Source organism: Jaculus jaculus, chromosome 11 (genome assembly GCF_020740685.1).
Source record: "Jaculus jaculus isolate mJacJac1 chromosome 11, mJacJac1.mat.Y.cur, whole genome shotgun sequence".
Lineage (NCBI taxonomy): Eukaryota > Metazoa > Chordata > Mammalia > Rodentia > Dipodidae > Jaculus > Jaculus jaculus.
This window is the reverse complement of record NC_059112.1, coordinates 39529216-39600779: the sequence shown is the minus strand read 5'-3', so window position 1 is coordinate 39600779 and position 71564 is coordinate 39529216. Positions and strand designations below refer to the sequence as shown.

Here is a 71564-nt window from a genome sequence, read left to right as displayed (position 1 = left end):
TGTGCTCATTCTTCTGATTCAGAGATGAGCATGGGATTTCCTCCCAATTCCATGGTGTGCGTGTGGGGGGGATGGGTGTATTTTATGCTGCATCTTCTGCCCCAGGGTTTGTCATGGTTGCCTGAGACCTCTGCTAAAGACCCCATCTCTTGAAAGGCTGTTCCTTCCATATAATTATTCTCTTTTGTCTTCCAGAAACTGCTGTCTCCTCTTGGCCTTGTAGATCTGAGGTAAAAGGGCTGTTCGTAGAGTAAAGGTCAGGCACAGTCCTTAGCTTTACCCACAACTTGGTAAATAACCCCGAGTGAGTGTGTCCTCTGATTCCTGCCAGGATCCTGAACGTCACACAGGTAGTGTCATTTGAGTCTTCCCCGGACACATAAAAGAGCTATGCGCTGCTACTCCGGGGTGTACCCAAGAATGATCTGATGGATCACTTGCCCTTGCAATGGAAGAGCCGGATACACATACAAGGAGGTCCCTTGCTCAGCTCCTCGGCCCCGCTTGCGCTGAACAACACTGCATTGCCTCCAAGATTCACAGCCCTGGGAGGGGGCTCAGAGTCCCTTCTTCTTAAGCCTTTGCAAACCTTGACCTTCTCAAAATAAAATTCATAGTTAATAAACCTAAACACCTAATCTCAAATGAAGGCTATATATTTTAAAACTGGAAGGACAGTTACCTTTAACACAATGGCACATTTCACACATGAATACTCAGGAATGGCTATGTGGTTAAGTTTTGATGATGTCATCAGGCATAGGCTTATAATAAATGTTTGGACTTAAATGAGCCAAGACTAAATATTTTCTTTGTGTGTAACATTTTGAAACCAAGGTTATATTAGGGCATTCAGGCAGAAACTCCACCATGGACCAGAGTTTTGCTTAAAAGTATTGACACTCAAGCTAGGTGTGGTGGCGCACGCCTTTAATCCCAGCATTTGGGAGACAGAGGTAGGAGGATTGCCATGAGTTCAAGGACACCCTGAGACCACATAGTGAATTCCAGGTCAGCTGGGGATACAGTGAGACCCTACCTCATAAAAGAAAAAACAAGCAAGCAAAAAAATATTATGATGGAGAATGGAATTTCAAAGGGGAAGGTGGGGGGGGGAGGGAGGGTATTACCATTACCATAGGATTTTTTTATAGTCATGGAAAATGTTAATAAAAATTGAGAAAAAAAAATATTGGCACTCTTCCCTCCACTCCCCTATACCTTCTGCTCTGGCTGTGGGGGTTAGAGCAGGCACCACAGAAAGGAAATTTGAGATGCTCTTGCCAGGGGGAATGCTTTCTAGAGCCTCCAATTATCAGAAGAGGGTCTCCTGGGTCCCTGTTGCCCCTTAGCTTGGCTGCAGGTCTTAGGTTGTACGGCCAGGTGAGGAGGATGCTCACTGGTTGTGAACAGCTCAGTCCATGGCCATTACCAACCCTCTCACTGTATGAATGGTTTATGATGTTCTTGGCAGCGTGGGAAGTGCTTTTCTTGCATTCTTTCTTGTAATTGTCCCACCCGCACTTTAAAAAGCATAGGTACTAAGATCCTGATCCCTGCGTTACCAATAGGAAACAGGCACATGAAAGTTAAGTAGCTTGACTAAACTAAAGTGGTGGAGCTGGTCTTTGAACCAAGATTTGGCTACAGAGCCAACATTCTTCATTAGCCCCGGATCCTCTGACCCTTCACCATTTTGATCCTGACTCCTCCGCAAAATCAGTGCCAGCCACGTATTTATCTAATGCACCTGACACACTGGTAGAACTTTTTTTTTTTTAATTTTTTGTTTATTTATTTGAGAGCGACAGACACAGAGAGAAAGACAGATAGATGGAGAGAGAGAGAATGGGCATGCCAGGGCTTCCAGCCTCTGCAAACGAACTCCAGACGCATGCGCCCCCTTGTGCATCTGGCTAACGTGGGATCTGGGGAACTGAGCCTCGAACCGGGGTCCTTAGGCTTCACAGGCAAGCACTTAACTGTTAAGCCATCTCTCCAGCCCCACACTGGTAAAACTTTTGTGTGTGTGTATGGTAGGGTCTCACTCTAGCTCAGGCTGACTGGAATTCACTATGCATTCTCATGGCGATCCTCCTACCTCTGCCTCCCAAGTGCTGGGATTAAAGGCATGTGCCACCTCACCCGACTCAGTGGCAGAACTTTTAACAAAACTATAGTTTTTCTTTATTTTATTTTTTTCATTTATTTGAGAGTGGCAGATAGAGAGAGAAGGACAGAGAGAGAGAAAGAGAATGGGTGCACCAGGGCCTCCAGCCGCTGCAAACGAACTCCAGACACATGCGCCACCTTGTGCATCTGACTTATGTGGGTCCTGGGGAATCGAGCCTCGAGCCAGGGTCCTTAGGCTTTACAGGCAAGCACTTAACCACTAAGCCATCTCTCCAGCCCCAAAACTATTTTTTTTTCTTCAAAACTATAGTTTTTATTTTATTTTATTTTATTTTATTTTATTTTATTTTATTTTTCGAGGTAGGGTCTCACTCTGGCTCAGGCTGACCTGGAATTCTCCATGGAGTCTCAGGGTGGCCTTGAACTCTCGGTGATCCTCCTACCTCTGCCTCCCGAGTGCTGGGATTAAAGGCATGCGCCACCACGCCCGGCTTAGTTTTTATTTTATTTTATTTTTTTAAGGCAGGATCTTGCTGTAGCGCAGGCTGTCCTGGAATTCACTATGTTGTCTCAGGGTGGCCTCAAACACGTGGCAGTCCTCCTGCCTGTGCATCTTTGAGTGCTGGGATTAAAGCCCTTCTTGTTGAAGTTTGAGTTCACTTGAGAGCAACTTCGTGCTTTGGTGGAGATGTGACCCCTGGCTGTCTGCCCTGACATGCTCCCCACTCCCTTTCATGAGGAAACTTCTCCTTGAGACTGTAAGCCAGAAATAAACCCTCCATAAGTTGCTTTTGGTCAAGTGTTTTGTTCCAGAAATGAGGACGTCACTGCTGTACAGAGCCCTGGACTCAGAATAGACAGTGCTGAGAGGTGCTGGAAGTGGTGTATTGTTGGGGGTGGTCTTATGGGTATTATAGCCAGCGTCCCCTTGCCAGTGTTTGGCACACTCTCCTGTTGCTATGTCCACCCAATGTTGGCCAGGAGGTGATGTCCACCTTCTGCTCATGCCATTGTTTTCCCTGCCATCATGGAGATTCCCCTTGAGTCTGTAAGCCAAAATAAACTCTTTTCCCCACAAGCTGCTCTTGGTTGGGTGATTTCTGCCAACAATGAGAACCTGACTGCAACACCATGCTCCCTTTACACAGGGACAGGCACTTTCAAACATGTCCCTTCTCTCCAGTCTTTTTGCCGGAGAGGCTGTGTGGGCAGGAAGAAGGGATTGGGCAGCTGTTCAAGTTGCTGACGGCAGGCCTGAAACTTCCACGTCTGCAGGGCTGGTTTTGTCTTGTGGTGTTTGGAATGGAAGCCATGGCCTCCCACACACCAAGCAATTCCTCTACCACATCCTAGCCTCCAGGGCTACTGGCGTCCCACAGGCCCACTCCATCAGACTTGCTGAGTGAAGGCCTGGCATGGTGGAACATGCCTGTAATCCCAGCCCTCTAGTGGAAGAGGTAGAGGCAGGAGGATGGCTGCAGTTATGATGTTCTTGGCAGCGTGGGAAGTGCTTTTCTTGCATTCTTTCTTATAACTGTTCCACCTGCACTTTAAAAAGCATAGGTACTAAGATTCTGATCCCTGTGTTACCAATAGGAAACAGGCACATAAAGGTTAAGTAGCTTGACTAAACTAAAGTGGTGGAGCTGGTCTTTGAACCAAGATTTGGCTACAGAGCCAACATTCTTCACTAGCCCCGGATCCTCTGACCCTTCACCATTCTGATCCTGACTCCTTCTCCACAAAATCAGTGCCAGCTACGTATTTATCTGATGCACCTGACACACTGGTAGAACTTTTGTGTGTGTGTGTGTATGGTAGGGTCTCACTCTAGCTCAGGCTGACTGGAATTCACTATGCATTCTCATGGCGATCCTCCTACCTCTGCCTCCCAAGTGCTGGGATTAAAGGCATGTGCCACTTCACCCGGCTCAGTGGCAGAACTTTTAACAAAACTACAGTTTTTCTTTATTTTATTTTTTTCCTGTATTTTTATTTTATTTATTTATTTCATTTATTTTCAAGGGTAGATTGTTCTACATAGCAAGTTCCGGGCCAGCCAGGGCCACAGAGTGAACACCTTTCTCACCAAACAAATACCCACCTCAGTGGCTCTCTATCTATTGCAACAGAAGGTGTCTTTTTGTTTGTTTGTTTGTTTTCTGAAGTAGGGTTTCACTCTAGTCCAGGCTGACCTAGAATTCACTATGTAGTCTCAGGGTGGCCTTGAACTCATGATGATCCTCCTACCTCTGCCTCCTGAGAACTGGGATTAAAGGCGTGTGCCACCACACTGGCTTAGAAGATGTTTTTAGTTGCAAGGAATGTGGCTTCCTAGTATTGTCCCCCCTTTAAAACAATTTTTATTTATTTATTTTAAAGAGGGAGAAATAGAATAGGCGCACCAGGGCCTTCAGCCACTGCAAACAAACTCCAGATACATGTGCCATGTTGCGCATCTGGCTTACAGGGGTATTGGGGAATTGAACATGGGTCCTTAGGCTTTGCAGGCAAGTGCCTTAAATGCTAAGCCATCCCTCCAGCCCAGCATTGCCCCTTCTTTAAGAAATATTTTAGGTATTTTTTTAAAATTCATTTGCAAGTAGAGAGAGAAGACAGAAGATGAGAGTGAGAGAATGGGTGCCACCAAGGCTTCTTGCTACTGCAAATTAATCCAGCTTTGTGTGGGTACTGGAGAATTGAACCCAGGCTGTCAGGCTTTGCAAGCAAATGCCTTCAACAATTGAGCAGTCTCCCTACCCGCCTCCCCCCCCCCCATTGTCCCTGTCTTAAAGATCCCAGGAAGTTTCCAGATCCCTTTTACATCCCTTGCCTTCCCAGCCACATTTTCATGGTTGGTGCTTCTTGGAGCTGGGGAGCGTGGTGAGCACTTGTTCACTCGAGAATGAAAGCTGAGGGAAGCAAGGGGCTTCCTGACTAGCTCAGCAGGGGAGCAGGGTCTAAGAAGTAGAGGCTTTCAGGGAAGGTCTCTGTGGGATTTCACTCTTATTGCTGTTCTCCTCTGGTGGGATCTCTTAAAAAGAAATGGTTTGTGCTCACTTTGCATTGGTGTTGTAGTTACTTTCTCATTACTAGGGGAAAAAACCAAACACCTCACTAAGGTGGGCATGATGGGGAATGCCTTTAATCTCAGCACTCATGAACAGTTTGAGTTTGAGGTCAGCCTGGGGCTATAGAGTGACTTCCAGGTCAGCCTGAACTATAGTGAGACCCTGCCTCAAAAAAAAAAAAAAAAAAAAAACAACGAATATAAAATAAAAATAAATAAATAAAACTGGGCTGGAGAGATGGCTTAGTGGTTAAGGTACTAACCTGCAAAGTTATCATGTGTCTGGAATTCATTTATAGTGGCTGAAGGCCCTGGCACACCCTTTCTCTTTGTCTATATGTCTCCCCCTCTTCTCTCTCAAATAAATAAAATTAAGTAATTAATTTTAAAAAAGCCAGGCATGGTGGCGCATACCTTTAATCCCAGCACTCAGGAGGCAGAGGTAGGAGGATTGCTGTGAGTTCAAGGCCACCCTGAGACTACATATTGAATTCCAGGTCAGCCTGAGCTAGAGTGAGACCGTATCTTGAAAAACAGACAAACAAAATAAGAATGAGCTTAGGACTGGAGAGATGATTTAGCAGGTAAGGCACTTGCCTGCAAAGCCTAAGGACCCAGGTTCGATTTCCCAGTACCCATGTAAGCTAGATCCATGGTGATGCATGTGTCTGGAGTTTGTTTGCAGAGGCTAGAGGCCCTAGCATGCCCACTCTCTCTCCCTCCCTCTCTCCCCCCTTATTTCTCTATGCTTGCAAATAAATTTTAAAAAACTAAAAAAAAAAAAAAAAAAGAACAAGGCTTAGGAACACATGAGGTTAGGCTGGGGGTGAGCACATTACTTACATTCAAACTACCACAGTTAGCAAGGCAAAGTCCACCGAGAAGCCAACTTCCTCCACAAGGCCAGGGAGCGGGGAGAGGAGACCAGTAGGCATGGCCACCTGAGGCAGACAATTGCCAGGCAGGGTTCTCTGTCTTTTCTGGAACAGGTAGTCAAGCTACAGTGATCTTACATGCCTCCAAATTATGAGTGCAGCATTAGTCAACATTCATGGCTGTGAGTGACAGAACCAAGCCCATCTCCAACTGCTTTAAGGAGATAGAGACAATGGCTGTCAGAGCATCCTCTGTGGAGTGGTCCCCTGGCCTCATCCATTTTCTTTGAGGGCAGGTGGGAATTGGAGCAATAGACAGTGGGATGAGACTTCCTGGCCCTCGCGGGAGTTCATGGGTTTGCCCAGAGCTTCACTGGAAGCAGTTAAGTCTTAGCAGCATTAGGGTCAAGCTTTGGGTGATGGGACATGTGGACAAGTGTCCATCCCAGTGCTGAGATGCCTTCAGCATTGGCTACCGAGGCTCTCAGTTGGTCTCTGTGACCAGCAATTTCCAGCACAAACTAAAACCACTATTAGGAATACAAGGAAACATTCATATTTTTTTTTTAATTTTTATTTATTTATTTGAGAGCGACAGACACAGAGAGAAAGACAGATAGGGGGAGAGAGAGAGAATGGGTGCGCCAGGGCCTCCAGCCTCTGCAAACGAACTCCAGACGCGTGCGCCCCCTTGTGCATCTGGCTAACGTGGGACCTGGGGAACCGAGCCTCGAACCGGGGTCCTTAGGCTTCACAGGCAAGCGCTTAACGGCTAAGCCATCTCTCCAGCCCAAACATTCATAATTTACAGTCTGTAGTCGTGGCCCTCTTAGCAAACATCCAACACAGTGTATTAACCACAGGCAGTCATTGCCTTACTTTAATGGCCTTCCAGCCACTGTTGCACTACACACACAATACAGTGGTCCCATAAAGTTACCTCCTCTGGTGATATCTTAGTCTTCTAAGTTTGTGTAAGTCCACTCTAATGTCTGCATAACTACAATGATCACTCAGTGACACAGTTCTTAGGACACATCCCCACTGTGAAGTAGTGTGTTACTGTGCATTTAAATATAAGGTGAGCCGGGCGTGGTGGTGCACGCTTTTAATCCCAGCACTTGGGAAGCAGAGGTAGGAGGATCACCGTGAGTTCAAGGCCACCCTGAGACACCATAGTGAATTCCAGGTCAGCCTGGGCTAGAGTGAGACCCTACCTCGAAAAACCAAAGAATAAATAAATAAAAATAAATATAAGGTGAGATATTTTTCTCCTGAAAGTTTTCCCTCAGAAAAGAGAATTGCATTTTATTTATTTACTTATTTTAGAGCAAGAGAAAGACAGAGAGGGAATTGGTGACCCAGGGCCTCAGCCACTGAAATCAAACTCCACACACTTGTGCCACCTAGTGGGCATGTGCTACCTTGCGCCTGCCTTACCTTTGTGCATCTGGATTAATGTGGGATTTGGAGAATGAAAGGTGGGTCTTTAGGCTTCCCAAGCAAGCGCCTTAACCGCTAAGCCATCTCTCCAGCCAACAATTGCTTTAATATTGTTGTTAATGTTAATATTATTTATTGTTTTTTTGAGGTAGGGTCTCACTCTAGACCAAGCTGACCTGGAAGTCACTATGTAGTTTCAGGGTGGCCTTGAACTCACAGTGATCCTCCTACCTCTGCCTCCCAAGTCCTGGAATTAAAGGTGTGTGCCATCACTCCCAGATCAACTGCATTATTTTTTTGTTTATTTTTATTTATTTATTTGAGAGCGACAGACAGACAAAGAGGCAGATAGAAAGAATGGGTGCGCCAGGACCTCCAGCCACTTCAAACAAACTCCAGACGCATGCGCCCCCTTGTGCTTCTGGCTAACGTGGGTCCTGGGGAACCGAGCCTCGAACTGGGGTCCTTAGGCTTCACAGGCAAGCGCTTAACCGCTAATCCATCTCTCCAGCCCCGGAAAATTGCATTATTTTTGAAACCTGCATTATCTTTCTCTTTCTGATGTATTTTTTTAAAATTTTTTTGTTGTTGCTCATTTTTTATTTATTTATTTGAGAGCGACAGACATAGGGAGAAAGGCAGATAGAGGGAGAGAGAGAGAATGGGCGCGCCAGGGCTTCCAGCCTCTGCAAACGAACTCCAGATGCGTGTGCCCCCTTGTGCATCTGGCTAACGTGGGACCTGGGGAACCGAGCCTCGAACCGGGGTCCTTAGGCTTCACAGGCAAGTGCTTAACCACTAAGCCATCTCTCCAGCCCTCTGATGTATTTTTTGTGTGACTTATCTGAATCCATCTTTGCTAGTTTTCTTTGTGTGCTGTGTGTGTGTACACGTGTGTGTGCATGCAGTAGAATTGGAACCCAGAGCCTCATACATTCCTGGCAAGGCCTCTATCATAGAGCTGTATTCCTAGCTTGGTGTGCTTTTTGTTTGGAAAACCCTACCTAGCAGGTGCATATTGACTCTGGCTGTTTGTAGAAGTCACTTTATAGAGTTTGCATTATGAAAAAAGCAAAACAAAACAAAAAGAAAATATAGGGGTTGGGGAGATGACTCATCAGTTAAATGGGCATACTTGCAAAGCCTGCCAGCCTGGACTTCAATTCTCCAGTACCTACCTAAAGCTAGATGCACAAAGTGGTGCATGTCTATGGTATTTGTTTTCAGTGACAAGAGGTCCTGGTGCTCCCATCCACATTCTCCTCCCTTTCTCCTCCTCTCTTTTTGCTTGAAAACAAATACATAAAAGGCTGGAGAGATGGCTTAGTGGTTAAGGCACTTGCTTGCAAAGTTCGAGGCTCGGTTCCATAGGACCCATGTAAGCTGGATGCACAATATGGTGCACATGTCTGGAGTTCGTTTGCAATGGCTAGAGGCACTGGCATGCCCATTCTCTTTCTCTCTCAAATTAATAAAAATAAAAGATAAAGGAAAAAAGCATTTAAAATATAGACTCAGTAACTTTCTGGTGGTAATACTTCATGAATTCAATGGCAATTTTTGCAAGCCAATTTTTTTTTTTTTTACCATCAATCTGTACAGGTAAGCCTTTTAAAAAGTTATTAAAACCAATGTTTTTGCTTGTGCATGTGTGTAGTATTGTGATGTGTTGTGTGTGTGGTGTATGGACATGTGTGTACATTCACATACTCCATGCATATGCATTCAGAGACCAGAGAAGAGTGTCAGGTGTCCCCTGTTCCTCCATCACTCATGTGCATGTTACCTTCAGACAGAGTCTCACTGATCCCAGAGTCTGTGGTTTTTAGGAGCCTCATTGATTCTCTAGTCTCTGTTCCTCACAGGACTGGCATTATAGGTGTGCGTGACTGGGCCCAGCTGTTTATGTGGGTTCTGGGGAATCAAACTCAGAAGTTCTCCAGAACCCTCAGGCCCTCATGCTTGAGTAGGTAGAGCTCTTACCTGCCGAGCCATCTCTCCATCCCCTAAAAAGTAATTTTTTAAAATAAATGTTCATGTGAGTAGGTAGTTTTAATATGAAATTTCAAAAAGTGCTTGGCGTGGTGGCGCATGCCTTTAATGCCAGCACACAGGAGACAGAGGTAGGAGGATCACCATGAGTTCAAGGCCACCCTGAGACTACATAGTGAATTCCATGTCAGCCTGGACCAGAGTGAGACCCTACCTCAAAAAAAAAAAAAATCCCAAACATCTTGATATATAGATCTAAAAAGTTCTCTGTCTCTTAAAAGATGCAGAAGTGGGCTGGAGAGATGGCTTAGTGATTAAGGTGTTTGCCTAAAGACCCAGGTTCCATTCTCCAGGTCCCATGTAAGCCAGATGCATATGGTGGCACATGCGTCTAGAGTTCGTTTGCAGTGGCTAGAGGCCCTGGTGTGCCCATTCTCTCCCAGTCTCTCTCTCTGTCTCTAATAAATAAAGAAAAATGATTTAAAAAAAAAAGATGTAAAAGTGCTGGGCGTGGTGGCTCACACCTTTAATCCCAGCACTTGGGAGGCAGAGACAGGAGGATGATTGTGAGTTCAAGGCCACTCTGAGACTACATTGTGAATTCCTGGTCAGCCTGGGCTAGAGTGAGACCCTACCTTGAAAAAAAAAATGTAAAAGTGCACAAAATGCTCTCTAGTGACGTGATGGGCAGTGTGAAGGGTACAGCTATCCCACGGGTGAAGGTACTCGTGGGGGTGAAGTGCAGCACCATAGAACAGCAGCTCTTTCTCTTTGTTCTTTTAGCAGCCTTTTCAAAATTTCTCTTGGTGAATGTGTATATATGTATGTATGTGTGTATGTGTGTATGTATGGGTGTGTGTCTGCATGTGGAGACCAACCTCAGGTGTCCTTCCTCAGGAAACCACTTTTCTCTTGAGACAGGGTCTTTCATTGGTCTGGAGCTCACTAATTAGGGTTAACTGACTGGCCAGTGAGCTCCAGGGATCTGTCTGTCTCCACCTTCCCAGCCATGCATTTTTACCTGGCTTCTGGGTGCTTGCCTTGCATCTTGCCTTGCAAGATGGAGCTATCTCCTCAACTAAGGACCAGTATTTCTAAATTAACACACTATATGCCACAATAAACTGGTACATGCACCACTAATTTTTCAAAGGCTATAAGGACACATTGACTATTTCATCTATAACATGTGTGTATCTTGATTTCTGCAGCTCTATCTTGAAATTGGGTAGAACAATTCCTCCCACTTGATTATTCTTTTCCAAAATCTTTTAAGGTATTTCTTTGCTTTTCCTTATTAGTTTCAGAATAACATCATATATATCTGACTGGAATTTTGGCAGAAAGGATACTAAATCTGTCTGCACCAAGCATGGGAAGAATCAACATTTTTAATGAACAAAGAATGGTTCTACATTTATTCAGATCTTTCTTGGATTTTTTTCAGCAACATTTTATAGTTTTCTGCTCAGGAGATCTGTATATGTCATGTTAGATTTATTCATACTTTGTTTACTTGAGAATTCTAAATGGCATTCTATTTTAATATTATGTTAGCACTGCTTGAATAAGAAATACAACTAAGTTTTTGTATGTTTATCTCATATCCTGCAACCTTGCCAAACTCGATTTAAACTGGTATTCTCTGCACAGTCATCAGTGGAAGTAGGGACAGCTCCTGTGTGATGTACAAATGTAAAAGGTATGCAGTTACCACGTAGGACAGTAAATGTTCAGGAGTTAGAGGAACATGGGCAGGGTCATGAATGACTACCTCCCCAGCACTTGGGAGGTGAAGGCAGAAGGATCAGGAGTTCCAGGTCATCTCCAGCTCTAAAGAGAATCGGAGAGCAGCCTGGGCTGCATGAGACCCTGCCTCAAAACAAAAGAAACCCAACCAAAAAGTTACACGACCCTGTGAAACACACTGCATTCCATCCAGTGCCATTAGTATCTATAATGAAACCAAATCTTTGTTCCAAAGATTCATCTCATCTCCTGGAGAAGTGTGTGTGTGTGTGTGTGTGTGTGTGTGTGTGTGTGTGTGTGGTGTGTTTACAAGTGCTGAAGGTAAGGCAGACATAGGCAAGCTCTTGGCACAGGTCCCAAAGCAGCCTCATCCATAGGGACCGCTTAAGATCAGTCCCAGTGAGGCCTGGACTGGGTTTGGGGGCGTGGCCATGGCCGAGGCCCCGGCGGTCCTCAGCTCCTCCCAGGCGCGCGGGGGCGCTGTGGCTCCTGCGCGCTGCTGCGGCGGCGCTCTTTCTCGGCTTCTTGAGGCGCTGAGGCTTTCGGGACGGCGGTGGGAAGATGGCGGCCTCCAGGGACAGTTTTGAGAACGAGGAGGCAGAAGGGAGCGAGGGCTCCCAGGCGAGCTCCGGAGTGCAAGTGGTGCTTCCCTCAGATCCCGGCGCCCCCGCCCCGCTTTGTCCTCACGGTGGGTCGGCGTCGGTGCTCAGCCTGTCTGGCCGGCGTCAGGGGCTCGAGATAACCTGGCTGCTCTGTGAGCTTTTAGGACTTTCCCCCTCTGCCACGCCACCTTGTGTGACGCCCTACAACATCGGGACGTGTTTTGCAGCTTATTTTGTAAAGCCTCCGAAGTCCCTACTGTGGGAGCTTTGGCTCAGGACTGTTACATCTCTTTTGGGGAAAGGCACAGACAGTGGGCCAAAGGAATGCACGGTGTGGGATTTCCCTAGAGAAGCATTTGCAAATTTCACGTATTGCAAAAGCGAGAGGGTCTGGATGGAGAGGAGAGAATGATACAGAATTCTTACCTGTAAACCAGACCCAATGTTTGTCTAATTTGTACAGAGAAGGTGTGTCCAATTCTAAAGCCCAGGTTTTCCCCGTTGGCGGTGGCAAAGCTCTCAGTTCTCGGGTACCCCCTTTATTCCATTTGTCAAGACCCAACTTTGTGACTTTTCACAATGTAGACAAAAAACTATAATGACAGTAGCATTTTCTTTCCAGAGAGATCAGTTTTCAGTAATTATAAGTAATCAGTGTCTGAATGTGGTGGTTGAGAAGAAAATAAAATTTTAGCAAATAGAATGGTGGCTAGAAATTATGCATTGAAAACTAAGCAAGTTATATTAAGGCAATGAAAGATAAGAATTTGCTGGTGACTCCTGTTTGACGTGTGTTTTCCTGTTTGTTCTGGATGTAGGCCCCACTCTTCTGTTTGTCAAGATGAGCCAGGGGAAGCAAGAAACACGGAAGTTTTATGCCTGCTCAGCCTGTAGAGATAGAAAAGATTGTAATTTCTTTCAGTGGGAAGATGAAAAGGTATGAATACTTTGTGGTCAGTTTTTTTTCTTTTTTTTCTTTTTCGAAGTAGGGTCTCACTCTAGCTCAGGCTGATCTGGAAATCACTGTATTCTCAGGGTGGCCTCGAACTCATGGCGATTCTCCTACTTCTGCCTCCTGAGTGCTGGGATTAAAGGCGTGCGCCACCACGCCCAGCAGTTTTTTTTTTTTTTAATAGAATATCTAAACCAGTAAACACATGTAGTTTGAACTACTTAAGAGAAATGAGGATACCATGTTGTTTTGATCCTGGAGATTGGGATTTACTTGTGAACTTTGATAACTGTTGTCTTTCTGTCTCAGAGACTAAAGTTCTTGCTAGACTCTGAGATATTAGTATTGGGTGGTTAACTTTCTGTATAGAGGGGATGGTATATGTTACAAACATTTATTTCTGGAGACTTGAGAAGTCAAAGAGGAAGTGGGGAGAGGGAGTGAGGGAAGATGGGAGGGAGAGAAAAAGAGAATTGCTCTTAATAATTGTTGTAAACCCGTCCATAATGGTTTCACCCTCTTGACCTAGTTACACTTCAAAATGGGTTTTTTGGGATGACACTTTCTGTGTTAAGATTTCATTGCTGTGACAAAATACCTGATATGAATGACCCAAGGGAGCAGGATTTATTTTGGCGCATATTTTTTAGAGTCTTCAGTCTAGTTGTTTCCTCCGGTGGTAGTGTGGGAGGGAAGGTATTCTCACCTCATGGTGGACAGGAAGCTAGGAAAGTGACCCGGGACTAGATAAAACCTTTGAGTGTGTGCCCCCAGGAACCTACTTCTTGGAGCTTGGTTTTACCTCCTAATGTTTCTGCCACTTCCCAAAACAGTGTTACCAGATGAGGACCAAGCACACATGAACCTGTGGGAGGCATTTCAGACTCAAACCATGACATCCATTCACTTCATAGCATTCTATATACTTCTCCCAGAAGATCTTAGGTCATTATTATTTTAAGAAATGTTAGAAAAGCACATTGCTTTGACATTTGAATTGAACATCCTTTGCATAGCTACTGGATGACTGATGAAGGTGGTGGCGCCCACTTTTAGTCCCAGCACTTTGGATTAGGAAGATCACTGTGAGTTAAGGACCATCCTGAGACTACACAGTGAATTCCAGGTTAGCCTGGGCTAGAGTGAGACCCTACACTGAAAAACCAAAACAACAACAGTAACAAAAATATACCGTTATGATCTTGGTTTCCTCTTAGACTCAGTTCCAATAGAAGTTTCTGAAAGCTTTGTTGACTACAGAATTTTCAGCTTTGTTAGATGGTAAAAAGTCTCCTTTTTCTACAGACCAGTTAAGATTACCATGTGTGAATTAACCTCCCAGCTCCTAATATGTTAGTAGTTGCTAGGGAATTTTGGCTGTCTCCTGTGCTTTTCCCTCAAGTAAATGCTTGTTTATAACAGGAAGCTGCTTGAATTTCTTGCTCCTTGATGTCAGAAAGTGGTAACAGTTTTAGATTGGTCGCAAGTGTGATAGTTTGTTAAGTTTTGTTTGTATGGAACGCCCAGGGCTTTGAGTCTCATCCCCAGCCCTGGAAACAAATAAACAACAATAACAAAAATGTCCCACAAAAATTGCCTGATGGTGTGGCACATGCCTATAAAGTCAGCACTTGGGAGGCTGAGGCAGGAGGATTGGCGGTTTGAAACCCAATATGGCCTACATAGATAAAGGCCATCTAGGACTTTAAATGAATAACTAAGTAAATAAATAAAATGGCTTTTGTACTGCCTTTCAGTTGTCAGAAGCTAGACTTGCTGCCCGAGAAGCTCAGAACCAAAGATGTCGGCCTCCTCTGTCCCGAGCACATTGTGTAGAAAGGTACTGATGTGATACCAGTTTTCAAAAATTCTTATAGTTGAAATATATCTTTGTTCATTGTTGTTTTTCTCTTCCTTTAAGTTTACATTCATAACTTACATACATTACATTTAACTTACTTGCCACTATAATCATTTGTAAGAGTAAATTCAGTGGCTTTAATTACATTCACAATGTTGTTTATTTCTGTTACCTAGTTCTCAAACATTTTTATCCCCTCAAGCAGAAGTTCTGCCACCATTAAGTACTGAAGAGACTGCTTAGTGGTTAAGCACACTTCTTTGCAAGCATGGGGACCTGAGGAGGCCTGAGAAACCACTTGAGTTCTATCCCCAGGCCCCACATAAACAGTAGTGGGTAACCCTTATCATCGCCTGTTGGGGAGCATCGTCAGGAATGAAGGATCATCAGGGCTTGTGATGGGGAGGGGGAGTTGGGAGCAAACTGTGTGGCTAGTAAGAGACTGTGACTCAAGAATGGGAGGAAGAGTAATGGAGCAAGACAGCTAATGTTCACCTTTGGCCACTGCCCATGAGCGCACCCACCACAGGTGAGCGTATGGGGCACTGCAGAGGCACATGTTGTGCAGACACCACACACACACACACACACACACACACACACGTGTCTCAGAGGCATGGGGCTTTGTGTGCTAGATGAGGCTGCCTGGGAAGCCCCTGACTGGATCACTGACAGTAGAGAGGGTTCCCTTTCCTCCTGCCACCTGGGCTCTGGGTTCCCAGCACTGTGAGCCTTGCTCAGGCCACATGCAGATGAGCACTGGAATCTGTTTAAAGCACCTTGACTGAGTTTCCTAGACTTCAGGCTCTTCTGAGGAGAAAGCTTTTCTTAAGATAACTTGATTGTCCCTTTACTTTTAATACCTCATTAGAGATGCCTACTCACTGTATGGAAATTTAGCCAATAACAAGAAAGAGAATTTGTATAAATGGGCACTACTGTGAAATTGGCCGTGTTCTAAATGTTTCATTTGGGAGGATGAGGTGAGAAAATTAGGTCTGGTAGAAGTGACTTCAAGTTCATCCTGTGAGAATGACTTAGCTGTGCTTCATACATAGGCCTTTCTGCCTCCAAGCTGTCAATTTTAAACATAAAGGCAAATAAAATGAGTAGCATAATCATCTGCTGTAAGTAGACAAGAGACAAAAGGTAAGGTAAGGGATGCATCATGACAGAATTCTGCTCACCTGAGAAAACAGAAGGTTGACAATACAGGAAAACGCTGCCTGTGGTTTCTGCCCTTGCACCATCCCGTTGCTTTTGTCGTCTTTCCAGTGTCTGTTCTATGCTGCAGCTTGTTTGCTTTACAGGTTGCTGTCACAATATGCACCTCGTTTTGTGCTTTCCCCATATCACTTTTATCTGATAAGCATGTTTTTATGTTCTTACATTAAATGTTGGGTGTTGGTGATTCAATTAAACTGTAAGAAAAACCAGAATAGCTGGATGTGGTGGCACACACCCTTAATCCCAGCCCTCCAGAGGCAGAGGGAGGAGGATTGCTGTGAATTCGAGGCTACCCTGAGAATACAGAGTGAATTCCAGGCCAGCCTGGGCTAGAGTGAGACCCTACCTCGAAAAACCAGAAAGAAGAAGAAGAAAAAAGAATTTTGAGGGGCTGAAGAGTTAGGCACTTGCTTGCAAATCCTGTCAGCACATATTTGGAGTTTGTTTGCACTGACAGGAGGCCCTGGTGTGCCCATGTTCTCCCTCCCTCCCCGTCTCTCCCCCCTCTCTCTCAAATAAATTAATAAAGATATATTTTTAAAAAGAATTTTTAAAATAGCCGGGTGTGGTGACACATGCCTTTAATCCCAGCACTTGGGAAGCAGAGTTAGGAGGATCGCTGTTAGTTCAAGGCCACCCTGAGACTACAGAGTGAATTCCAGGTCAGCCTGGGCTAGAGTGAGACCCTACCTTGGGGGGGGGGGGAACATTAAAATGTGTATCTCATTTAGTTAGAAGATAAAACACAGGCTACTATGTAAAAAATTAAAGTATTTCTAAAAGATTATTGGGGGAACTATAATTTCAGCAATGTTATACTGATTCTTCATAGCATGTTTTAATAAAATTGTTTTTAGCATTGTTCCTTCTTTCTTTCTTTTTTTTTTTTTGAGGTAGGGTTTCACACCAGCCCATGCTGAACTGGAATTCACTGTGTAATCTCAGGATGGCAGCGGTGATCCTCCTATCTCTGCCTCCCAAATGCTGGGATTAAAGATGTGTGCCCCCACCCAGCAGCATCTTTCTTTTTTTTTAATTTTTAATTAATTAATTTTTTTATTAACAACTTCCTTAATTATAAAAAATACCCCATGGTAATACTCTCCCTCCCCCACTTACCCCTTTGAAACTCCACTCTCCATCATACCACCTCCCCATCTCAATCAGTCTCTCTTTTACTTTTGATGTCTTGATCTTTTCCTCCTCTTATGATGGTCTTATGCAGGTAGTATCAGGCACTGTGAGACCATGGATATCCAGGCCATTTTGTGTCTGGTGGGAGTATGTTGTGTGGAGTCCTGCCCTTCCTTTGGCCATTACATTCTTTCTGCCATGTCTTCTGCATTAGACCCTGAGCCTTGGAAGGTGTGATACAGATATTGCAGTATTGAGCACTGCGGTCATTTCTTTCCCTCACCATGATAGCTTCTGAGTCGTCCCAAGGTCACTGCCATCTGAAAAGAGAAGATTCTCTACCAAAAGTGAGAGTAGCATTAATATAAGGGTGAGAACATTAACAGAGGTGCTTACTGGGCAGTTTGATAAGCATAGTATGTACATTTGGCCAGGCAACAGCAGATGTTACAACCCTAGGGCTCATGACTACCCCTTTTGTAAGTTTTCAGTATCAGGGATGTATTCCCTTCCCATGGAGCGGGCCTCCTGTCCAATTAGAGGGCAGTTGGTTTCCCCCATAACAGATGTGCCACTATTGCACCCGTTGGCTCATTTGGCCTGGCTGGCCAATTATAAGGCTTGTAGTGATGAGTATCTTCACTGGTAATTTCTCTTTCTCCCATTGAACAGCATGCAGAATGGCTTCTTCTGGCTTTCTGTCAGCTGGTCTACATGGAGGAGGTTATCAGCTCAGATCTAGCAAGATTTTGCAGTGGCCTTGCAGCCCAAGTATATGGAGTCTTTAGCAATAAGCATCTTTTTTTAAAAATTTTTTTGGTTATTTTTATTTATTTGAGAGCAACAGAGAGAAAGAGGCAGATAGAGAGAGGGAGAGACAATGGGTGCGCCAGGGCCTCCAGCCACTGCAAATGAATTCCAGACATGTTGCCCCCTTGTGCATCTGGCTAACGTGGGTCCTGGGGAGTTGAGCCTTGAACTGGGGTCCTTAGGCTTCGCAGGCAAGCACTTAACCACTAGGCCATCTCTCCAGCCCAAGCATCTTTCTTAAATGACCCACAACCTTGCTTTTGTTGCCAGAGGTTTTTATTCAGGGGATATTTGTTGAGAGCACAAAAAATTTAAAATAATGCTTGTAGTGATGTTGGTCCACATATGCATATATACATATATATGTGTATATGAAGATTATACAGTATGAAGGAAAATGTTAAACACAACACTATTCTAGAAAAAACACTTCGTAGATAGTGAGACACATCTTGCTGACCTGTGCATTTAGCTGATCAGTTACACTGTAAGTCCTTGTGCTTGAATAAGAACAGGAAGGAGTTGAAGCTTTTGGATATGCAGAATTGTTCAATGCACCCCTGTGGTGGTGTGAATCAAGTGTCCCCCATAAACTTAGGTGTTCTGAATGCTAGGTTCCCAGCTGATGGAGATTTGGGAATTGACACCTCCAGCAGGCAGTGTATTGTTGGTTAGGGGCAGCTTTTGAGTGTGATAGCCAGTTTCCCCTTGCCAGTGTTGGGCACAGTCTCCTATTGCTATTGTCTGCCTATGTTGGCCAGTGGGGATCTCCTCATGCCATCATTTTCCCTGCCATCATGGAGCTTTCCCTCGAGCTTGTAAACCAAGATAAATCTCTTTTTTCCTACAAGCTGCTCTTGATTGGGTGATTTCTACCAGCAGTGCATGCGAACCTAATTGCAACAGCCCCTGCCTGTCTAACTGAATGCCCCGTGCTTAGTACATACTTTTACAAGGTAGAAATCAGTTATTCCTTCAAAGGTTCAGAGCCTTAGGGTAAGCTCTGCTGAAGCTTTGCCTTTCTTTATGTGCATGTGTGTGTGGGCATTTGTGTGTTTATTTGTGAGCATGTATGTGGATCCTTGAGGATAGCCTCAGCTATCATTCCTCAGGAATGCACCACCACTGCTTTTTTTTTTTTTTTTTTCTCCTGAAGTAGGGTCTCACTCTAGCTTAGGCTGACTTGGGATTCACTATGTTGTCTCAGGGTGGCCTCGCACTCATGGGTGATCCTCCTACCTCTGCCTCTCAAGTGCTGGGATTAAAGGTGTGGACCACCACACCTGGCCACTGCCTTTTTTGAGACATGCTCTTTCATTGATCTGGAGCTGTCACTAATTAGGTTAGGTTGGTTGGCCATTGAGCCCCAGGCATCCTCCTACCTTCTTCTCTTCCCCAGCATTGGGATTACATGTATTTGTCACCATGCCAACTTTATTTTTAAATGATTTGTTTGTTTACTTATTTATTTATTTATGATAGAGGCGGGTTGCAGATAGAGAGAATGGGCATTCCAGGCACTCTAGCCACTGCAAATGAACTCCAGATGCATATGCCACTTTATACATCTGGCTTTATGTGGGTACTGGGGAATCAAACCTGGGTCCTTTGGTTTTGCCAGCAAATGCCTTAACTGCTAAGCCATATCCCCAGCCTCCAACTTTTTTTCTGTTTGTTTGTTTTTTTTGTTTTTCAAGGTAGGGTCTCACTCTGGCCCAGGCTAACCTAGAATTCACCATGTAGTCCCAGGGTGGCCTTGAACTCACAGTGATCCTCCTACCTTTCTCTCCTGAGTGCTGGGATTAAAGGCATGTGCTGCCACCCTTGGTTCTCCAGCCCCCAACTTTTGTTAAAAATACTTTTATATATTTATTTGAGAGAGGGAGACACAGAGAATGAGTATGGGCATGCCAGGGCCTCCTGCCACTGCAAATGAACTCCAAATGTATGTGCCACGTTGTGCGTCTGGCTTTACATGTGTACTGGGGAATTGAATCCAGGCCATGAAACTTTGCAAGCAAACACTCTTAACCAGTGAGCTATCTCTCCAGTCCCATGCCAACATTTTCATGTGGATACTGGGTATTGAACTCAAGTCCTCATGCTCATAAGGCAAGCATTTGGCTGAGGTATCTCTGGAGCCCCAGAAAGTTTGCTTTTAAAAGCAAACCTTAATAAATTACCTATTCCTATTGTAATTGTTTTCTAATTTAGAAAATTTAATTGTATCCAAATCATTTGTAAATTATCTTATTAAAGATGTGTTTTTGAAAGTATTGAACTGCATTTAGATATAGATTTTATACCTAGTCTATAAAGCATATTTCACGTCTTACTGTAGACTAGAAAGAGTTTTTCATGAACTAAATAATTTTTTTTTTTTCTGAGACAGGCTCTTACTCTATAAGCTGGTTTGGGATGCACTATGTAGCCCAGGCTGGCCATGAACTTGCTATCTTCCTGCCTCAACCTCCCAACTGCCAGGATTATGGGCATGAGCCACCACACCTGGTTGTATCTTTGACTGTTAGGAAAAATGATGGTAGTACACTAACTGATTGGTGTTACCCAGTTTTTATTATGAGTTTGGGAATGCTGCATGGATCTCATATATAGAATAGGATTTATTTTCTTTTTTCTTTTTTTGAGGCAAGCCTAACAGCCTGGTCTTTTCTTTTAATGAGAGAGAAAATTGGCATGCCAGGGCCTCTAGTCACTAAAATCAAACTCTAGGCGTGTGCGCCACATTGTATGCATGCACCACCTTGTACATGTGACTTATGTGGGATCTAGGAGGTTGAACATGGGTCCTTTGGCTTTGCAGTCAAGTTCTTTAACTGCTAAGCCATCTCTCCAGCCATAGAATAAGATTTGATACTCATTTTTTCTGTTCTTAAAAAAAATACTTGTATTAATGTATTTGCAAGCAGACAGAGGGAGGGAGCAAAAGAGAAAGAGAAGGAGTGAATGAGAATGGGCATGCCAGGGTCCCTTGACCCTGCACACAAACTCCGGATGTATGTGCCACTTTGTGCATTTGGCTTTATGTAGGTACAGGGGAATCAAATCTGTCAGGCTTTGCAAGCAACATCTTTTTAAAAAATTATTCTTTTATTCATTTGAGGTGGGTGGGAGAGGCAGGCAGACAGAGAGAGAGAGAGAGAGAGAGAGAGAGAGAGAGAGAGAGAGAGAGAGAGAATGGGTGCACCAGGGCCTCCAGCCACTGCAAACAAACCCCAGATGCATGCGCCACTTTGTGCATCTGGTGGTCATGGGGAATTGAACCGAGGTCGTTTGGCTTTGCAGGCAAATGCCTTAATTGCTAAACCATCTCTCCAGCCCTCACTGTATTTGTTTGTTTGTTTGTTTTTTGAGGTAGGGTCTCACTCTAGCACAGGCTGACCTGTAATTCACTCTGTATTCTCAGGCTGACCTCGAACTTAGGGCCATCTTCCTACCTCTGCCTCCCAAGTGCTGGGATTAAAGATGTGTGCCACCATACCCGGCCACACTGTTTTTTTTTTTTTTTTAATTTTATTCTTTTATTTATTTGAGAGAGAGAGGGCAAGAGCAAGCAAGCATCTTTAACCACTGAGCCATCTCTCTAGCCCCTGATAACTCTTTTCTTCACCTCACTCTTTAAGTTGGGCTTTATGTTTCATTGATGATTAGTTGATAGATTTATATTTTGGGCCTGAGGTTTGCTTTTCATATAGGTGTTAGCTACCTGTTATGCTCTAAACTGTGTTAGTTTTCTATTATGCAGTGTGTTTACACCCTTATTGTGACCTATGGAGTCTGAAGGAAAGATAAATTTGAATGCAGAAATCAGTACTAATTTATGTGCATCCACATAATTTTGTGTACTTGATATTTCACTTGGTTATGTTTTTTTCCAAACTCATTTAAACTTGGGGTTTCAAGGTCTGCTGTGAGAGAAATACCATAAACATAATTTGTGTACTCCAGGAAAGGCAAATGGAACATCAAACGGAGATCAATAAAAATGACATTTCCAAATGCTAGCCTGCAATTTGTGGAGTGTGTTGAGCCATGCGGCAGAATGAAGCTTCCTCTCCCCCAGGGCGCGTGCAGTAAACCATGGGTGTGAGCCTGAGGAACCCGGAGCACCTGAACGCTTGTTATTTCTTGCAAGCTTGAAAAGCCTGGATCTGCATGCCGAAGTTGGGGAGTTGAATGATGATGTCATGGCCTTGAAGTACGAAATAGATGTAAGAACTCAGTTTATTGTCTGTCAAGGAAATCTTAACGAACTAGCCACGAAGCCCCTGACGAGCAGTGTGGAAGGTCTTACAGCCGGCACGGCTAATGTGGCCTCCCTGAGCTACGCGGGGTGAGCTGTCTTGGTTGACACATTGAATAGGAAGGGATCATCACCAAGCCTGAAGACAGACCATGGGGACGATGGTCGTTTAGCAGTGTTCTTCTTTTTTTTTTTTTAATTTTTAAATTTTTATTTATTTATTTGAGAGTGACAGACAGAGAGGCAGAGAGAGAAAATGGGAGCGCCAGGGCCTCCAGCCACTGCAAACGAACTCCAGACGCGTGCGCCCCCTTGTGCATCTGGCTAACGTGGGTCCTGGGGAATCAAACCTCGAACTGGGGTCCTTAGGCTTCACAGGCAAGCGCTTAACTGCTAAGCCATCTCTCCAGCCCCTTCTCCTCTTCTTGAAAGTAATTACTCTCAGCTGGATGGGCTGTCCTCAGGCTCATTCTTACTCTGAAGGTTCTTCTGCTTAGCTCCTGGTGATCTTGTAGCTTCTGTCTCCAGCCAGCTGGAGTGTGCAGATGCTCATGCCCTATGCACTCATATACAGAGCCAGAAGAAATCATCAAGGGTCCTCTTTTCACTCACCTGCCTGTTTCTTTGAGATGTCTCTTACTCATCCCAGATCTGCCCTTTTTGCTACCTTTTTGGTCAGCCAGTCCCATCAATTCTCTGGCCTTGTCCCCGGCCCCAGGACTGGGATTATAGATAGTTGTGGCCACTGTCAGCTGTTAAGTGATCACTGGGCAGTTAATCTCAGGCCTTCATACTTGCTGAGACATCTCAGCCCTGCAGTTTTTATTTATTTATTTATTTTTGTTTTTCGAGATGAAGTCTCACTCTGGTCCAGGCTGACCTGGAATTCACTATGTAATCTCAGGATGCCCTTGATCTTACAGCGATCCTCCTACGTCTGCCTGCTGAGTGCTGGAATTAAAGGTGTGTGCCAACATGCCTGGCTTGCAGTTTTAATTTTTAAACAAAGTCTTTTAAAGGTTTTTAATCAGGCTGGAGAGATAGCTTAGTGGTTAAGGCACTTGCCTGCAAAGGCTAAGGACCCAGGTTCAATTCCCCATGACCCATGTGTGACAGATGCACAAGGTGGCACATGCATCTGGAGTTTGCAGCGGTTGGAGGCCCTGCTGCATACATTTTCTCGCTCTCTTTCTCTCACTCTCTCTCACCTGTAAATAAGTAAGAATAAAAGTTTTAAGTGAAAATCTGTTTATGACTACTCTATGATTCCTTTTATGCAAAGTGTTCATTCAGAGTAGGCACGTCCACAGAACCCATATTGGTGGGCTGGAGGATGGGAGTTGGGTGCTGGGAGCAACTGTCGACAGAATGGAGCAGCTGTGAACATGTCTGGAACTAGGCTGTGCACAGCTTTGTGAATATTCTATGAGCCACTGAATTGTGCGCCATAGGTGGGTGAACCGATAAGCACATGCCGCTCCCCGTTTTAAAGGTCTGCCCCCGGCAGTTAAAGCAGACAGCGCTGCTACTTCCCGGAGAACAAGGCCCTGTTCCCAGCTCTGCCCTGCCCCTCCCAGAAGCCACTGCAGTCAGCATTTTGCTGATGCTTCCAGAACTCACCGTCCTACTCTGAATTCTTTTGGGGGAACATCAGAAGACAGATAGTGGTTACCTGTTCATGATCTTAAGACTTATATTAGTCAGCCTACATAAAGTTCCTCATCAGACTTCCATTTGGTGATTTTAGCAGGAATTGATGGTCATTACTTACAGATTATAAAGTGTTATAAAATTGATCGTTGTTTATGTATTTGTGAGCTGTAATTTCATAAAAAATCATGTCTAATCGACTGTTAGCGTGCCTCATTGCAGTTCATGTGGGAAAAATCAAGATAAATGTCTACTCCTTCCACTCCTGTTTTACTGTTTGGCACTGCTGGGACTAACGCCCGAGTTAGAGACTTCGTGAGTCAGTCAGTGCTCAGTGAATTTTTTTTATTTTTTGTTTGTTTTTTGTTTTGGTTTTTCAAGGTAGGGTCTCACTCTAGTCTATGGTGACCTGGAATTCACTATGGAGTCTCAGGGTGGCCTCGCACTCACGGGCGATCCTCCTACCTCTGCCTCCCCAGTGCTGGGATTAAAGGCGTGCGCCACCACACCTGGCAGTGCTCAGTGATTTGGATCCACCCCCTGGGGCCCAGGCTCTGAACAAATGAACCTTTTAGGGGACATTTTTTTTTTTAATTTTTATTAACATTTTCCATGATTATAAAATATATCCCATGGTAATTCCCTCCCTCCCCACCCCCACACTTTCCCATTTGAAATTCCATTCTCCATCATATTACCTCCCCATTACAATCATTGTAATTACATATATACAATATCAACCTATTAAGTATCCTCCTCCCTTCCTTTCTCCACCAGGGGACATTTTTTATACAAACTAGACTCCATGGTATGGTTGTTTTTGTGTGTGTGTGTGTGTGTGTGTGTGTGTGTGTGCATGTACGTGCACATATGTGTGTTATATGCATGTATCTTGTTTTGACTTGCTAAAATTTTGTAATAATTTAAAAGTCTCCGTTGATGTATATTGGCCTGTGTTTTCTTGTAATCTTCATTTCTGACTTTGGTATTGGGTTAAGGCTGGTCTTGTGGAATGAGTTGGAAAGTGCTTTGGTATTATGTCATGGAATGAGTTGGGAAATGCCTCCTCTTTGGGTTTCTGGAACAATTTATGTAGACTTGGAATTGTTCCACTGTCATCTTGCTTAGTTGTTTTGCAGAGAGAAACCTGATAATCTTGTCTTTGCTTTGTTGGATGTCGAGTGTCTTTTTCCTCCCTGGTTTTGTTAAGATTATCTGTTTATCATTGAGTTTCAAGAATTTTATTATAGATCTTATAATTTTCCTTCATGATTTTTGTGCATGATTTTTAAAAATTTTTATTTGTTCATTTTTATTTATTTACTTGAGAGCGACAGAGAGAGAAAGAGGCAGATAGAGAGAGAGCGAGAATGGGTGCACCAGGGCCTCCAGCCACCGCAAATGAACTCCAGAAACATGCGCCCCCTTGTGCATCTGGCTAACGTGGGTCCTGGGGAATCGAGCCTTGAACCATGCTCCTTAGGCTCCACAGGCAAGCGCTTAACCACTAAGCCATCTCTCCAGCCCTTGTGCATGATTTTTCTGAGCTGCTTGGAATTTTTAAAAATGATTTTGAAAAATTTCAAAAACCTTTATATCTCCCCATTTGGAAGACTCCATTTGTATACATATTCAGTTTGTTTGGTGTTGCATTTTGGATAGTTTCTGAGACTAAACCTTCAGGTTCACAGATCTTTTCTTTTGTAGTCCCTAAACAGCTGTGGATCCCATCTAGCAAGGTTTGGGAAATCTTGATGTGCTTAATGGGCCCTTCTTGTGAAATATAAAAATATGCCCCTTTTCTGCTGATGTGAGTTGAACCTATAGCCTCGTGCAAACTAAGCACAAGCTCTTCCCCGACCTGTGTCCCTGGCCTCTGTGTCTTTACTTGAGCTTATGCTTTCCTCACCTTGAACATGTGATTTCGTTACAGTCAGTGCTCTCATCGTCTGTCCATACCATTGGTCATTTCTAGGTTTCTTTGAATTGACTTTTGTTGTTGGATATATATACACACACACACATATATAATACTCATGTCCTCCCCCCCCCCTTTTTTTTGTTTTTTTGAGGTAGGGTCTCACTCTGGTCCAGGCTGACTTGGAATTAACTATGTAGTCTCAGGGTGGCCTCCAACTTTCAGTGATCCTCCTACCTCTGCCTCCCAAGTGCTGGGATTAAAGGCATGTGCTACCACACCCGGCTTCATGGCCCTTTTTTTTAAACCTGCTAATATTTGATGGATGCTGGTAAAGTGATCTGAGTTTACCTCATTGTATACTGGATATATTTTATTGTTTTACATATTTTCAGCTGTGTTCAGAGACCTGCTGAAGATACTTGGCTAAAGTATAGTATTCTGGAGGAAGGTCTGTCTGGAAACTGATTCTAAAGAAGTGTACTGGCCCTGGTTTTCTTTTCTTTTTTTTTTTCCTCTTCTTTTTTTGAGGTAGGGTCCCTCTAGCTCAGGCTGACTTGGAATTCACTCTGTAGTTCCAGGCTGGCCTCTCCCTCACAGTGATCCTCCTCCTACCTCTGATTCCCAAGCGCAGGGCCACCATGCCCGGCCTGATCCTACTTTTGAGGTTGTGTCTTGAAGCTTTTTAGTCAGGAAAGAACCGCCTTTTTTCCAGGCTGAGGTAGGGCCTCTGAGTGTATTTATTACTCAGTGTTTGTGCAACTGAGATTATTTGTGCTCTGCTGTGTTGGTGACAAATCAGATTCTCTGTAGATAGTCCAGCCATTATTCCATTTGGTTCTCTCCATTTCTTCTCTGCCTCAGGTCATTTTTTTTAAAAATGTTGACTTCCTCGGTACATATAGACAATATAACAAGATCATAATCCCTTCCCACCACCTTTCTTTTTAACCTCTCAGATGCCCCTCCACTAAATCCTTTCTTTCCAACTAGTCTGTGTTCTATTTTGACATCATTTTTCCTTCCTCTTATACAGGTCTTTTGTAGGTAGTGCTAGCCACTGAAGTCATGAGTGCCCTGGTCACTTTGTGTCTGGAAGATAGTACTGTAAGCATTCCTTCCTTTCCTTTCACTTTCATATTCTGTTTTTTTTTTTTTTTTTGCAGGGGGGGTCGTTGTGGGGGATTCATGGTAGGATCTCACTCTAACCAAGGCTGACCTGGAATTCTCTATTAGTCTCAAACTGGCCTTGAACTCAAAGCCATCCCCCTATCTCTGCCTCCTGAGTGCTGGGATTAAAGGTGTGCACTACCACGGCTGGCTTTATTTGGGGGTGGGGCAGATAGGATGGGTGCACCAGGGCCTCCAGCTGCTGCAAACGAACTCCAGACACATGTGTCATTTTGTGCATCTGGCTTATGTGGGTCCTGGGGAATCAAACCTGGATCCTTCAGCTTTGCAGACAAACAAGCACCTTAACAGCTAAGCCATCTCTCCAGCCCCTGGCTATCATATTCTTTCCTCAACCTCATCTGCAATAGATTCTCAGCCTTGCAGGGTATGATGGTGCTCTCTCACTTAGTGGAACACATCGCTATCTTTTCTTCTCAGCACTTTGATGAGTGTTGTTGTTTTTTTTCTTAAATTTACTTGAGAGAGAGGGAGAGAGAAAGTGGTAGGTAGGGATCTTGTTAATTTCTTACAAGCTATTGGGGGCTGAAGAGATGGCTTAGTGATTAAGGCACTTGCCTACAAAGCCAAAGAACCCAAGTTCGATTCCTCAGTACCCATGTAAAACCAGATGCACAAGGTGCATTATCTGAAAGTTGTTATTTTTTTAAAATGTTTCTATTTATTTGAGAGAAAGAGAGAAGCACATAGAGAAAACGGGCATGCCAGGGCCTCAGCCACTGCAAACTCCAGGCACATGTGCCACCTTGTGCATCTGGCTTACGTGGGTCCAGGGGAATCAAACCTTGGTCCTTAGGCTTTGCAGACAAGTGCCTTAACCACTAAGCCATCTCTCCAGCTCATGTTAGTTCACTTATTTTGTTTGCTTGAAATTGTTTGAGGGTCAAGATGCTAATACTTCCACCACGATTCTCTAGGCTCCAGCAGTAAATTCAGCACTGTGTTTCTGAAGAGGGGCAGTTTGCTGCTTCTGTTGATGTCTTGCCTCCTGGGACCCATTCCCCTGTTGATATTATTTTTGGTTACTAAGAAGTTTCCTAGAATCTCTCTGTATCTCTCCTTTTCTTTCTAGCCATGGATAATGCTGTCAAAAAGAGCACTTACCCTAGGAATAGAAACATTTAAATTACTGGCACACAGCTGACTTCCTACTTAGCTTAGAATGCTTTTTGGTGCTTGGAGCTGGACTTAGACAGTTTTGATATCTAGTGCTTTGTTGCAGTGACAGCTCTGACCTTGCAGCTCCCACGTTTAGTTCAAGTGAGACTACTGCCTGTACACTCTGGGCACCTTCGCCACTACTGTGCAGCCTGCCTGACTGCACATTTCTGATCCTCTGTAGTTCTGAGTGGCCTCATTCATTTTTCTTTCCTATTATTACTCTATTACTCTATTATTACGCATAAGCCTGGTTTCCCATATACAAAACCCATGAGTGTTTAAGACATACTGACCAGGGACATTTCTTTTTCCAAAAAATCTCAAATAAAATGAAAAAAAGAAAGAAAGAAAAGTGTTAACTTTGAAATCAGGGTGAGTTAAAAGAAAACAATTGATGTACCCAGTATAATCTTGTGTGTGTGTGTCTGTGTGTGTGTACGCACGCATGCATGTGCGTGCATATGTATATATTTGCTTATGGGCACAGGTGTGAGCACACGTGAATGTGTATGTGCATATATGTGTCAAGTCCAGAGGTTGATGTCGGGTGTTTTTCTCGATCATTCTCCTCTTTGCTTTGTTGAGGCAGATCTCTCACTTGACCCCAGAGCTTGCCAGGCATTCCATCTGCAGCTCCCATGCACTGGGATCCTACACCCACTTGGCATTTATGTGGGTGCTGGAGATCTCAACTCCAGTCTTCATGCTTCTGCAGCCAGCACTTGACCATATGGGCCATCTCCCCAGCCCTGAGACAAGGTCTTACCATGTAACTCAGGCTGGCCTCAAACACATGATCACCCTGCTTCAGACTCCTGAGTGCTGGAATTACAGGCCTGTGTCACTTGGCTTAAAATAGGCTAGGGAGATGGCTTAGTGGGTAAGACACTTGCCTGCAAAGCCTAACAACCCAGGTTTGATTCTCTGGTACCCACCTAAGCCAGATGCACAAGGTAGTACATGTGCCTGGAGTTCATTTGCAGTGGCTAGAGGCCTTGGATGCCCATTCTCTCTATGTAGCTGCCCTTTTCTTTTTCTTTCTCTCTCTCTCTTTTATTTATTTATTTATTTTGCATTCGTAAAGTACTCTTTATTACTAAGATTTTATAATTCATTTTAATCATATAGGTATTGCATCATTGATGATTTTTAAATACTTTAATGCCCATCACTAAAGACATTGTTTCCTATCTCTACAAAGTAGATCTTTTACTTTGAGCTCTCTCACCTCCAAAGATCTTGAAATATCAATATTTTTTTCATTTTCTAAAATAATTATTTGCAAATGGCTTATTAGGTCTTATGAAGGATATTCCTAGGATAATATACTACTGGGTAGCAAAGTCATCTTTTATAGTGCATAGTTTTCTAAAACAACCACCACCACACATCAGGAACAGTGAGAAGAACACCCGGGCAGTTCCTGACACAGGTGTGGGTTCCAGATTCAGGTTGTCCTAATTCAGAATCGTGCTGTATCATTGCTTAATCATATGGCCTTAAGCAAATAATCTACCCTACGTTTTTGTGCCTAGACTCCCCAGGAGTAAGATTAATAGCACCACCTATGAAACCTAATAGTTGTGAAAATGACAGAAAACCTATGAATTAAAACATGAATCTCATAAGCCTTGTTCTAAAACAAGAAACCTAAGAAAAAACAGTGTCTCTCTCTCTCTCTCTCTCTCTTAAATAAATAAAAAAATATTTTAAAAAATAGTCTTTTAAAAAGACATTTAATACAGTCTTGCTGTCTTGGGGAGACTGGCCTTCCTCAGCACTGCTGAGAGCAGAGGAGCTCTGTAGGAACATCTTTTCTTTTAGGAGGTAATTTTTCTTGCTAAGTATGCCATAAGAACTTGAAGAATGATCTTAATTTCTCATTTTAAAATGACTGCCAGCTGAGCCAGACTGTTTAACATGTCAGAATTAGAGCACATGGATTTGTCAATAAATTCAAACATGTTGGTAGTTGCCATTACTACTAAGTAGTTTGAGTAATATATTATATTCCCATTTTAAATGGGTATTGATCTTCATTCAGTGACTAAATTGGAGCATCTCAATTCTTATGAAATTGCTGACTCTTTTCACTTTGTAGGTATACAGCTAGACATAAATTCTAGCCAACATGCCACAGATTTTTTTTTCTTATTTTTGCCTCTTTATGCAATACTCTAGGAAGTAATACTTTTTGGATACTAAAAATAGCAAAAATACATGTCTTAAAAAAAATCCAACCAAGTTCAAACTGTGTCTTTATTATGTCTTGAAGGTACCTGATGTTTATTGAGTTGCCCTTGGTGCAGAGAAAGTTCTGTCAAAGTTGTCAACAGCTGCTGTTACCTGACGACTGGGGTGAGCATCGAGAGCACATAGTGCTGGCTGATGTCTCCATCGCCCAGCTGAGAAGGCCCAGCCGGCTCCTTTTCCCCTTGGAAAACAAGAAGACAAATGCTCAGTATCTGTTTGCTGATAGGAGCTGTCAGTTCTTGGTAGACCTCGTCTCTGCCCTTGGATTTAGAAGAGTACTGTGTGTTGGAACACCCAGGTATGTTCTCCAATTTTTAGTCCTCCTGGCAACACCATTTAATAATAAAATGAACATTATACCAAGCAGTTTGCTGTGTGCAGGGTAAGGCGTGAAGCACTTGAGTCTAAGAGGAAGTAGAACGTGCGGTCCTTCTCTTAAGGAGTTTGCAGCCTGTATTCCAGTTCAGAGAAACCTTTACAGATTTCTTTTTGATATATGGTAGGAGATGTTTCAGATTTGAGAACAAAAGGTTTTTATATTGTTAGATTTCTCTGTTAAGTTCTGTCCTTTTAAAAATATTTGCAAAATGGGCTGGGGATGTAGCTCAGCTGGTAGAGTGCACAAAACCCTAGCTCCCATCCCCAGCTGCACATACAACCAGAAGTGCTGGAGCATGCCTGTGGTCCTAGCATGTGGGAGGTGCAGGCAGGCAGATCCAAACTTCAAAAGTCATTCTTGACTATATAGAGGTTTGATGCTAGCCTAGGCTACCTGAGACCCTGTCATTTGTATATGTATGTATATGTCAAATTCTCGTCAGTGTTCCATTAGTTAGATATTAGAAAGTGGATGTGTTTGTTACTTATTAGCTTATTGTCTGTGATGTTTATGATGTGGTATTAAAGTTGCTTTCATTAATTGCTCTAGGCTGCATGAACTGATCAGGTTGGCAGCATCGGGTGAGAAGAAGTCAAACATTAAAAGCCTTTTATTGGATATTGATTTTCGGTAGGTTTATAATATGTAATACTCATTCTCCATTCTTATCTCTTATTTTTTGTTTTTCCTTCTTGTTTATAATCTATACTGAATCTTTAACATTTAGGTTGGAATTCTACTGCAAGGTAACAGTTATTCTTAGGGTTTTTTGCATATTCCCCTTTTTTCAAGGTAGGGTGTCACTCTAGCCAAGGCTGACCTGGAATTCACTATGTAGTCTTGGGTTGGCCTCGGACTCATGCCAGCCCTACCTCTGCCTTCCAAGTGCTAGAATTAAAGACATGCACCACCACACCTGGCTTTTTGTACATTCTTGAGTGTGTTAAAGGAATTCCCCTGTAAGATGACAGTTATTCTTAGGTCTTTTGCACATTCTTGAGTGTATTAAAGGAATCAGTCACTGTTCTTCCTATTTAGGTCTTTGTCAGAATACTGAGTGACACTGAGTGTGCTATCTCCCTCCTACAAACAAGGCTGATGCTTGAAGGGTAAAATGTCACGTGAACAAGTACAGCTTTAGATTAGCTTTATCTAGCTAATCTGTTTGTGTGTGCGCGTGTGCTTGCATGCATGTGCACACCAGGGCCTCTTGACTGCAAACAAATGCCACATACTTGTGCATTTTTTTTTAACATCTGGCTTATGTGGGTGCATTGGGACTTGAACCTTGACTTTCCAAGCAAGATCCTTTAACTGCAGAGCCATCTTCCCAGCCCCAAGTACAGCTTTTATAAATCATTTTCCTTATATTTCCAAATTGTCTCATACAAGCAACTAGTGTCTCCAGTTTCTCATTATACTCTCATTCATTATTAACAAGACCAGCCTGTTAGCTGCTCATGCCTTGTTGATAGATCTTTTGTGGTTAACTAATGTGCTCAACAGAAGTGATCCTTCACAATGTGATAGTAATCTTTCTTCTTAAGGAGAATTCAGCTTTCTCTTCCATTGAGATACAGCATACATCCTTGTTACCACGTTGAAGTGCCTATTTCAGAGTTTTTGGTTTGTATTCAGTGGGTTATTTCTCTGTTACCACCATCAATTTTCAGGAGACTGTATGTGTTTATTTGTAGTACAGACTGGCTTCAAACTCACTGTATAACCCAGGTTGGTGTTGACCTCCTGATCCTCCTGCCTCCACCTCCTGAGTGCTGCGATCATGGGCATGTGACATTATGCTTGGCTCAGCAAGGTTTCCAGTTCACAGAAAGGAAACACTATAGTCACTACTCTTGACAACCATTTCTATCCCTATGGATTTGCCTAGTTTGGACATTCTGTGCAAATGGAATCACTTGATATGAGACCTTTGTACCTGGTTTTATTTAGTCAGCATCAAGTAGTCTAGCCATATAACAGTACTTTATTCCTTTATGACTGTTTACTATTCCATTGTATAGATATATCAGTTTCTTTTGTAAGTCATGTATTCCTTTCCTACCATATTGTTGTCAATATAAATGTGTTGTTTTACAGGTAGAAGCTTAACCTTTAGGTTCTTATTTTGCCATTGTCAGCAATAGCTGGGACTTTGTGAGTTCTTTGTGTGTGTCAGGTCCTATTCTAACTCATTACTCGAGGAGCCCTTTAAGATGGGCACTATCAGCACTCTTGTTTTCCAGATGAGAAAAGAAAGTGTTAAAAGTAAAATAATGTACCCCAAATCATTTGCAAAAGGCCAAGACATAATTTTCTGGCAGTATTTTTGCTTTTGAACTTATATGTAAATAAGTGTTCCTTATATAGCTGCTTTCTGTATTGTCATCCCTCTCTCTCTTCCTCTTCCCTGGTTCCTCCTGCCTTTGCTCCACAGAGGTTTTCAGATGAATCAGTAACTTGTGCTGGGTTAATTATGTATTTAGAATAAGGTGCTATTACTGGTTGGAAATGGGTCACTGGAGTCCCAGAGATCTGTTCCTATGGCAGAAGATAGTGATCTCCATGACTGGAGTCCGGGCTGCCGCTCACTGGGCTCCAGCCACTATCCTGTACCTCACACCTTATTGTTAGACCTCCATCTTTCTCTCCATCTTGTTCTTAGACCTCCATCTTTGTCTCCGTCTTGTTGTTAGACTTCCATCTTTCCCTCCATCTTGTTGTTAGACCTCCATCTTTCCCTCCATCTTGTTGTTACACCTCCATCTTGTTGTTAGACCTCCATTTTTTCTTCCATTGTGTTGTTAGACCTCCATCTTTCCCTCCATCTTGTTGTTACACCACCATCTTTCTCTCCATCTTGTTGTTAGACATCCATCTTTCTCTCCATCTTGTTCTTAGACCTCCATCTTTTTCTCCGTCTTGTTGTTAGACTTCCATCTTTCCCTCCATCTTGTTGTTACACCTCCATCTTGTTGTTAGACCTCCATTTTTTCTTCCATTGTGTTGTTAGACCTCCATCTTGTTGTTACACCACCATCTTTCTCTCCATCTTGTTGTTAGAACTCCATCTTTCACTCCATCTTGTTCTTAGACCTCCATCTTGTTCTTAGACCTCCATCTTGTTCTTAGAACTCCATCTTGTTCTTAGACCTCCATCTTTCCCTCCATCTTGTTGTTAGACCTCCATCTTTCTCTCCATCTTGTTGTTACACCTCCATCCTTCAGTCCATCTTGTTCTTAGACCTCCATCTTTCTCTCCATCCTGTTCTTAGACCTCCATCTTTCTCTCCATCCTGTTCTTAGACCTCCATCTTTCTCTCCATCCTGTTCTTAGACTTCCATCTTTCCCTCCATCTTGTTGTTAGACCTCCATCTTTCTCTCCATCTTGTTGTTACACCTCCATCCTTCAGTCCATCTTGTTCTTAGACCTCCATCTTTCTCTCCATCCTGTTCTTAGACCTCCATCTTTCTCTCCATCCTGTTCTTAGACTTCCATCTTTCCCTCCATCTTGTTGTTAGACCTCTATCTTTCTCTCCATCTTGTTGTTACACCTCCATCCTTCAGTCCATCTTGTTCTTAGACCTCCATCTTTCTCTCCATCCTGTTCTTAGACCTCCATCTTTCTGTGCATGTTAGCTTTGCTTCTTAGATAGTATTCTTCATACTGCTGGAGCTTTGGTGACAGCACTGTGAAGCTTGTCTTGTTTCAGCTTACCTGTGTGATGGGAAGAGGTGGCTTTCCTGAGAGGCTGATTAGCTTGGTCATGTGCCAGTTCCCATGCTAGAGCCTTATTTTGGCCAGCTCTTGGCCAAACTCATGGGGTAGGCAGTCTACAGAGAGGTGTGTGGCATAAGGTGTGTGGCTAGAGGAGAAACAAAGCTGTAGTCTATGACTGACTAATTCTAGACAAAGGAGCACTCTGATTCCTCCCTTGTTCTCTTACTTCTGGGGAGATGATGCAGCCTTAACTTTCCAGTATCTTACAGCTCTAAGAATGCATATCAAGTTACATATGATCTTGACTTCAAACACAAGCTTTTCTTTCCTTGTGTGTGGGGTGGGCATGTGTGTATATGTATGTTTGTATGTATGTGGGTATGCATGCTTGTGGGTGTGCATGCCTATGGAAGTCAAAGGTCAATGCCACTGAAAACCTGGATTGTTGTTTCTTAAGTCTTCTTATACATTTAAACATTTAAAAGGTAAGAATCACAATATATACTTTTTTTAAGCATGAATGCTACATGTTAAATGTTTATTTTTATTTTTTTTCCTTTCAGTTTTCCGAGGTAGGGTCTCACTCTAGCTCAGACTGACCTGTAATTCACTATGGAGTCTCAGGGTGTCCTTGAACTCATGGTGATCCTCCTTCCTCTGCCTCCTGAGTGCTGGGATCAAAGGCGTGTGCCACGACACCTGGCAAGTGTTTATTTTATTTTATTTTATTTTTTTCAAGGTAGGGTCTCACTCTAGCTCAGGCTGACCTGGAATTCACTATGGAGTCTCAGGGTGGTCTCGAACTCACGACAGTCCTCCTACCTCTGCCTCCTGAGTGCTGGGATTAAAGGCATGCACCACCACGCCCAGCTCAAGTGTTTATTTTTTAATACTATTTTTAAAAATTATTTATTTATTTGAGAGACAGAGAGAAGAAAGAGGCAGATATATAGAGAGAATGGGTGGCAGGGCTTCTAGCTACTGCAAATGAATTCCAGACTCATGTGTCACCTTGTGCATCTGACTTACATGGGTCCTAGGGAATCAAATCTGGGTCCTTTGGCTTTGCAGGCAAGTGCCTTAACCACCAAGCCATCTCTCCAGCTCTTTAAAACAATTTTTTTTTTAATTTTTATGTATTCATTTGATAGCGACAGACAGAGAAAGAAGCAGAGAGAGAGAGAGAGAGAGAGAGAATGGGCGCACCAGGGCCTCCAGCCACTGCAAAACTCCAGATGGGTGCGCCCCCTTGTGCATCTGGCTAACATGGGTCCTGGGGAATCCAGCCTCAAACCGGGGTCCTTAGGCTTCACAGGCAAGTGCTTAACCACTAAGCCATCTCTCCAGCCCTAAATAATTTTTAATTGAGATATATTTCAAACATACAAAAACAGTAGTTTTCAGATGTATTCACAAGGGTTTGGTATCACTATCTCATTCCAGAATATTTTCATCACCTTTGAAAGCTACACTTCCCCAATGAGCACTCTCTCCCTGACCCCAGTGTTCCCCAGTGAGCATTCTTCCCTGACCCCAGTGTTCCCCAGTGAGCATTCTCTCCCTGACCCCAGTGTTCCCCAGTGAGCATTCTCTCCCTGACCCCAGTGTTCCCCAGTGAGCATTCTTCCCTGACCCCAGTGTTCCCCAGTGAGCATTCTCTCCCTGACCCCAGTGTTCCCCAGTGAGCATTCTTCCCTGACCCCAGTGTTCCCCAGTGAGCATTCTCTCCCTGACCCCAGTGTTCCCCAGTGAGCATTCTTCCCTGACCCCAGTGTTCCCCAGTGAGCATTCTCTCCCTGACCCCAGTCTTTCCCAATGAGAATTCTCCCTGACCCCAGTGTTCCCCAGTGAGCATTCTCTCCCTGACCCCAGTCTTTCCCAATGAGAATTCTCCCCTGACCTCAGTCTTCCCCAGTGAACATTCTCTCCCTGACCCCAGTGTTCCCCACTGAGGATTCTCACACTGACCCCAGTCTTCTCCAGTGAGCATTCTCTCCCTGACCCCAGTGTTCCCCACTGAGGATTCTCACACTAATCCCAGTCTTCTCCAGTGAGCATTCTTCCCTGACACCAGTCTTACCCAATGAGAATTCTCCCCTGACCCCAGCCTTTCCCAGTGAGCATTCTCTCCCTGTCCCTAGCCTTTCCCAGTGAGCTTTCTCTCCCTGACCCCAGTGTTCTCCAGCGAGCAATCTCTTCCTGACCCCAGTCTTCCCCAGTGAGTGTTCTCCCTGACCCCTTGCCTCTGGCAGCCACATTTGACCTTTCTGGATTTGTCTACTCTGGTATTTCATATAAGTGGCAGCATATAAATAGGTGATGTTTTGTGTGTAGCTTTTTTCACTTAATGCAATGTTTTCAAGGCTCATCCATGCTATAGTATGCATCAGCAGACCCTTTAATGAGTAAATAATAACCCAGTATGTGGTTATACTAAGGCATGTTGATATGTTGTTATGATTTTGAGGACCATGGAAGAAAGTTAGGAGAGCAAGTGGTGATGGCTTAAAAAAGAATAGCAGAGAATATACCAAAGCAAAGACCATGAAATTCAGAGGCAAAATGGGTAATAAAGACAGTTAAATCAGCAATTATACATGTCACAGGCCCAGAATTTAGAGGAAATGCCTACATGGTAGATCTGAAGCTTAGAGAAAATACACACAAGGTAGGCTCAGAGATGGGAGGAAAATCATACATGTAATCAAAGTGAGAACGGAGCCCAATGCATAAGGCAGACAGAAGACAGGCAGAAAACTACCCAGGCCACGAAGCAGTGCGCTCACCTACCCAGCCAGGCCAGACCGGGGAGAGCCAGACTTACCTGTGTCCAGACAGAAATCACAGGACAGAGAGCAGAGTGAGGTCAACATGGACAAGCCTTTATGGTTGATTATTTTGGTCAACTCATTTTTGTAAGGGGAGACCTAATTGGTGTGTAGATTGGAGGGGTTGACCCTACAGGCCAGCCCATCTAGCTAGTGTGCTAGACTGCGGAGGCGGCAGGCGTGCTGTAGACTTCGTGGGTGAAACTAGATCAGACACGAATTCCATTCTTCTGCCGAGGCAGGTGGCATCTTCTGGTTTCCTCTTGGGCTCCTTTTCCTAACTGAAACTGCCTAAAAGAAGCTGGCTTTCTCTATTTCTCCTTCACTGTTTTCCCCCAATGACCTGTGTGTTAAAGGCTTAGTTCTCAGTGTCTCACACTAAGGGAGGTAGTGGTACCTTGGAGTTAGGGCCCAGTGGGATATCCTTAGGGGAGGCATGCTCTTGAGAGAGTTCTTGTGGGGACTCCTGGATAGTTCTCACAAGAAAGTTGTTACAGCTGGGCATGGTGACACCTGTGTAATCCCAGCAGGTGGATGCTGAGGCTGGAAGATTGCTACAAATTAGACATTTGCTATCTTGTTTCACTATAGAGGGTCTGTCCTGGGCTGCAGAGCCACCTCAACTCCAGAGCTGTCTGTCCATGAGCTAAAAACATCCTTCTCCAGGGCTGTGTGATGTGAGGTTACCATTGGCTAAGATGAATTTCTCTCTGTGCTAATTTTAGCATGAAAGATGCAACACTCTATTTGGCAAACTACTATCCAAATAAAGTTGTAGCAGAAATGAATTTCTTAGGTTCATTTTATGAAGGAATTTATTCAGCTCTTGATTACATTTCCTGTGGAAGAGATGCTTCACACTTGGCAACTGACTCTTATTTAAAGAGAATGAATGATCAAATGACAGGAACGTCCTTTTGAACAGCTTTCAAGTGCTCGCTTCTCTGATTGGTTTTGTTTGTCTGACTCAGTGGAGAGAATCATTCTTTGTGGCCAATTTCATTTTAAGAGGTGAAGTTGAGTGATTTTTTTTATATAATTTAAAATAAGAATAATTATGCTCCCTTGTTTTTACTTGGCAGAAACTTAGAAGTTTTAGCTTTTTCTCTGTGACCCTGCACATTGTTGCCTGGAGTGTTCTAGACAGGTGTACTGTACTGAATTTTATATAAATCAAATTTTCTCTTTAATTTTCAAAAATGCCCCTTGTTCCTTTGTGAGGTAATGAAGTAGCGATGGAGTGAGGAGGGGTTTGTACTTTCCTGTGCTGTTCCTCTCAGAGCAGCCCAGAGAGGACACCCTCGCGGGTGGGTCATAGACCAGAAGCTGTGCTGGTAGTGACTTGCAGGGCAGTGCCTACCTCTAATCCCAGCACTTAGGAGGGCAAGGCAGGAGGATCCCTGCAAGCTCTGGGCTAGCCTGTGCTACACGGTGAGACTCTTGGGACAAATGAAAAACAAAAGATTCAGTTAATTTGAAATGTAGTTATCTATATTTGTGTTCTAATGGTGATGGATGTTGCTATGTAGTTGGAGTGGCCATTTTGTGCAGTATATATTGGGACCATCTGTGAGTTGTTGGTCTTTTGTTTATTTCTTCAGCGCAGACAAACGCTGTACAGTGGGCAGGGAGCTAACCACGCCTTCAATGTTATAAAGGGAACAGCTCTGAGAGGGTGGGCAGCCGTTCTTCCATGTCCACCAAGCGAGAAGAAATTGTCTTTGATTTGATTTTGAATTTAAACACAGCTTTCTAGTATTAGAGGCATTAAGACATAAAAACCCCTTCTGGCTGATCTGTATTAAAGTAATGATGGTAACATTTAAGTATGTAGCTATCATTGTGTCGACCGCTTTGTATGCACAATCTCATTTACTTTACGAAGTCCTAGAAGACTTATTTTTTCCATTTGGTGATATGAGAGGTTTTCCTGGTGCGTCTCTGTGCCATGGGAAAGTTGGCTATGTCCAGCTTAGATTCTTGGAAATGCTAAGGTGTCCACCTTCACAGCCTTCAGGGCCCCAAAATGAGTGGTGAGGATCTAGGGAGCAGGATTGAGCCTGATATCTGGGAGTATTAGAGGCAGGGACCAGGGCCCTGGCCCACTTTGCTGTCTCCCTCTGCTGTCACTTAGCTTTTCCATCTGGAAACTGTGACTATAGGTATCATTTGCCTCTTAGGTTGTAGAGTAATGTGAATGTCTGTTCAGCATGTGGTAATTAACACTCAAAGGTCACCTTGTTTGTGATGCATTCATCAAAACTACTGTGCATCTTGAAAGTCCATCCCTTGACTGGACATGGTGACACCCACCCACCCAGCACTCGAGGGCTGAGGTAGGAGGGTCACTGTATTTGAGGCCAGCCTGGGCTGCAGGGTAAGTTGTAAGAGTGAAACCCTGCCTCAACATTAACTAACTAAAGTACTTTAGGAGGAGGCAGCTTGACAAGTGAGAAGCCTCAAACTGAAACTACCTAGATCTGAACGTTAGCATCAAAAACAGTGTGGCTTGAAGCAGATCACTTCACTCCTTCGTTACTTCCCCCAAGTTACTTTCTTTTCAGTAACTTGGGGATCACATCATCTACATTGGTGGGTTTCTGGGGACATGTGCAGTGGCTGAGGCAGGGGATCACTTGACTCCAGAAGTTCTGGACTAGCTGTCATGTGCTATGCCAGATAGGCACCACACTCATGTGGTGTAATGTGGTGGCCTCACAGGAGCTGGGTTGTCTGTATAGGGGAATTGATCCAGGTCAGAAATGAAGGACTGCTGGGAAGATGATTAGAGAGCGAGAGTGCCAGGCATGGTAGATGGCACACGTGTAGCCCTAGTGCTGGGGAGGCTTGAGGCAGGAGGATCAAGAGTACCTGGTCAGCCTGTGCTAGGGTGAGACTCTACCAAAACTAAATAAATCAGTAGACTGGGGTAAAAGAAAAGAAAAAGAAACAAGCCCAGAAATGCTAAACAACTTGCTTCCTACACAATAAGTAAGTGAGTGAGCTAGGATGTGAAGCCAGTTCTTGTACTCCAGCTGCTCATGTTCCTGGTTAGGAACCACACTGCAACCAAAAGAGAGGCTGGGCTGGGGCTCTCTGTCATAGTATAGTTACCATAGGCAATCAGTCTGTCACAGACAAGGGGTTCACAGTATAAGAAAAGAAGGCATATAAGTAAGGCTGTATCCCCATTTTTTTTCAGTCTTTGCAAGAAGGACAGTGTGGTTCATTTGTGATTTATTTGTAATAAGTTTAACAGGGTTCAAGTTTATGTACTGTGTTAAAAATTCAGAAATCAGTAATGAAGGCACTAAGACCTAACTGTGTATATAGAGAAAACATAGTTCACCTAAGCCTAGGGAATATAGTCTTGTATGTAATTAAATAAATACAAACTGAAACCATAATGTGATATGTTTTGCCTAGCTAATTAGTAAAATAAAGTGTTAATAGCCAAAGCTGACACTCTTATTTATTTCTGATAGCACTTGAAATTTTATTTTTATTTATTTAATTGTAAGCAGAGAGAGAATGTATGGATGTGCCAGGGCCTCCAGCTGCTGCAAATGAACTCCAGATGCATGTGCTTCTGTGCATCTGGCTTTATGTGGGTACTGGAGAATTAAACCCAGGTTGTTAGGCTTTGCAGGCAAGCACCTAATGCTGAGTCATCTCTCCAGCCCCTCATATCATTTTTTTTTTTTTTTTTTTGGTTTTTCGAGGTAGGGTCTCACTCTTGTCCAGGCTGACCTGGAATTCACTATGGAGTCTCAGGGTGGCCTTGAACTCACAGCAATCCTCCTACCTCTGCCTCCCGAATGCTGGGATTAAAGGCGTGCGCCACCACGCCCGGCTCCCTCATATCATTTTTAAGTAGTCAGTTAAAAAGCTAAGTAGGAGATTGGCGTGGTGGCACATGCCTTAAATCCCAGCATTTGGGAGCCAGAGGTAGGAGGATTACCATGAATTTGAGGCCACCCTGAGACTACAGAGTAAATTCTAGGTCAGCCTGGGCTACAGTAAGACCCTACCTCAAAAAACCAAAAAGCAAAAACAACAAAAAAGTAAAACAGTTTACTCAGAAAATAAACAGCCCTATATCCTGGCAGTAACTCAACACATATAAAAAGCCCAGACTTCTTTTCCTCTTAAATTGAAAAGCATGTTGTAGCAAACTAAATTAATTTGCATTAGTTGAGAAATACTTTGCATAAATTCTACTTCTTCTTTTTGTTGTTGTGTTTTTGAGGTAGGGTTTCACTGTAGCCCAGGCTGACCTGGAATTCACTATGTAGTCTCAGGGTGGACTTGAACTTATGGCGATCCTCCTACCTCTGTCTCCCAAGTGCTGGGATTAAAGGCATGTGCCACCACACCCGGCTTTTTTTTTTTTTTTTTCTTTGAGGTAGGGTCTCACTCTAGCCCAGGATGACCTAGAATTCATTATGTAGTCTCAGGATGGCCTCAAACTCATGGTGATCCTTCCTCCTCTGCCTTTTGAATGCTGGGATTAAAGGCGTGTGACATTATACTCAACTCTTTTTTTGTTAACTGTAGAAAGTAATAGCTGTTGAGCAGAAATATTGACCCAGTATTTTCCTCAAAGGTATTGACCATGAACTATATAAAAAAATTTTTAATTGCTTGTTTGCGATCTCTCTTGCTGCTGCTAGGCTTCGGGATTCCCATGGCTCTGTGGCCACAGACGAGCGTGCTTTGTACCCGGCTTCATGTGGCCACTGAGGAGAATTGAATGTGGGTGGGCAAGTGCCTTTAACTGTTGACCCATCTCCCCAATCCCAATAGAGACATTTTAATTGTAAACACAGTGTAAGCTTACATTATGTAATAATATGCCCGTAACCCAGTTGGTGTGCTGGTCCATGGGAGCACGTATATTTTATTTGCTCGTTTTGCAATACAGGGGTTAAACTTAGGACCACAACCATACTAGACAAGCAGTGTACCACGGAGCAGGATCATCAGCCTTAGGAAAATTCTCTATTCTGAGATAAGCAAGCCAACCTTGATTCATGCTGTAGTCCAAGCTGGCTTTGAGCTTGCAGTCCTCCTGACTCCACGCCTGGCTTCTGTAGTAGTAGTAGTATTTTATTAAGGACATTCTTAGTATGAATATATCATGTGTTGGTACTATTCTTCCCCTCCTCCCTGCCCCCATTCTGCTGGAGGCCCTCCTCAGTGGGGTTGCAGGTACCCCCCATGGGGTTGTGGGTTATGCATTTTGAGGACAGCAATGAAGGCCCAGCTGAAACCAGAGAGGAATTGGGGAGACAAGCAAGAGTGCTGCTTCCATGGTGAGCCTGACAATCAGCACCAGGATGAAGGAGACAGATGCTGAGAATACTCAACACATTCTAAATCCTAATACCTCCTAATACCTTATCACTAACCTATACTTTTCTTCATATAGTTTTATTTTTATTTATTTATTTGGGAGAAAGGGGGTGGGGAGGCCACCCCAGGGCCTCCACCCATTGCAAACAAATTCCAGATGCATGTGCTTCCTTGTGCATCTGGCTTACGTGGTTTCTGGGGAATCAAACTGAGGTCCTTTGGCTTTGCAGCCAAGTACCTTAACTACTAAGCCAATTCTCCAGCCCACTAAACTATATTTTATGCTATAAAATGATACTTTGATTAAATAAACTTCATCATTCTTTAGCTTTTTAAAATAATTTCAAGTCACTCTGAAACAATACATAGCAAACTTAAGCCAGTGACAAAACTACATGGTCTTCAAGATATAAAAGACACATGCTCCAGCCAGGCTGGTGCCACAGCGCACCTACTTGGTATTCAAGTTTTAAAAGATGTTAAATGTAATGGCGCATGCTTTTAATCCCCATACAAGGGAGGAAGAAGTAGGCGGATTAATGTGAGTTCAAGACCAGTTTGAGATTATGTAGTAAATTCTAGGCCAGCCTGGGCTAGAGTGAGACCCTACCTCGAACGACCAAAGTAATAATAATAATACATAAAAACTATAGTGTTTGTTTATAAGTGTAAGTTGTGGTGGGGCAAGTAACTCCAGCAATGAATTATTTTACAGGTATTCCCAGTTTTACCTGGAAGACAGCTTTTGTCGTTACAATATGTTTAACCATCATTTCTTTGATGGGAAGGTAAGGATAATGACCATTACCTCTGTCTTCTCTTCATAGCTAATGACACATTCAAGAGCGCCTCCTTTGCTATTTCTCTACCCTTTAGTAAAAGTCATGATTGTTTGTTTTGTGGTGCTAGCAATTGAACTCAGGGCCTCATACATCCTAGGCAAGTCCTTTACCACTGAGCTACATCCATCCATGGAGGGGCTCTGTGGGTGCTAATCCCTGGGTTTGAGAACTGATTGAGTGAGGGGAAGGAGGGCTGGGGAGCTGAAAATCATATGACAAGAATGATGAGGACTATGCGAGCACTGGGAAAGAGAGGCAGGCAGTGGATTCTTCAGGTATTCCTGGATGGAAACGGACTGGGTTGCAGGTGCTGGGGAAGGAGCCATGGCCCACTGGGTGCAGTTGGAGGACAGGGAGGAGAGGTGCGAGGTTTGGGAGGAAGCTCTGGAATGCTGCATGGGTGGGCTTGGATGTCCATGTTGACACAGTGGTGGAGAAGGGCTTGGTTTGCATCATCATTCCTCAGTGCTGCAGGAGTGGGCCAGGGATTTTGATTGTTTTTAATATCGTACCGTGATTTTGCTTTTCAAATACTTATTTGAGAGAGAGAGAGAGAAAGAGGCAGATAGAAAGTGAGAGAATGGGCACACCAAACTCCAGACATGTGCCACCTTGTACATCTGGCATTCTGCGGATACTGGGGAATCAAACTCGGGTCCTTAGGCTTTTCAGGCAAGCACCTTATCTGCTGAGCTATCTCTTTAGCACTGATTTTGCTTTTTTTGTTTGTTGTTGTTTTGAGGTAGGGTCTCACTCTAGCCCAGGCTGACCTGGACTTCACTCTGTAGTCTCAGGGTGGCCTTAAACTCTTGGCGATCCTCCTACCTCTGCCTCCTAAGTGCTGGGATTAAAGGTGTGCACTGGCTCTGATTTTCTCTTTTTCTTTTTTCTTTCTTTTTTTTTTTTTTTTTTCTTCAAGGTAGCGTCTCACTCTAGCCCAGGCTGACCTGGACTTCACTCTGTAGGCTCAGGGTGGCCTCAAACTCATGGTGATCCTCCTACCTCTGCCTCCCAAGTGCTGGGATTAAAGGCATGCACCACTACACCCAGCTTGATTTTTGCTTTTTAACAAAACAAAAATAGGCTATAATTGCATCTAAGTACCTGTTGGCTAGCATTTTTTTTTTTTTTCAATTTTTACGAAGTACCATGTAACCCTTTCCTAGGGAATCTATGTAACTTAGAATTGAAAGTTCTCAGAATGCCTTATAACCAGTTTGTAACACATCAGGATCAGCTGTCAGGACTGGGCCCACTTTATCTTTGTGTGAAGAAAATTGCAGCCTAGCTCAGTGCCTCTGTGTGGCTGGCCTGGTCTGCCCTTTTCTGCCCATTCCCAGCCTCGTGTTTTTCATCAGTTTTGCCTTCTCCTAATCATTCTCACCCTCCCAGTGCCTGGGTGAAGTTCTTAGGAGGGCTGCCCAAGTGCAGGGGTTGGTAGCCTCTGTCTTATGGGCAGCATTCTCCAGTTCCTGCCCCACAGCCTGTGCCCTCCTGGTAAAGGGCCCTTTATTAGTGATAACTGTGGTGAGTTTCCCATAGGTGGCAGCCAAGACCCTTAGCATCTCACCAAAGCCATTAGGTCATTGAGTTATACCTGGTCAGAATGCTTTAATGATTTCTAAGTTAAATAGGAGTTGAGACATTGTCAGCTTGCCCATTTTCTACTTTCTGTTGTTATTGCTTTTTTGTTTGTTTGTTTGTTTGTTTTGAGGTAGGGTCTTGCTCTAGCCCAGGCAGACCTGGAATTCACTATGTAGTCTCTGGCTGGCCTTGAATTCATAGTAATCCTCATACCCCTGCCTCCTGAGTGCTAGAATTGAAGGTGTGCGCCACCATGCTTGGCCCTGTTTTCTACTTTCTACTTTTCTACAACAGAATCCACTGCCAAGACTGGGCCCACTTTACCTTTGAGTGAACTCAAATCTCATCCCCTGTGCCTGTGCCCTTCCTTGTTTAGGGCTGAAGCAGGGTGAAGAAGGAGCAGGCGGCCCATCTCCATTACCCTGTGGCCCTCACCTCTGGAGGAGAGTCCAGGAGGAAGATGAAGACTGTCAGGGAAGAGGACTGGGAGCTTAGCGCTCTCCCTCTCATCGTTTGCTCTCCTAAATTGACTTAGTACTAGACTAATATGCATTCTATTACAAAGTACAAACAGGCTTATTAAAGTTTAAAATTCCATTAAAGTTTTAAGCCCTTGTGCCTTTTACATACTGTAGGTGTGGTTTGCTTTTGTAGATAAGAACTTGCAGACCAGAGGTGTTATGATAGGTGTATCCTCCTAAGAACTTCACCCAAAGCAAAAGCAGTACATATCCTGTCTGTTGTCAACTTTGCAGTTACTGAAAATACTTGTACCAGCCTTTTGGGAAAATGTGTTACCAGAATGGCTTTACTGACTGGATAGACTTTGCTGTTGGTGAACTTTTGTTTATGTACTCATTGTGTGTGTTCAGACACTCAATTGCATACTTCCCTGGTCATTTGTAGCAGATACTAAATTGAACTTGTGGCAATGAACAAGCCAGCTAGCAAAAACATATGTTCTATTTCTGTTTGTGTCCCCAGGGCTTAGCCCTGTCCCACTCCTGTTTGTTGAATCAAAATGAGTATTTAGTTTGTTTTCATATATAATGGCTTACTCTCTTTAAGATTACTAAATTTAATTTTTAATTTAACTATTTGAAATATGAAGTTGTCTGATAGTGATGGTATTTGAATTTGCAATTTAAAAATCCTGTTTATCAAGGAACCCAAAGATAAAATCTGACAGGAGTGCTGGAGAGATGGCTTAGTGGTTAAGGCTCTTGCCTGCAATGCCTAAGGACTCAGGTTCAATTCTCTGGGTGCCATGTAAGCCAGATGCACAAGGTGGTGCATGCATCTGGAGTTTGTTTGCAGTGGCTAGAGGCCCTGGCACACCCATTCTCACTCTCTCTTTCTCTCCCTCCTCTGTCTCTAATAAATAAGTAAATACATAAAAATAAATCTTAAAAATCTGACAGGCATGACTGAGAGAGGCTTGGAGAGGTGGCTGGGTGACTGCAGTGACAGGGTGACTTGATGAAATTTCTAGTACTGAGAGTGAGACCAACTTTAATGCATTTTCTTCCACATAGGAAAAAGGACCTCTCTCTGGTTCTAATTGAGAAATGAAGTTTGATTTGTTCTAGGATGCCCTCGAAGTATGTAGAGCGTTCTTACAGGAAGAGAAAGGTGAAGGTGTCATTATGGTGACAGACCCTCCTTTTGGTGGCTTGGTTGAACCCCTGGCCATTACATTCAGGAAGTTAATTGCTATGTGGAAAGAAGGCCAAAGCCAAGGTGTGTGATTTTTTTTTTTTTTAACTGCAAAATGGACATGATCTGTGTATTTACTTCCCTTAGGAAAACCTCATGATGACAGGAAACTTCCTGTTATCAATTTTTTTTGGGGTTTTGTGTGTGTGTGTGATGCATGTTCATATGTGTGTGGGTGCACATGTGTCTGTGGAGACCAGAGGTTATTATTGGGTATCATCCTCAATTGCTGCCACCTTTTTCTCTGAGACAGTGTCCCTTGCAGAACCTGGAGCTCACCAATTTGGCTAGACCAGTGAGCCCCAGGAATTCCCTGTCTATGCTTCCCTGAATCCAGGATTAAAGGCACACATCACAATGCCCAGTACTTTGTGGGGATGTTGAGGGTCCACACTCGGGTCCTCAGGCTGTGCAATGAGCACTTGTCATTCAAATATTGTCATAGTGTCCAGTAAATGTTGACTGAGTGTCTGCTATGTACAGGGACTGTTTAGATAATAAGGGTAGATTAATAAGCAAGAGGGACACCTATCTCTGCACTATAGACCTTAGATTGCCTGTCCCTAAAATCTTACCTAGAATTCCCAAGAGGACATCCAACCTCAGGCCCAGAGCCTTGAATTTTGCCAAGATTTGTGTGGAGGATGTCCAGTAGGATAGCAGTGGTTGTCAGTGACCCCCGTAGACTCCCAGCTCTCGAGGTGGGTCAGTGAGTCAGAAAATCATTCCATTTCAAGTGGTTGAAATGGCTTGTACATAGAACTACCTCATTAGTCAGCACCTTTGTTTTTGAGATCCAGATTTTGACCTGTACCTTGATAAGTGACACACGTGCCCAGGGTTGTGTGGTCACGCTTCTCCATTAACTGCTTCCTGAGCAGCGTGCTTTGGGACAGAGTGCAGGAGACATCTGAAATATGACTCATAATGTTAAGTTTTCCACTGCTCTCAAGATCAGTGGTCACACTACTTGGAGGCAATGTTTTGTTTTGGATAAATACTATTTCCATTAACCTTTGGGAAAGGTCAAGCTGAAATGGCACTGTAATAAACATTCTCTTTTGTGTGAGAGATAAATGTATTGAATAATTGAAATTTCTAACAGAAAATGTCTACAGAAGTTTCTGAGTTAAAGCTGCTTTTGGTTTACTACTAATTTCCTGTTTTTTTTTTTCTTTCTTTTCTTCTTATGGTTCATTAGATGACAGTCACAAAGAGCTGCCCATCTTCTGGATTTTCCCCTATTTTTTTGAGTCTCGAATTTGCCAGTTTTTTCCAAGCTTCTGCATGCTGGATTACCAGGTACAATAATATTCTGTCCTCTGGCATGGCTGGGGAGTGGACGCGCTGCTGAAGTATTCTGAAAAGACTGTCCTTTGATTTTGGTAAGCTAGAGGCCATTGAGCTATATTAAGTGTTGAAATGATGTTCTGTATATATAACCTAGTCCTTGGCTCCTGTCTGACATTTGTAGAGTGCTTGTTAAAAATAAGGATTCTTGTGCTGGAGAGATGGCTTAGCAGATAAGGCGCTTGCCTGCAAAGCATAAGAACTGCTGTTCAAATCCTCCAGATCCCATGTGTAGCCAGATGCGACAGGTACAGAACTATGTAATGCCACACATGCTCACAAGGGAGTGCCCACGGCTGGAGTTCATTCACAGTGGCTGAAAGGCCCTGGTGCCCATTCTCTCTCTATCTATCAAAAATAAATAAATAAGTATTCTTGGGGCTGGGGAGGTGGTTCAGTGGCTAAAGGCACTTGCTTTTGCAAGCTCACTGGCCCAAGTTCAATTTCCCAGTGCCCATGTAAAGCCACACACAAAGAAGTACACTGATCTGTCATCCCAATGCACTCATGTCAATGGGAAGCAAAGCTGAGGAGGATCCCCAAGCTTGTGCACCAGCTAGACAGATGCCTCCTCCATGACAAACAAGAGACACTGTCTTAAAGACAGTGGAAAGAAGGGACAAACTCCCCTAGTTGTCCTCAGACCTCCATGTGTGCATGCGCACACACACACACAAATGAAAAAGAAGCTGGGTGTGGTGGTGCACACTTTTAATCCCGGCACTCAGGAGGCAGAGGTAGGAGGATCACTGTGAGTTCGAGGCCAGCCTGAGAATACGGAGTACATTCTAGGTCACCCGGGCTAGAGTGAGACCCTATCTAGAAAAAAGAAAGAAAGAAAGGAAGAAAAAGCTAGTTGAGTATGAAAAGGAAGTTAAAATCAGAGAATCAAGCCCTCAGAGAAAGAATTCCCAAGTGATTCCAGTGACCAGTGGTCTCTTTCATCTGCACCAGGAAAATTGTTTGCTGTTATAGGAATGCCATGTGTCCTTTTTCATGTGTCACCCAGAAGGTGCCAGGAGGGGCATGGCCCAAGTGTGGATATGAGAGGGGGCAGAGATGGCTGTGTGAGTGTGTTGGCCCATGGTGGGAGTCAGTGGAGTGAGGGTCATTTTCTTTCCTTGCACTGCCTATGTCGATTTCTACACATCTTAAGTGAGAGTCAAGACCAGAGGCCATGGTAGTCCAATTAACACCCAAGTTATTTCTTTCCTTGAGTTCTAGAGCTAATCCCATTGTCACCATTTCACTGTGTGGTCACCAAGTCAGTACGGTTTCCTCTTTCTGTAATATCATTTTTCTGTTGAGTGTTTTGAATCTTAGACTAGCCCCTGATGAGAGTTTTTCGGCCTATGAATGGTAGGGTCTTCAGTAGCTTACAAGCTAATACTTTTGCTCATATAGCCCCTGTCAAAGGCCTATGTATGCATTGTAAAAAGTATTTTGAATTTCTGAAAGAATGTTACCAAAAGTAAGGGGGGATTACTGGAACTGTGATCTACCAACAAAGCAAATACTACAATTTCCAAATAATTCTTTTCTTTTGTTGGTTTGTTTGTTTGCAGTACTGAGAATTTAATCCCTCCAGTCAGTGTTTTCAAATATGTCATTTGTTTATCTATGAGAGAGAGAGAGAGAATAGGAGCAAGCCAGGGCCTCCACTTCAAGTGCACTCCAGACACACGCACCACCCTGTGCAGCTGGCTTATCTGGGAACTGGGGAATCAAACCTGGGTCCTTAGGCTTTATAGGCAAGTGCCTTAACTGCTAAGCCATCTCTCCAGCCCCCTCCAGTCAGTTTTTTTTAAATGAAATATTTGTTTATTTATTATTTGAGAGCACGAGCAGAGGCAGTTAGAGAATGGGTAAACCGGGACCTCCTAGCCGCTGCAAATGAACTCCAGATGTGTGTGCCCCCTTTGTATCTGGCTTTACATGGGTACTAGGGAATCAAATCTGGGTTCTTTGGTTTTGTTGGCAAATGCCTTAACCACTAAGCCATCACATTTTTTAAAGAAGCCACAAAATTTTATGCTCTTAATAATTTTAGATTATTTCTTGGACAGGTTGTGTTACCACTTCCTTCTTTCTTGCTGTCTGTTGACTCTGTCTTTCAGGTATTATAAATGATATTGCCATAAACATCTTTTATGCATATGATTTTCCATATTTTATATAGCAACCTTAAAATAGATTTCTAAAACCGAGATTACCTTCAAGTTAATGGATGTTTTTATGGATATTGAGCCATAATAACAGGGTTCTTTCCAAAAGTGTGTTGTGCAAGCCATTGTAAGCTTGACTCTAGCTCTCTTCAGACAAAATCTGCATCATAATTCTCCTCACAGTTCTTACTCTCCATCTCAGTTTCCGTGTTTTTGTGTGAGGGCTGCGTCTGGAATTGGCCTTTGCAGTGCAGGGCAGGTGCAGCTGCCGTCGACTGAAGATGTTAACTTCACAAGCAGCGAGCTCTAGTCAGCAGCAGCACCGCGGCCTAGGCCGTGAGTCGTCCCCTGGCGTGATGCTTGTAGATTACGCATGCATGAAGCACAGCCCAGCGCTTGACACCGAGGTGGAGGTACAGGCTGTGCCTGCCAGCTAGCACTGTCATCATTCAGGGGAGGTGGGACCGAACTTCAGTTTGGCTCTGGTATGCCCAAAACACTAAAATTGGTTGGCTAGCACAAGGTCCCATAGAGGAACATTGCATCCACATTCACTGAAGGGTTTCCACCACGGGCAGGCACTCGAAATGGTGAGGGGACAGAGGAAGGCAGGTCTTCAGAGTGCTTGAAGGATGTTGATGGGCAGTTGCCACCTATGTGTCATATTGCTTGCTTAGAAGCTTGTGTCAGGAAAAAGCTTTTGGAAATAATGGAGTTCTACCTTTAGAAAAAAAATTATACACTTCACTATATTAATGAACAAGGTTCTAGTTAGGTCATGTATATCTGCCAGAGTGCAAAATGGTGTTTTCAAGTGAAACAAAGGCAACTTTTGAGTACATAAAGGAGAAGAAGATCTACACAATACCCTGGCTCTATCCCCAGAACCTCAAACACAACACTATGAAACACAATGAAAACTTAGTCTCCTTCACAGATTGTTTCCAACTTTGATTAGTTCTACTATCCCACCCTGCAATCACCAGAGGTGATTCTCAGCCCCCAAGCCGTGATACAGTTAAAAAATAAAAATATAAGCCAAATCTCTCTCTCTCTCTCTCTCTCTCTCTCTCTTTTAAATAAATGCTGTTTAGGTAAGAGGAAGGAAAAGATGCTCCCAATCTTCGTAGCATATGAATCCTGTGGACTTAAGTGATAAAGCACTTGATAAGTAGACACTAAAGCAGTCATCTAGAACTAGAAGAGCAGTTTTATGAAGGGTCAGTTAGGAAGGAAGGAAGCAATAAAGAAATTCAAATTCAGCATTAGAAGTATGAGTCCAAGTACTGCCTTTTAGGTGATTTGATCTTGGGGGAGGCCTGGTCTTTCCACCTCTATTTTCCCACCTGTAAAATCAGTGATTGAAACTAAAAAGGGGTGGCAGGTAGACCTCACTTTCAGTCCAAGCCTTGGTGGCAAATCTTCTGAGAATAGCAGGCCAAGTAATGGGATTGATAAGGTGCCCACCAGGTAACGGGGGCCAGGAGCCAGGGCAGGGAGTGCAGTGTTCATGTGCTGGACTCACCATATCTGACCCAGGTGAACTTGCATCTATTCTTCCCCCATTTTGTACTTGTTTCTTCTGAGGACACCCTTGTCTGCAGTGTTGAAAGCAGAGCTTTGTGTTGTCAAAGCAGTCTTTTTTTTTTTTTATTAACAACTTCCATGATTGTAAACAATATCCCATGCTCCCTCCCCCCCACCTTCCCCTATGAAACTCCATTCTCCATATGTCCCCTCCCCCTCTCAATCAGTCTCTTTTATTTTGATGTCATGATCTTTTCCTCCTATTATGATGGTCTTGTGTAGGTAGTATCAGGCACTGTGAGGTCATGAATATCCAGGCCATTTTGTGTCTGGAGGAGCACATTGTAAGGAGTCCTATCCTTCCTTTGGTTCGTACATTCTTTCTACCACTTCTTCTGCAATGGACCCAGAGCCTTGGAAAGTGTGATAGAGATATTGCAGTGCTGAGCACTCCTCTGTCACTTCTTCCCAGCACCATGATGCCTTCTGAGTCATCCCAAAGTCATTGCCATGTGAAAAGAGAAGAGTCTCTACCAAAAATGAGAGTAGCATTAATATATGGGTATGAACATTAAGAGAAGTGCTTACTGGGCAGTGTGATGAGCATAGTATATATATTTAGCCAAACAGCTGCACACGTTACACTCCTAGGACTCATGACTACACTTTTAGGTTTTTAGTATCAGAGATTTATTCCCATGGAGTGGGCCTCTAGTCCAGTAAAGGGCAGTTGGTTTCCACCATGACAGATGTGTCACTATTGCACCCGTTGGCTCATTTGGCCTAGCTAGCCAAATATAAGGCTTACAGTGTCCAATGTTGAGGATCTTCACTGGTGATTTCTCTCTCCCATTGAACTGCAAGCAGAATGGCTTCTTCCAGCTTTCTGTCAGCTGGTCTACATGGAGGAGATTGTCAGCTCCCTTCCAGCAGGATTTCTCAGTGGTCTTCTAACCCAAGTATGTGGAATCTTCAGCAATAGGGTCTTACCATTTATTCTTGGTGGAAAACCAAGGGCCTTGGCACCATGTTTTGGGGGCACCAGGGACCTCCCTGGCCAACAACTCACTGGAAGGTATCCCATCCCTGACACTGAAAATTTTCTGGTAAAAATCTACAGCTCCTGAGTGTTCCATTGTCCAAAAATGTAGGTTTCCATATGAGTTATTTATATCCTCTTAGATTTTGATTAACTCTCCCTCCACCTTTTCTTGGTCTCTTCTTCTGATCTCACTTGGGCCTTTTCACCTCCATTAATCTATTCTTCTACTTACATAAATACAATACCATCCTATTAAGTACCCCCCTCCCTTCCTTTCTCTTCACTTTATATCCCTTTTTTAGCTCACTGGCATTTGCTGGGGAGTTTTCTTCCTACTCACATAGAAGTCCAGTTATCTGTAGCTAGGATCCACATATGAGAGAGAACATGTGATGTTTGGCTTTCTAGGCCTGGGTTACCTCACTTAGTATAATTCTTTCCAGATCCATCCATTTTCCTGAAAATTTCATAACTTCATTTTAATTTACCACTGAGTCAAACTCCCATTGTATAAATGTGCCATATCTTTATTATCCACTCGCCAGTTGAGGGACATTTAGGCTGCTTCCATTTCCCAGCTATTGTGAATTTAGCGGCAATAAACATGGTTGAGCAAGTATCTCTAAGGTAAATGAGATGAGTCTTTAGGATATATGCCTAGGAGTGCTATAGCTGGATCATATGGTAGATGTATTTTTAGCTGTTTTAGGAACCTCCACACTGATTTCCACAATGGCTGGGCCAGATTGCATTCCCACCAACAGTGTAGAAGGGTTCCTCTTTTTCTGCATCCTCACCAGCATTTATGATCATTTGTTTTCATGATGGTAGCCAATCTGACAGCAGTGAGATGGAATCTCAACGTCATTTTAATCTTCATTTCCCTGATATTTTTTTAGATGCTTATATGCCATCTGTATCTCTTCTTTTGAGAACTCTCTATTTAGTTCTATAGCTTACTTTTAATTGGGTTGTTTGATTTCTTATTATTTAATTTTTTGAGTTTTTCATATATCCTAGATATTAATCCTCTATCAGATGTATAGCTGGTAAAGATTTTTTCCCTTTCTGTGGGTTGCCTCTTTGCTTTATTTAGTGTCCTTTGCCATACAAAATCTTTGTAATTTTATGAGGTCCCAGTGGTTAATCTGTGGCTTCATTGCCTGAATAATTGGGGTTATATTCAGAAAGTCTTTACCAAGACCAATATGTTGAAGGGTTTCCCCTACTTTTTCCTCTAGCAGTTTCAGAATTTCAGGTCTGATGTTAAGGTCTTTAATCCATTTGGACTTAATTCTTGTGCATGGAGAGAGAGAATTTATTTTCATCCTTTTATAGATACATGCCCAGTTTTCCCAGCACCATTTGCTGAAGAAGCTGTCTATTCTCCAATGAGTATTTTTGGCCTTTTTGGCCTGTATATATCTATTAGGTCCATTTGTTCTCTGACCTCATTTAATCCAGATGACTCTCTGTTTATTTTTTGCCAGGATGACCTATCAATTGATGAGAGTGGGGTGTTGAAGTCACCCAGTACAACTGTGTTTGGTGTTACCTGTGACCTTAGTTCTAATAGCGTTTGTTTGATGAAGTTGGGAGCCCCCATGTTAGGTACATATATGTTTAGGATTGTAATGTCCTCCTGTTGGAGTGTGCCTTTAATCAATAAAAAGGGACCTTCCTTATCTTTCCTAACTAATGTTGGACTGAAGTCTACCTTGTCAGATATTAGCATAGCAACCCCGGCTTGTTTTCTAGGCCCATTTGCTTTAAACACTGTTTTGCAACCTTTTACCCTAAGACAGTGTCCATCTTTTGTAGAAAGGTGAGTTTCTTGGAGGCAACAAATTGAAGGATCCTGCTGTTTAACCCAGTCTGCAAACCTGTGTCTTTTGGTTGGGGCATTGAGGCTGTTGATATTAAGAAATATTATTGCCGGGTGTGGTGGCGCACACCTTTAATCCCAGCACTCGGGAGGCAGAGGTAGGAGGATCGCCGAGAGTTCGAGGCCACCCTGAGACTACATAGTGAATTCCAGGTCAGCCTGAGCCAGAGTGAGACCCTACCTCGAAAAACAAAAAACAAAAAAAAATAAAAGGAGACCCAGCATCCTGCTGGTGTTGGTGGAGCTCCTCAAAAAAAAAAAAGAAATATTATTGAAAGGTGTGTATGTTTGGCTTTTTTTTTTTTTTTTTTTTTTTTTTGGTGTTTCTTCTGGTTTTACCTTTGCTCTCTTGTATTAACTAGTATTTGATTGTGGCTTTTTTTTTTTTCCAGGTTCCTTATATGTGTGCTTTTCTTTCTCTTCAGCATGGAGGATTCTTTCAAATATTTTATGTAGAGCTGGTTTGGTCTTCAAATATTGTGGAATGTCCTTATTTCTCAGTCTATTTGAATGGATAGCTTTGCAGGATAAAGTAACCTTGGTTGACAGTTGTTATCGTTCAGAACTTGGAATACATCACTCCAAGATTTCTGGCTTTTAAAGTTTACGTTGAATAATCTGCTGTGATCCTGATGGGCTTGCCTTTGTATGTAACTTGAGTTTTCTCTCTAACTGCTTTCAGTATATTTTCTTTTGTTTGTATGTTTGGTAGTTTGGTTATAATATGGCAAGGAGAGGTTCTTTCCAGGTTTTGTCTGGTTGGTGTTGTAAAGGATTCCTGTGTCTGCATTGGCATCTCTTTCCCAATTTGGGGGAAGTTTTCTTCTGTGATTTTGTTGAAAATGCCTACTATGCCTTTGGAGTGAAATTCTTCTCCTTCTACTATACCCTGTATTCTTATGTTTGATCTTTTCATAGTGTCCCAAATATCGTGAAATTCCCATTCATACTTACCTATTAGTTTGTCTTTCTCTTTGTTGGACTGTATTAAATCTGCCACCTGGGCTTCTAGTTTGGATATTCTGTCCTCTCTTTAATCTGTTCTACTGGTGAGATTTTCTAAAGAGTTTTTTATTTCATTGACTGTGTTCTTCATTGCTAGTAATTCTAACTGGTTTTTCCTTATTATTTCTGTTTCCTTATTTATATCTTGTATTGAGGTCTTTATTTCATTGAATTGGTTTCCTGTGTCTTCTTTGATTCCTTTGATTTCCTCTTTCATTCCTTTAATTTCCTCTTTGACTTCTTTGAGCATATTTATAATCATTCTTCTGAAATCTTTCTCAGGCATTTCCTCTAACTCGTTCTCCCTGGAGGTCATTTCTGATGCATTAATATTTTTTGGTGGATTTATATTGTCTTGATTTTTGGTGCTTCTTGTGTTATAATGTACATATTTTTGCATCTTGGATTAATTTAATGCTTGGGTTTTCTAGTTAGTTGCAGTATTATTAGATGTATCAATCAATCTGATGTCATGTATCTTCAGGGTAGCAGCTTAAGATGCTAGGTGTGGGTCTTAAGACTCTCAGAGTATCTAAAAAGTGACCCTTGATGTCGGGTTTGCCTGCTATGAGAGTATTCAAGCATGCTGAGTAGAACAAAATACAGGCACATTCTAAAATTTAGGTAAACAATGTACACATTCAATGAACAACAGAACAGAGTATTTATGCAAGAGTAGGTGTTATGACAACCAGATCTTCTAACAACGTTACAGTCCCTAAGGGTGTGTGTTGCCTCACATCCTTAATCCTGTCAACTAGGAGGTTAAGATTTCCGGTCTATTGAGGGTTCCAAGATATCTTATGACCAAGTGAGCCCCCTCCCTAATGAATGACAGAAGAGGAAACAAAGCCACTATAAATCAGGAAGCCACAAATGACAAGCCCAATATATAGTTTATTTAACAATGGCAAGTCTGACCATACATCAGATTTAATTTATCCTGATATGGAAGGTGCAATTAGCATTTCCGGTTCAGGTGTATATACCAGGTTTATTTGGCAGGTACTGACCTGGTGTAATCCCAGTTACCTTTTGGGATGATTTTGGTCTCAGTTATGCTGTGCTCCTGCTTGGTCCCTCTTTGGTGCACTGTAGGTTCAAGTGGGCTGTCTGGGTCGCTGGATTGCTGCTCTGTTCACCGGTGCTGGGTGCTGTGAGCTCCCTTACCCTGGTCTGTGGTGCTTGCTGGCACTTGTGCTGGCGGTGGGGGAGGTGAGGCTGTGAATGGTAGCTCTAGTTCTCCCGCTGGTCCACGTGATCCTCTACCTCCTGATCTGCTCCTCCCTCCCGTGGTCACTGCAGTTCTCCCTTCACATTTCTTTAGTTTGCAAGGAGGCTAGTGTGAATGGAAAATCCCCTCACCTGGTTTTTCCTGCAGCTCAAGCCAAGCCTTGCAGCTGTGGCCCTGCGGACCTGGTGCTGCCGCTGCTGGAGCTGTTCTGCCTGCGTCTGTGGGCTCTGGATGACCTGGATCTCTCCTACTTCGCTGCTACAGTTGCCAGTGCTATCTATTGCAGTGTGAATTTATTCTGTGCTGATGTTTTCTTTTGGTTTTACAGGCTAACAGTTAAGAGACTTTGGACTTTTGGGGTGTTGAATACAGGGATTAATAAAAACTATGTGGACTTTTAAATCAAAAAGTCAACCAAAATTCTTGAAATCAGTATGTAATAAAAATATGGATTTGAAAGGGGACCTGGAGTCCAGTTTCATGGAATATGGGGCTTACTAACATGGTGGGAGCTGGGGAGCTGAAACGTGCCCTTGAGATCTTTGTGAAATTAAACAGGCAGACTCAGAGTTGTAGAAATGCTAGTGCTCTCTCCTGCTTACTCTCTGTGCCCTGGCATAACGCCTGGAACATAGTAGGTTCAGAATGATGCTGACTTGAATGTCTTGGTTCTCAACTTAACTAGTTTCAGTTTCATGTTACAGAACACATTTGCGTATGGATCAAATTAAAAGTTAGGAATTGCAGATATTTTGTGCTTTCCCTCATCTCTATACAGTACTTCATCACATTAATCAGTTCTGTGGGAGAAATTTTCTATTTGAAAATACCTCTCATCATCATTGTGAGTGAAATGTCAGGGATAATGATGGCAAAATGGTGTATCAGCTCTACCACTAGTGATAGGCAATTTGCAAAATTGTGTTTGCTTTACAGCACTTCCACAGGAGGTTTATTTGTGTGGATGAAGCTATGAAATATGGATGTATGTTAGAGGTACATTAATTTACTCTAGCAGCATGCATTTTACATACCATATGTTTATAGTTAATTAGCACAACAAACCCGCATTTAAAAATAATAATAATCTCAATTAGGTTATGCAAAAGCAAGCAATCAGCCACCTTCCTGACACATGCCTTCTCTGACTTCTTGGGTAACCATAAAGAAATTGTTCTCCTCCTTCCATCTGCTATCTGTTATACTGCACAGAATATTCCATGCACTAAAGCCTTTCTGCAATGTTATTTTCCAGCATTTGAAAGTCTTCTAAGATTCCCTTGGGAAAAATTTTTTTCTGATGACACTCAAAAGTTTATGTGCAAAATACCTTTGTTGAGTTTAATAAGGTATCATATATCCAAATACACAAAGGAGTATATTAGGGAAAATTATGAATTTAAGTCATTTGAAAAGAAACTACTTAAGCTACTATTTTAAGGTATCTTGGAAGTAAAATCTATTTTTGTGTCTTGCCTCTAATAGGTAACATATATTCATAGGATTCTGAAAGTTGGAAAGAAACATAGAAGTAACCTGGGCTGACTTCCCAGTGTAATAATCCTCTCGCTAAATTCATGACAAGCAGTCATCTAGCTTCACTTGAATGCTTCTAGTGAGCAGTCCTGCAGCCTTACAAGGCAACTCAATTTATTTAATAGCTCTAATCGTTAGAAAATTTTCTCATATTGAGATAAAATATGCTCCCCATTAACTTCTAACCATTGGTCCTGGTTCTGTTCTCTAAGGCAATAAAGGGTAAGTCTAATTTCTATTCCATATGACACCCCTTCAGTTATAAAGTAGCTGTCAGTTCTTCCCAGTCTTCTCTTTTCTGAATAAACACCCCCAATTTGTTAACTATAAATTCTATTCATTGCCATTATTCTCAATAGAAATGAGCCAGTTTTATCAATGTCTCTCTTAAAATGTGGGGCTTGAACATAGGGCTGCCAATGCTGTCTAACTCTCACTTTCCCTGTTAGGATGCCATCCATCTGTAGAGGCCCTTGTGAGCCTGCATGGACTTCCACGGTGGCTAGGCTGTGGATGCCCCCTGCTGGCAGCCAGCTGGAACACGCCCCACCCCAATGGTTTTTCTGCATTCCTTGCCTCTTCTCATCCCATACTAGCTTTTCCCCGCTGTGGAAGCTGGTTAGTGTGCCTTCCTGAATGTGTTTGCTTGTGAATCTGGTTTCAGTGACATGAAGCTCAGCCAGGCTATGGAGAGAGCTGAGGTATCAGCCTTGAAAGGCCTATTTCTTCCCATCAGGGGCTCCTCACACTGTTGTGATTCACTTATCAATAGCTAGCTTGAAAGCCTAGTCTGTTGTAAGTTCCTAAGCCTGTTCTTTTTTGGAAGTTTGGGTCTCCCTGTGCTAAGCTCATTTTTATGAGCTTATGGTTTGAGGGCTTGTTTAACAACTGCTGGGCCCTATGCACTCCCAGAGTTTCTTAATAGGTCCTGGGTGGGACAAGAATATGTATTTCTAACAAGACCACGGATGGTACTGGTGTCACTAGTCTACTTTGAGAATCATTGAGCTAAGGAAAGATGGATTTAGTAGCCAGGTGGATTCATATCAGGCCAAATTGAGCATCTGTATAGATAAGAGGTTAGAGGAAGAGATGGAATCTAGAAGTTAGTGAACATACCTCTCAGCTGTCACTTTCCTGATAACCAGCTGAAGTCACAGTTAGGGGTCTTGACAGGAGAGCTCAGGTTTGAGATAATCATTGAGGGGAGCACAACTATGGTTGTGAACCCCATCTTCATTCTCATCTTTGTACATTATGCTCTCTCTGGACAGAGTTGACATACATTTTCATTCAGCTCTCACAGTAACTTTAAAGGCAGTATCAGTCAGAAGGCAGAAGCTTGTCTAAGGTCATATAACAAGTACGTGGCAGGAGCCAGTGTCTGATCCTAAACCTGTGCTTGGGTTTGTGCAAGTGAGAGGACCCATCGTGAGGGAGGGCCAGACAGACTGCGCTCGACTGGTGAGCTGGAGGCTGACATGTGGTGAACTTGTACACGGAAGTGGAAGGGCTCAGCAAGGCTATCACATGTTGTCAGAGACCTTGTTCCTAACGTCAGCACTCAGTCCCATGATGGACTTTCTTATTAGGAGAAAGGCTGCAGCTGTTTCCCTTATAGCAGATAATATAAATGTATCTTACAAATCTTACTCTCTTCATAATGAAATGTCATTGCCTTAGAAGCCTCTCTAAGGCTGTTACTGAGTAAATGTTTGCTTTTAAGAAAATTTTTTTTTACTGTACACTTCGTTCACCCTCTGTCTTGCCATAAACTTGTTTATTTATTGGTTACAGAAGCTTAGTGAATGTTGACTCATTGAAGTAAATTTTCTTTTTACTTTCTAGGTAGATTATGATAATCATGCACTTTATAAACACGGGAAGACAGGTCGAAAGCAGTCTCCTGTGCGTATTTTTACCAATATCCCACCCAGCAAGATAATCCTTCCTGCTGAAGAAGGGTACAGGTAAGACACAGTAGCACTTTGAAATTTTCAAGTCACTGAAAATTCAGTTACATAAATCTAACAGTAACATGTTTTTGGTATTGAATCATTTAGTTCTAATATTCCTCTTAAATTTGGTCTGTAATGTCATAGTGAATTGAATTCCGATTATCTCCCACTTTGGGAAGAGTGCCTTGTGCACTTGTATCTATTCTGTGAATGGGAACTCTGTGCAGCTGATATCACTGCTTGTATCCTCGGTAGGTTTTGTCCACTGTGCCAGCGATACGTTTCTCTTGAGAATCAACACTGTGAGCACTGTAATGCTTGCACATCCAAGGTATGGTTTTCTTAGGAGATATGTCTTATATAAATATTAGTTTACTGGACAAGTGTGGTTTTGTTAATGCTAGTTTTGCCTGCACTGATATGTATTGTCATCGGTTATGCTTTAATATACTAGTACTTTATTTCTAGCTATCGAGTACAAGGGGATTTTTGAAGTACTTAATTGCCTTCATCATCAGTAATTATTTCAATTCATCTTCATGTGGTACTTACTGTATGACTGCTAAGATTCGGGTGTTTCAAGTAAGGCACTAAAAAAGTACTAAATTGTTATGTCTGTTGAAGGCAAAAGTATGATATTTCAAACAAGGCATTGAACTATTAGGTGCTATCACGATTTGATGAAGTAATAGTTAATAACATGGACTGCCCACCTTGTATGTGCTAGGCTTTTTTCTAGGAGCTTCACATAGGCGAACCCATTTAATCCTCAAGATAGCCTTATAAGGTAGAAAGTTACTCCCTGCTTTTTAATAGATGAGGTAAGAGACTAAGAAACCCACTTCCCTTTTTAGTATTTAGCTATTATATTTTTTCTTCGCCTTATATTTTTGAAAACATTTTTATTATGAGAGAGGGAATGTGAATAGATGCACTAGAGCCTCTTGCCACTGCAGACGAACTCCGGATGGATGTACCACTTTGTGTTTGGCTTTACATGGGTTTTGGGGTATCAAACCCAGGCCACAGGCTTTGCAAACTAGTGCCTTTAACTGCTGAGCCATCTCCCTTCAATCTTTATTTTTAAAAAATATTTTATTTATTTATCTATGAGAGAAAAAAGGGCAGATACATATATGTATATATAGAGAGAGAATGGGCACGCCAGGGCCCCTAGCCACTGCATACCAACTCCGACACATGTGCCACCTTGTGCATCCAGCTTTAGGTGGATTCTGGGAAATTGAACCTGAGTCCAGGCAAGCCCCTTAACCAGTGAGCCATCTTTCCATCCCTTAATCTTTATTTATTTATTTTGGTTTTTCAAGGTAGGGTTTCACTCTAGCTCAGGCTGACCTGGAATTTACTATGTAATCTCAGGGTGGCCTCAAGCAATTCTCCTACCTCTGCATCCCAAGTGCTGGGTGGGATTAAAGGTGTGTGCTACCACGCCTGGCTGTTTATTTTTTGAGGTAGGGTCTTACTCTGGTCCAGGTGGACCTGGAATTCACTAAATAGTCTCAGGGTGGCCTTGAACTCACAGCGATCCTCCTACCTCTGCCTCTCTAGTGCTCGGATTAAAGGCGTGTGCCACCATGCCCAGCTCAAGTCTTTATTTTTAAAAGTGGCTTTCGATTTACAGCAAAAAAAGAAGCATAAGTACATAGATTTCTCATATGCCTACTATCCCCATCCCAATGGTAGTCTTCTCTTCTAACTGTCAAGATCCCCACTAGCACATGCCTTAGCTCCAGTTGATGCACCTACCTGGACCCACACTAGCACCCAGGGTTCACAGCTTACATTCAGATTCCTTTTGGGTGTTGTGTGTTGTTTGGGTTTGGATGAATGTACAGTGACTTGCATCTGCCATTGTAATATTACACAGATTAATGCTGGGTTGTCCTAAAGTCTTCCATTCTCTGCCTGGGCCTTCTTCCCTTCCCCTGTCCTCCTGAAAGCACGGATCTTTCCGCCCTCTCCAAAGGGTTGCCTTTTCCAGTGTCCTCTTTAGTGGAGTCACAGAGCCCGTACAGCTCTTCTCCGATTGGCTTCTTTCACTTCTGGGCATTTAAGGTTCCTCTGCTGTCTCTTCATAGTTCATTCTTATTAACAATATTCTGTTGTCTATGTGTATTTTAGTTTATAAGCATTCACTGATTTGAAGAACAGTTTTGTTTCCAGGTTATGAATAAACCTCCTACTTATTTTTAGGAATATAGATGACTCTTAAGTTGCTTTGTTTATTTTAACTAAATCGAAAGAGCATGGGGTATTCATTTTGTTAAATAGCACAAGTTATTCTCTAAAGAAAAGGTTTTGCTATGTAAATATAAATTTTTCATAATTACGTAATTTTATTACTGGTTATACTGGATTTTAACTATGCTCATACATTTTACCAGTGTTTCCTTTATGGTATTCATAAATTGGACATATGTGTTTAATATACTTTTATAGGTATGTTTTATTTCACATTTTAAAAATTATTCAAATAGTAACCTACAATCTAGCTTTCTAAATTACATAAAGCTCTAAAATGTGAATTTCATTAAGGATTATTCAGTATAGATACATAAAATTATGGAAACATTAATTCTCTCAAAATTATCATTTGAGTCCTTCTTTGTGAGGATTGGATGGCTTGAACTGGAGTGGATTTTCAAGATCATTTGGATAAATCTTCTAACTTTGCAGTTAAGGAAATTGAGGCCCATCAAGGAGGCATTTGAGTTAAGTGGAGAAATGCATAAATTAACATCGAAGTATTTAATTGTGAAGCCCAGGAAAGGGAAAAATAAGGAATGAATAATTTACACATATTTTAATAAGACATTTTAATTTTTAATTGTGGAACTTGGCTTTTAATAACAAATTCACCATCTTACAATTTGTTTTTGTAGGATGGCAGGAAATGGAAACATTGCTTTCTCTGCAAAAAGTGTGTAAAGCCTTGTAAGTATTGAGTTTGGTGTTTGAGAACCTGTGAAAACATGTTTGAGTCATTTTCTATCATGTGATAATATTTTTATTGTATTCATAAAAGGAAAGCCCTGTGCTGACTTTGTAACTTATGGAAGTTGTATAATTACCACGTGTGTGTTCTGTTTTCATGACGATGTGGCTGCTCTGCTGGTCGGGGTGGCATTTGGCCTGACTTACGTCAGTTGGGCAGTGTGCTGCTCAGCCGGCCTCTATAGTGACAGTGGCTGTCAGCTCCTGCCCTCATGGAGAAGGGCTGACTTGGCTGACTGATAACAGAAGGAAGTCTGCTGATTTTTGTGGGACTTAACTCATCGCTGTGATCTCCTTTTGTCTCCTAATCACAACTAGCTATGCAAACCAGCACAGTTCATCCCTCCATCTTAAAATGTAACAAAATGAAGTTAATAAAATAATATTGAATGAACTTTTTCCAAAGTGTTTTATTTTGCAGCCTGGAATCACTGCAGCACTTGCAGTCAGTGTGCTGTTCCAGACCACTCCTGTGCACATCCTAAAAGTGGCTGCTTTATCTGTGGGGAGTTAGATCACAAACGCAGTACTTGTCCCAACGTCGGCATCGTGAAGAGAGCTAACAAGTGAGTGACTTCTGCTTACTAGAAAAAAAGCCTCCCTTATGAGAAGCTTTGTGGAAGCAGTCTACAAAGGTATGCAGAGGCTTCAGAAGGCTAATGATGCTTTTATTACTATGTGTTGTTACATAGATGGAGGGAAGTCAAGTCAAAGAACTTGTTTCAGGAGCTGGAGAGATGGCTCAGTGGTTAAGGCACTTGCCCATTAAGTCTAACAGCCAGAGTGTGATTCCCTAGTACCCACATAAAGCCAGATGCACAAAGTGAAACATGCATCTGGAGTTCTCTTGCAGTGGCTTGAGGGGCCCTGGAGCCCCCATTTTTTTTCTCTCTCTCTCTTTGTAAATGAATAAATAAAAAACTTTAAAGGCTGGAGAGATGGTTTAGTGGTTAAGGCTTTTGCCTGCAAAGCCTAACTATCCCCCCCACCCCCTGGGTTTGATTGTCCAGTATTCATGTAAAGCCAGTTGCACAAAGTGGCACATGCATCTGGAGTTCATTTGCAGGCTGGAGGTCCTGGCGCACGCATTCTATCTGTTTTTCTTCTTTCTTCCTCTCTCTCCTTGCAAATAAATAAATAAGTAATCCTTTAAAAAAAATAGGGGGCTGGAGGTATGGCTTAGTGGTTAAGGCATTTGCCTGCAAAGCCAAAGGACCCAGGTTTGATTCCCCAGGACCCATGTTAGCCAGATGCACAAGGGGGCGCACATGTCTGGAGTTCGTCTGAAGTGGCTGGAGGGCCTGGCATGCCTATTCTCTCTCTCTCTCTGTCAAATAAAAAAAAAAATTAAAAAATGGGCTGGAGAGATGGCTTAGCAATTAAGGTGCTTGCCTGTGAAGCCTAAGGACCCAGGTTTGACTTTCCAGACCCCACGTAAGCCAGACACACAAGGTAATGCAAGCATGTAAGATCACATATGTGCAGAAGGTAGCACATGTGTCTGGAGTCTGATTGAAGTGGCTGGTGGTCCTGATGCACCAACTCATTCTCTCATAGAGGAAAAAAAAGAAAAAAAAAAGAAAAAAAGGGGAAAAAAACTTGCTTCAGGAGAGCTCACAGTGTGAAAGGCTAGATCCCAATGGAGGCAGAAGCAGCTTAGATCTCAGTGAAAGTTTAGACTTCATTGAATGACATGATACTTGTCAGGCTTTGAGGAACAGATCACATATAAATGAAAAGACGGAGAAGGCATTTCAGATTGAACATCTCATATAATTGCAGAGCAGTAGAAAAATTGTGAAGTATCTTAGTTCTGTAAGTTAGATCAGATCTCAAGAAAAATCCTTAGGTCTTCCTAATGCTTAAATATTTAAAATTTATTATTATTTTCCCCATGATTATTTTTATATTTCCCATGAATATTTGGCATTGGTTGTAACTCAGAGTGAATTTATACCAATGACAATAGCATATTTAGAAAAAATGTTGCCGTATCAACTGGGTTCATGTGGGTGGTTGTAGGGTTGTTTTTTTTTTTTCTTTTTAATTTTAAACTAAAGTTGATGATAGGCATCATGTTTTCTTTCTTCTTTTTTTTGAGGTAGAGTCTCACTGTAAGTAAGACTGACCTTGAATTCACTATGTACTCTTAGGCTGGCCTGGAACTCTCAGCAATTCCCCTACCTCTGCTTCCTGAATGCTGCAATTAAAGGTGTGCACTACCACGCCCAGCTGTGTTTTCTTTTTTATTTGTTTATGTTTTTGAGACAAACCCAGCAGACTGCCACTTTGTGTGTGTGTGTGTGTGTGCGTGCGCGTGCGCACGCACGCAAGAGAGAAAGAAAGAAAGAATTGGCGCACCAGAGCCTCCAGCCACAACAGTTGAACTCCAGACATATGTACCATCTTGTACACATGTGCGACCTTGTGTGCTGTGTCACCTTGTACATCTGGCTTATATGGGTTCTGGGGAGTTGAACCTAGGTCCTTAGGCTTCTCAGGCAAATGCCTTTACCGCTAAGCTATCTCCAGCCCTGGGACTGGGAAGTTTGCTTAGCAGTTGAAGGTGCTTGCTTACAAAGCAAGCCAGCCTGGGGTTCAGTTTTTCCAGTACACACATAAAGCCAGATGCACAAAGTGGCACGTACTTCTGTGTCTGGAGCTTATTTGCACTGTCAAGAGGCCCTGGTGTGGTGGCGCACACCTTTAATCCCAGCACTCAGGAAGCAGAGGTAAGAGATTTGCCATGAATTCAAGGCCACTCTGAGACTACATGGTGAATTCCAGGTCAGCCTGGGCTAGGGTGAGACTCTACCTTGGGGGTGGGAGTTGGGGGAAGAGGCTCTGGCATATGTATTTTCTCATTCTTTCTCTCAAATAAATAAATAAAATTTTTTAAAATTATGGGCCTGGGGAGATCTTGCTCAGTGGTTAAAGGCACTTGCTTACACAGCCTTGTGGCTTGCGTTCAGTTCCCCTGTACCCACACAGAGCCAGATGTGCAAAGTGACAAGAGGTCCTGGCACACCCATATTCTCAAGTACATAAAAATATTTTTTAAAAACAATGAAATTGACAAAAAATGTTTTTTCTTTATAATGGCATATAATTTTAATATCTATTTAAACATACATTGTATAAAAGATCTTCCAGTCAGATGTATTTTATAGCTATGTTATATTTTATTTTTCCTTAGTAGAATTTTCCTGTGTGAACTGGAATGATGCTGGCTCCCTCTTGTGGCAAAAGCTCATTCTGTCAGTTACATAATTCCTGTAATTTAGGGGACAAATATTAGGTCAACCTAATTTTAAAACAAATGATTAATTTATGATCAATCAATTCATTCCAGTTCAAAGACTGTTTCTCTGGAAAGTTTTGTGTGTTTATAATGCAAATGAATATTTTTAAACACTTCCCTTTTGGTTTTGTCTACTGCATTTTCTAGTAAAACTGGTTCATTTTTTTTTTTGGTCTTCCTTATGAGTAGATGAACCAAAGAGAAATTTAAATTTCATGTACAGAGACACATGGCTTCATTTACTTTTCTATTAGAACTTATTCTTTTTCTTTTTTTTTTTTGAGGTAGGGTTCTTCATAAATTTGCTAAATCTTTATCAGGAAATTATCCCACTTTTAAGGAAATGACTGGTAGAAAGGAGATTTATATAATGTGTACAAGACAATATAAGGGTGGAAGATTTTATTTTATTTTTTAAATATTTTGTGTGTTTTTGAAAATGTATGTTTGGGCCAGCACATGCCACAGTGCAAGTGTGCACCTTGTCAGAGGACAGCCTTGGGGTGCTGGTCCTCTCCTTCCACCTTGTTTGAGACAGGGTCTCTCTTGTTTTGCTCTTGGGAAGGCCAGACTAGCTGGCCCAGGAGCCTTCAGGACTCTCTCGACTCTGTCTCCCATTAGTGCAGGTGCATAGGGGTTGAGGCATGTGAGCCTCTGTCGTGTGGCTTTCTGAAGCTTCTGCAGATCTAGACCGGTCAGTAGACACCTCCAACCACCAAACAATCTCTTCCAGGCCTTTAGGAGATTTTTTAAATATTTTTAAATATTTTTATTTATTTATTTAAGAGAACGAGTGTGTGTGTGTGTGAGAGAGAGGCACATAGACAGAGAGAGAGAAAGAAAGAATGTGTGCACCCTGATCTCCAGCCATTGCAAATGAATTCCAGATGCATATGCCACTTTGTGCATCGGGCTTACATGGGTCCAGGTGAATAGAACCTGGGTCCTTTGGCTTTGCAGGAAAGCATCTTAACCATTAGGCCATCTCTCCAGCCCCCTTTCGGAGAATTTTTAAAGTGTGTGTGTGAAGCTAGGAGTAGTGGCACGCGCCTTCAGTCGTAGCACTTGAGAGGCCAAAGTAGGCGATCACAGTGGATTTGCGGCTCGCCTGAGACTACATAGTGCCTTTCAGTCAGCCTGGGCTAAAGCAGTATCTACCCTGAAAAATCAAAAGAAAAGAAAAGAAAAAAAGCATGGGGCTGGAGAGATGGTTTAGCAGTTAAAAGTGTTTTCCTGTGAAGCCTAAGGACACAGGTTTGATTCTCCAGGTTCCATGTAAGCCAGATGCGCATGGTGCACATGCATGTAGAGTTCGTTTGCAGTGGCTAGAGGCCCTGGTGTGTCCATTCTCTCTCTCTCCCTCTATGTGTCTCTGATAAATAAATAATCTATTTTTTAAGTGTGTGTGTGTGTGCACACACACACATGCACACTCAAGAACACATGGGCCTTGGCACATATGTGGAGGTCGGAGACAATCTTGGGTGTCAGTCCTTGGCTCCATCGAGTTTGAGGCAGGGTCTTTGTTGTTTGCTATGTGAGCCTCTGGGGACTCTCTTGTGTCTGCCTTCCATCTTCCGATAGGCCCTGGGATTACAAATACTCATGCTGCTGCATCTGGCTTAACATGAGTTTAGGGGATGTGAACTCAGATCATCTTGCTTGTGCAGCAAGCCATCTCCTCAACAAGATGACAGTTCTCTTTTGAACTGTTAGAACCCCTAGTCTGCAGTGCAAAATGTGGCAGAGTTGGTTGGGCAGGTTCTGTCCAGTGGTCACGTGAAAGTGCTAATATTTATAATTGTGTGGCTAGACGTGACTGGTTGAGGAGTCACCCCGGGTGATTAAGGTACAGGTTCTGTAGGCCGGCTGCCTCTGCCACTTTCTCCCTGGAAGATTGTAGGGCTCTAAAGTTTTCAAGTGTTTCACCTACAAACATTCTGGTACAGGGAGACTTCTTCCTTGTCCTATCTCCAGTTCCTTGAAGTCAGAAATTTTGCTCATTCATTTTTTTGTATTCTCAGTACCTAATATATACTATGCTAAGTGGACAAAGTGAGTCCCATGTCTGATTGTTGGCGATTGCACACTGTTCATGAAACTCTTCTCAGATTTTGTTCTGGGAAGACCATAAAAGGGTCAAGCTTGTGGTGGCTCCTGGGAGGTGACTCTTAACTGCTGGGCAGTCAGTCAGGAGCATTTCCAAATCGCCGCTGCTGTCAGTGTGAGCCAGTCTTTGGTTCTTGACAGGCTAAGTGGTGTGACTCAGCAGAGAGAAGTGAGTGAATGGTAGCCCTGCCTGTCACAGGCTGCCTGTAACCTAGCTCAGAGAATAGCAGCAGCAAAGAATCATTTCTCTTGGTGTGATGCAGTGTCCTCGGAGGGCCACTCCAAGCTCATCTTCAGGAAGCTGGGGTGCACAGAAGGCAGCGTCCCTTGAGGAGCTTGTCAGAACCTTTACATCTGCGGAGGAAGAAGTGGCTATGGGCTTATGAAATGGTCCCTCTGAGGTGCCATCACATTTTTCCTCTCCCTGCTGACTGCCACATGTACTAATCCCTTTCTGAAAACTGTAATTCAGGGATTTGGAAATCAAAGTGCTGAGTTGAGCACTATAAATGTGCCCAAAAGACAAACTCATTGGCCTGCCTGTTCACCTCTGTGGTGTGCTTATCCTGAATAGCTTGTTCTAAGTCTGTAGAAACCATCTTTTAAAGAAATGTCCTCTGAAACATTTTGCTTGGTCAGGCCTCTGACTGTTTCCTTGTTGTCATGGTTAGGATACAGAGGATTTATGCTTACGATACAGTAAATTCTTTGCCTCCTATTTTCTTATTTGGTTAGCCAGTTAATTAAACTCCAATATAATTACATAATTCACTGTGCTCGTTCTGTAAAGTAATTTAGCGCCTTGCTTTTCAGAGCTGTCAGAAAGCAGAAGCAGAAGCAAAGAAAAGTAATAAGATAAAAATGGAGCCCACGAAAGGACAATCCATGAATCACACATGTGCTGCGAGGAGAAAGAAGGGGAGGAGAGATCCCATCAATATCCTTGCTCTTAAATGTCCAGCGACTGCAGAATAAGGAAGATTTATGGTCCAACCTTTGATGCCATTTTCTGCAAGTGCCACACTGGACTTAAATTCAGTTGCTTTCAAAGGTGTGCACCTTCCTAAGCTCAGTAACAGGCAGGTGGCATTTGCTGGCTTATTGTCCCATCATCCAGCTCTCTGGAGACCAGGGGCATTCTCTGTCTCCCGCTGCTGTTCAGGCTCGCTGTTCTTTCAGTCCTTCACAGTTTATTATTTGGCTTCTGCTGTCTGAAAAATGGGCATGTAGTGTTCTTTTATAGGTAATAGAAGACAAAAATGCAAGGGACAATATGTCAAGCTTTTATGTTAATTTAGAGATGAAAATATTTAAATTCTAAGCAATAGTTTAAACTCTCTGTCAAAGAAATTTCATGTATAATTCATTTTATAGCGTATCTGAAGACAAGAGGCAGAATTTTTACAAAGGCACTCTAAAGATAGAAAGATTGTAATTGTTGTTATTACTAAATATTTATTTTGCTAGTACTTTTCCCAGTTGTCTTTTTCTTTCATGTGTGTGTGCGTGCATGCATGTGTGTGTGTGGTATATACACGTGTGCACAGATACTTGTGCCCCATGCATACATGTGCAGAGGCCAGAGGAGAGTCCACCTGCCCCTCATCTGCCATATTTCTCTGAGACAGAGTCTTTCAGTGAACCCGGAGCATGCTGTTTTTCTGACCTGCAAGTCCATTCCTGACCCCTGGTGTCCCTGACGCTGGACTATAGGCCTGCCTCTGTGTGCTAAGGATCAAACATGGTCCTCATGCTCACATAGCGAGCATGCACTTTCCACTGAGCCTTCTCCCCGGGCCCTGCAGTTATCCTGTACTGGTACAGTGTTGTAAACACCGGCTGGAGGAGACACTTAGATGTGTGACTTGCTCTCTTGTTTCAGTACCTGAACTGAGCCCTTGTGTGACCTCTTAGTAGGACTTGGCAGGATGGTGATGAATCCCCACATCCCGAGGAGCACTTTCTGGTTATAAGACCACCACTGGATCCCTCTCTACAAGCCACTGTGTTGTCACCGGAACCATGGGGAGCATGAGAGCTGTGTGTCATGTTTGGGTTGTGACAAAGAGACGTGTGCCTGGCTCTCAGTTCTGTTGTCAGTGAGCTGTGCTAACAAAGGAGGCATCCTGGTTGCCATCTTGTAGGCCAGCAGCACAGCCCCGAAGGTGGTACTTTGGACATGCTGGATAAGCAGCCCATTGCTACAGTAATGTGCTGGGCATCTGAGAGTTACCTCCTTGACTGAATAGTTTTCAGGGCTGGACAGATGACTCAGCAGTTGCAAAGCTGGCTGGCTCAGGTCCGATTCCCCAGTACCTACGTGAAGCCAAACGCACAAAGTGGTGCGTGCTTCTTGAGTTCACTTGCAGCGGCGGCAGGCTCTAGCACTCGTATGCTCTTCCTCCCCCTCTCTCCTTGCTATTAAATAAAATTTTCTTTTTAAAAAAGACTGAGTAGTTTTTTTTGCTTGTTTTCGTTTTTTCAAGGTATGGTCCCACCCTAGTCCAGACTGACCTGGAATTCACTATGTAGTCTCAGGCTGGCCTCAAACTCATGGTGATCCTTTTACAACTCTGCCTCTCAAGTGCTGGGATTAAAGGCATGCACCACCACATCCGGACTTAAGACTGAGTAGTTTTTTTTTTTTTTATTTGAGAGCGACAGACACAGAGAGAAAGACAGATAGAGGGAGAGAGAGAGAATGGGCGCGCCAGGGCTTCCAGCC

At 43.0% G+C, this 71564-nt stretch overlaps 1 protein-coding gene across 2 annotated transcripts; it reads left to right on the top strand.

Moving 5' to 3' along the window:
- The first annotated feature begins 11819 nt into the window (after window positions 1-11819).
- Window positions 11820-70308, top strand: Zcchc4 (zinc finger CCHC-type containing 4). 2 transcript variants are annotated; one of them, XM_004656096.3, is made up of 13 exons: window positions 11820-11950; window positions 12683-12801; window positions 14574-14656; window positions 30308-30583; window positions 31214-31294; window positions 43286-43358; window positions 46586-46736; window positions 47914-48014; window positions 60305-60426; window positions 60670-60745; window positions 63318-63369; window positions 63851-63995; window positions 69653-70308. In XM_004656096.3, the coding sequence occupies exons 1-13, from the start codon at window positions 11824-11826 to the stop codon at window positions 69696-69698; spliced, it is 1452 nt and encodes a 483-aa protein (XP_004656153.3). In that variant the 5' UTR covers window positions 11820-11823; the 3' UTR covers window positions 69699-70308. The 2 variants fall into 2 exon arrangements, with proteins under 2 accessions (XP_004656153.3, XP_045017071.1); XM_045161136.1 differs by having other exon boundaries at window positions 63836-63995.
- Window positions 70309-71564: the final 1256 nt, after the last annotated feature.

What these genes read in the sequence shown, in the direction of transcription:
- Zcchc4 (XM_045161136.1), top strand. Translation starts at nt 11,824, where the DNA reads ATGGCGGCCTCCAGGGACAGTTTTGAGAACGAGGAGGCAGAAGGGAGC. An exon ending in CGCCCCGCTTTGTCCTCACG is followed by an intron (nt 11,951 to 12,682) that starts GTGGGTCGGCGT and finishes TTCTGGATGTAG; the next exon opens with GCCCCACTCTTCTGTTTGTC. An exon ending in TCTGCATGCTGGATTACCAG is followed by an intron (nt 48,015 to 60,304) that starts GTACAATAATAT and finishes TTTACTTTCTAG; the next exon opens with GTAGATTATGATAATCATGC.